At 43.8% G+C, this 72089-nt stretch overlaps 1 protein-coding gene and 1 non-coding gene across 2 annotated transcripts; both read left to right on the forward strand.

The window, feature by feature from the left end:
- Positions 1 to 661: 661 nt before the first annotated feature.
- CLEC19A (C-type lectin domain containing 19A) lies at positions 662 to 30584 on the forward strand. Its single transcript, XM_073645727.1, has 5 exons — positions 662 to 918; positions 9061 to 9232; positions 11863 to 11956; positions 16817 to 16949; positions 29077 to 30584. Exons 1-5 carry the CDS (start codon positions 810 to 812, stop codon positions 29154 to 29156), a joined length of 588 nt encoding a protein of 195 aa, XP_073501828.1. The 5' UTR covers positions 662 to 809; the 3' UTR covers positions 29157 to 30584.
- Positions 3689 to 3822, forward strand: LOC141162746 (small nucleolar RNA SNORA76). The gene has a single exon (XR_012250813.1). It is a non-coding gene; the product is annotated as a small nucleolar RNA SNORA76 (small nucleolar RNA).
- Positions 30585 to 72089: the final 41505 nt, after the last annotated feature.

The raw sequence follows: 72089 nt of genomic DNA on the forward strand, positions 1-72089 counted from the left end.
CACAAATTCATAAATGAAGCAGTCTAGTGAAACTTGGTGATCCCGAAAACATCAAAACGCTTTTGTGATTGGGTTGGGTGTCTTGCCATGATAATCGCTTATGGATATGGTACCATTATAAAACCTTATCAGTATGGAGAATTGTATACTGTGTAGAATGGTGGCTCGGTGGTTAGCACTGGGGTCCTCGGTTGAAATACCTCCAGGGACAACATTTGCAAGGAGTTTGTTCTTCTCATGTTTGGTGAGTTTCCTCCCATACTCCAGAGACATACTGATAGGGAATTTTAATTTTGAGTCCCAATGGGGACAGTGATGATGATGTCTGTAAAGTGCTATGGAAATGAATGGCGCTATGTAAGCACGTAAAATAAATAATACTGCCAATATTATAATTTACACTCCACAAAGCCCAGTAAAAAAGCTACCAACATAGGTATGGCTAAATAAATACCATGCATCCTTTTAATTCTAACCTTTTAGGCTAGCAAATTTTTCATGCAAGTCACTGTGGGGTTTGCACCAATTTAAAACTGTGATTGTGTTACATTGAAATTCCTCTTCACAAATGGCTTAGGTCAAAGGGTCATTTCTTCTAAACTAAACCATGGACCCAGTGGAGATGGGATATTTTACTGTTCAGGAGCTGGAGACCCCTCTGCCGCCTATCCCACAAGTGGTGGACAGTTCCTAGGGGTGTGTTCTGCACGAGGACTACATCTGCTGTAGGAAACTCCACACAGCAAAGACTTCCAAGTCTGACTGCGGGACTTTTCGACATCTCACTGAAACCGTCTTAAAATCTGAATATGAGACACAGTCTGGTTTCTTCCTTCCAATGGGACATCTTCTCGGTTCTTGCATTAATTATATTAACGGCACACGCTTTCCCCCAGACAGAGATTAAACTTAGCCAAGGTGAGTTCACTTCATTTTTCTTTTCTGGGCTTTAAATATTAAGGTTATATTGTATGATTGCGTCACATATTATTAACATGGATTTGGTACATTTGATTTAAGAACCCTCCGAGGTTGCCCTATGATGTCCTTTCAGTTTATTTTATTTCTATTAAATGGAAATTACTTTTCTATATAGGAAGATTTTATTAAGCTATTTCCACAAGGATACCACAATTAGTTTTATCAGTGGAAAGGATGATTCCTAAAATAGCAAGTTATCCCCTATCTATAGAATAGATAATCACTTACTGACCTCTGGGACTACTGATTGTCTATGGTACTGCCGGAAAAAGGCGAGAGCGGAGCCCCCTTCTCAATATGGCTGGGGGTCACAGCAGTCAGCAAGTTATCCCCTAATTTGGTATTTTGGGAATAACCCTTTAACCGTAATACATATAGGTATTGCTGTGATATATAGCATGATCATTATGAGACATGCTAATAGGTAATGTAGATTGTGAGCCCCAATGGGGACAGTGATGATAATGTCTGTAAAGCGCTGCGGAATATCATAGCACTATATAGCCAAAACATAATAAATAATAATAATAATTATATTAAGCAACTGTTTTGTTATTCTGTAATTGTAACTATTTAAGAAAGGGGAACCCCATACAAATAGGAAAAGGGTGAAATACTATAAACTCATATACATGCAATTCTTACTGAAAGAAACTGATATGTCTTGGTATAACTAATAAACACAAAATATATGTTATAGGCATATACAAAGTATGAAAAAAGTAAAGAAAATTAAAAATGACTAACAGATTATTATAGTCATAACAATGAAGTGGTAGCCAAAAGAAATGATATATATGAACAGAGAGACCCAACTGATGGGATTAGTTCCCCTCTCAAAAAAATAAATACAAAAGTGAGGAGGACCATATTGGTCTGTGTTTTATACTACTGTCACTTAAGGGGTATCTGTCAGCAGGTTTTTGTTGTGTAATCTGAGGTTGGGGCTGAGACACTGATTTCAGTGATGTGTCACTTATTAGGCTTTGTGCTGTTATTTCAATACAATGAATGTTTTATCACCAGGAGATTATCAGTGCCTGGACCTCACTACACATGAGCCCTGGTCTGACCACGCCCCCTCCTCTGATGAGCAGCTCACTGTCAACAGACAATGTACATATTGTAATGAATACCATGGGTGTTATTGTTAAACAGAAGACATTCCTGTTACTTTTATTGCTTATACTATACTTTTTTATTTTTACCACCATTTAGCCATATAGTTATTTTTCCCCTGGGCATATGTTTGGTGGCACTCTTCAGATTTGTGAGCTCTGGGTCAGTGTGGCTATAGTCTAAGCTTTGCACCGTGAGGTCTCCCGCGAACCTGTCAGACAATACAGGAAATTGTAGGACCCTCAATCTGTTTTTGGGCCAGAGGATCAGCCATGGGAAATGTGACATTTGTAAGGATGCACATATTTTCTTACCTTTATAATAAAGACATTGGATCAGTATTTACAGGAATGCCTGAGACATGATGGGACATAATAAAGCAATAACATCACTTTCTGCCAATACAATGAACCTTACCGGGGTACTTCTCCAAAGACATAATGAGAGGGAATATAGATTGTGAGCCCCAATGGGGACAGCGATGATGGTGTCTGTAAAATGCTACAGAATATGATGGCGCTAAGTAAGCAAAGCATAATAAATAATAATAAGAAATATGGAAATGAGTGCTCATTAACCAGTAGAGTTTAGAAGTGTTTAGAAGTTTTGCTTGGATATTTCTTGGCAAAGATTTGGGAATTTGGGCCCTTCCCAATTTTGTCACCATTTCAATAAGGAATATTGGCGGTTGTGCAGATGACATGATGTCATGTTTCCTCAATCTCGCTGTCACCTATTTATAATGCCTGTGAAATAAACTTAGGGAGTAAAACAAGTCTTCTTGACCTACTTTTTTCAGCCCTTCCAAAACAAGTATCTCCTACTAGATCAAAAACCCCTAATCTTTATATATTCACTGTATTGCATGAGGACGATGCGAGTGCCCCCAACAGATAGGGCATGGATTTGCAGGTGTAAAAATTATTGATATCATCTGGAACTTTACAGAGGTATATTTATTTTACTCACTTATATGGCAAAACTAATTTCCACAGACATTATCAGCACTGTCCCCTTTGGGGATCACAATCTACATTCCCTATCAGTATGTCTTTGGAGTGTGGGAGGAAATCAGAGAACCTGGAGGAAACTCATGCAAACATGGGGAGAACATACAAACTCCTTGCAGATGTTTTCCTTGGTGGGAATTGAACCCAGGACCCGAGCGCTGCAAGGCTGCAGTGCTAACCACCGCGCCACCATGCTGCCCGATCCATGTCAGTAAATTCTAGCATATTCCTACGATATGTTATGATTGAATGGTTACTGGAATTGTGACTCCCATGATACTGACAATGTCTTGCCTTCACAATTCTTCCTTTGCACAGGGCCATTCCCAGCCATCTTCTGCTCCGTTCAAGTGAATGAGGCTGGTAGGTCCGAGACCATTGCTGTGCAATGAAGCAGCACTGCGGACCCTAGAGATCACTTACTAAAATCTAGAATACCCCTTGAATTTTCTAATTGGCTCTACAGAGCAGATCTTCCCTGCTGTAAATGCAAAGTATTCTTCTTCTTGGATTGACTTGCTTGTACTTCCAATCCTCTATAGAATATAGAACATTAGTTAAAATTAAGAAAATGATCAGCACTGACTTTGAACCACCGGTGGCGTCCTGTGTGTGGAGTCAGCTGCCAAGCTGCAGTGCTGCAGCGATGGCTCGTTATAACTGGTGCTGCCTGCACTGACCTGCACTGCACCTTTAAGATGAAACTACACGTGTTAAAAAAAGAATTAATAAATGAATTGAAAAAAAAAGTAACAAAGCGATATAAACATCTAAAAAAAAAGGTTTCACTAGCAGTTGTACTAGTAAGCATTTATAGCTTTTTATTTCGATAGGAACATAAATTTACCTAAAAAAAAGAAGCACTTTATATTCTCCAATGTGAATATGAGTCACATGGGTACAGTATATATTTAAGAATGCCTATATAGAAATGTGCAAGGCTCAACATCAATAAAAATATATTCTTTATTGGATAACAAAATAAATAAAAGTATAAAAATAGACATAAAAAAGTCAGACATATAAAATACCAAAAGGTAGGAAAGTGATAATAGCGAAACTCCCTTGTGTGAATACTACAAATCAATACAGGAGTTATATTATGTGCAATCACAGTATTGAGGACGGATACTCAAAAGGTACAAGCCTAAATAGCCAGTGCGGTATAAGTTAAGGCCCTTTAAGGTACAAACAGATAAACAGGGAGAGAGTGCTATCGCATGAAAGTTTTCGTAATGACAATATTGCACAGTGGCATGGAGTACAATTTACCTATCAAAGAAAAATCACCCAACACGCGTTTCGCATCAAGCTTCATCAGGGGGTGTTTGAAGAATGTATCATAATATAAATGTCTAGCACCAATCATGGCATAGATTACACTTATGTTAGTCATTAGACTCACTTTGCATACTGATAAACAGAGAATGCATCTAATCAAATGGCTGAATGCAGTATAAAATGTCCAATGCTCATGCACCATCATCTATGTCCGGGTCATGAACAGTGCACATCCAGGTGCTGGTCAAGTGACTGTGATGCGGCAAGGTAGTGCACAGAAAATGATCCTAGGGTCGGTTAAACCCCATGATTAGGGCATGGGTGTATATTTAGTAGCAATAACTAATCTCATTAGAAAGTCAACGTAAAATTATGTAATTGTGTGTTTACTTGATTGGAAAAGCAACTTAAAATGCCAATAGAGACCACCAGATATGCTCAGCAGCATATAGTATCTAGGCAATTTGATATCACCTTTCACTGTCTATTATTTCTTCTCCAGCAATATGCACTGCTGTTAATCCAACATTAGTCCAAGTCAACTTCAATGTCTCGTGGTTACCACTGACAATGTCTGGTAGTAGAAGGCATTTTACAAAGTATCAACACCACTTGTAGAATAAAAAAGATGAACATCATGTCAAAGTTTGCAAAACCCTTCCAAAAGTTCTCCCAACTTTTCATACATATCCCATCTAATAGTAGAAAGACATTGGCAATGTGAATGCACCACGCAGTGTAGAAATTATTTACCTCCTATATCACAACAGTAACCAATGTAATTTTTAAATTATATGGTTTATAAATCCATTTACTTTGTCTTTTACTTTGGCAATATGTATGGATAGAGGCAGCGGCAATGCGGGTGATACACCAATGCAATCATATGGACTATTTTATACACTAATGACAGATCATGGCATCTCCAAACATCAGGCCCAATAACAAACTCTTCATTTGCTCCGTCTGTTCATCAGTTGGCTGGACAGATCTCAAGTTGAATTTCTGTCTTTTTCAGGTTTTAATAAAAACAGAGGCCCCAATTCATCAAAGCAATTTTGCCAGACTTCTGGCGTAAATTATTTGAAAAGTCCCCAAATTTTGTGCAACTTGGAGTTACCCAAAAATGTTGTGACTTTTGGTGTTTTTACGCCACATTCTCCCAGCTCCGCCATAATGGAGTAGGTGCACAGCTTTTTCTTATGTCAGGAATGTTACTCCAGTCAGAGACTGGAGTAAGATTTCTTGTGTGGCGCATGGAGGACGCTCCTGAGTCATTAAGAGGCGTGTACTTCTTATAGGAAACCTGTCATCAGGTTTTCCAAAACATAAAGTATGGTAATCATCTTTAAGGTTTCTTTTGCAGCATGTGTCCAATCCAGATTGCAGATGACAAAATAGATATTTTATTATAGTCACATACTGTCCGTTCCGATGGGCGTCTCTGGTCTTGGTCCGGTGCCTTCTCTCTTCCTATAATCGCCATCCTCCTTCCCTGTCGATGCATTCCATGTCATCCACACAATGTCCCTCATCACGCTCCTGTGCAAGTGTACTTCTCTCTGCTTTGCCAAGGGTAGAGCGGAGTACTGTAATGCGCTGGCTTTTCCTACGGGTCACCAGTGCTCTTTGGTCTTTCCCGACGCATGCGTGCTACCGTACTTTGCTCTGCCCCCAGAAGGGGAGAGAGAAGTGTGCCTGCGCCGGAGCACGATTGTGAGATGCTACTGTCACAGTTTCATAACTGACTGTGGCCTAGGGACACTGTGAGTGACAGCTCAGCCACCGCATGGAATCTGATTGTGCTGGACTGTTGGTTGTGTGAGTGACAGTCCAGTTATCTAATCAGATCCTCGGGCGTGCTGGGATGTCAGCATTTTGATTGACAGCCCTTTGCTATATCTGGCTTAGTCTGTGGGCATTTCCTCAGGTGCCTCCCATCCATAATCATTTGCAAGGTATCTAGCTGACTAGCTGATAGTAGTCAGTGTCAGTTGTAGCTCTGCTTAAGCTGGATGTGTTTGCTTAGTCATGTGTCTCTTTCATCTGACCCTGTTGCCGGACCTAGGAATTGTTGTGACTATTATTGTGGATTCTCCCTTCTGATTTTGACTCTCTCTGAATTTAGGTATCTGACCCTGAACTTGGCCTCTGACTATCTGTTTGTTGTACTCCCTGATTTTGACGTACCCTCCTGGCATTTGACCCCGGACTGTTTCCTGACCACGCCTTTTGACTTACCCTTCTGTACTACAAGCCCTCCTGGTATCTGACCTCGGACCTCCTGACTACCCTCATGGCTTGCCCATGAGTAGTGACTCAGCGTCACAGCTATGTGGCTGACGTAGAACTATTAGGATTATAGGAAGAGTGGAGGCACTGGATCAAGACCAGAGACATCCATTGGACTGGACTGCAGCATATGTGGGTATAATAAAAGGTCTCTTTTTGGGATCTCCAGAGGAGATTGGGGACATACACTGAAGGAAATAATTATTTGATCCCTTGCTGTTTTTGTAAGTTTGCCCACTGACAAAGACATGAACAGTCTATAATTTTAAGGGTAGGTTAATTTTAACATTGAGAGATAGAATATCCCAAAAAAAATCAAGAAAATCACATTGTATAAATTAGATAATTTTTTTTGCATTTTGCAGTGAGAAATATGTATTTGATCCCTCTGGCAAACAACACTTAATACTTTGTGGCAAAACCCTTTGTTGGTTTTTGTAGTTGATGATGAGGGTTGCGCACATGTCGGGAGGAATTTTGGTCCACTCCTCTTTGCAGATCATCTGTAAATCATTAAGATTTTGAGGCTGTCGCTTGGCAACTCGGAGATTCAACTCCCTCCATAAGTTTTCTATGGGATTAAGGTTTGGAGACTGGCTAGGCCACTCCATGACCTTACTGTGCTTCTTTTTGAGACACTCCTTTGTTGCCTTGGCTGAATGTTTTGGGTCATTGTCTTGCTGGAAGACCCAGCGATGACCCATTTTTAATGTCCTGGCGGAGGGAAGAAGATTGTCACTCAGGATTTTACGGTACATGGCTCCATCCATTCTCCCATTGATGCAGTGAAGTAGTCCTGTGCCCTTAGCAGGGAAACACCCCCAAAACATAATGTTTCCACCTCCATGCTTGACAGTAGGGACGGTGTTCTTTTGGTCATAGGCAGCATTTCTCTTCCTCCAAACACGGCAAGTTGACTTAATGCCAAAGAGCTAAATTTTTGTCTCATCTGACCACAGCACCTTTTTCCCAATAACTCACAGAATCATCCAGGTGTTCATTGGTAAACTTCAGGTCGGCCTGCGCATGTGCCTTCTTGAGCAGGGGGACCTTGCCGGCACTGCAGGATTTTAAACCTTTAACCCTAGAACGCATACCTGGGGCCTCGCAGGCCCGCCCCGTTAATTGTTTTCTATTTTCTGCAAGATTTCTTTAGTTAGAATTTTGAAACTCTAGGTATTCCTCAGGTATGTAGTTGTTTGTCATTTCCAGTTGGTCATTTATTTATTATTTGCACACGGGACTAAAAGGCCCCAGGTATGTGAAAGTGTAGATTTTTATGGTCATGCGTTCTAGAGTTAAGGCGTAATGTGTTACTAATGGTTTTCTTGGTGACTGTGGTCCCAGTTGCCTTGAGATCATTAACAAGTTCCCCCCGTGTAGTTTTAGGCTGATCTCTCACCTTCCTCATGATCAAGGATACCCCACGAGGTGAGATTTTGCATGGTGCCCCAGATCGATGTCGATTGACAGTCATTTTGTATTTATTCCATTTTCTTACTATTGCACTAACAGTTGTCTCCTTCTCACCCAGCATCTTACTTATGGTTTTGTAGCCCATTCCAGCTTTGTGCAGGTCTATGATCTTGTCCCTGACATCCTTAGAAAGCTCTTTGGTCTTGCCCATGTTGTAGAGGTTAGAGTCTGACTGATTAATTCAGTCTGTGGACAGGAGTCTTTTATACAGGTGACTATGTAAGACAGCTGTCTTTAATGCAGGTAACAAGTTGATTAGGAGCGTCTAACTGGTCTGTAGGAGCCAGAACTCATAATGGTTTGTAGGGGTTCAAAAACTTATTTCTCACTGCAAAATGCAAATAAATGTATATAATTTATACAATGTGATTTTCTTGATTTTTTTGGATATTCTATTTCTCAATGTTAAAATTAACCTACCCTTAAAATTATAGACTGTTCGTGTCTTTGTCAGTGGGCAAACTTACAAAAACAGCAAGGGATCAGATAATTATTTCCTTCACTGTATATACAGCATACTAGAATGCTGTAAATGAAGCCTTAAAGGTGATGGCCGTACTTTATCTTGGGAAAAACCTGGTGACAAGTTCCCTTCAGTGAATCAGGAGCGCCTGACTCCAAAATGTCTCTTCATTAAACCCATCAAGAAAAACACCAGACTTGAAGAATCGAAGCCTGAAACTTTTGGACATATTGGATCACTAAACTCCAAAGACTGTTCCAACAATTTCAGAATCTTTACAGTAAAATGGACTAAAACCTTTTTCTGATCCCTTTGCAAATATTTCATCGACAGAACTGTATTAAAGAAAGCACAGTAATTGTCATATACTATGTATCCTCAATGCACAACGGTCCTGTAACAAATAAGTTGTTGATATATTCGCTTTCTCTTTTTTAGTCTCAGCGTTCCCAGATGTCACGCAGCCATACGCCTGTCCTTTGTTTTGGACCGAGTTTAGCGGGAGCTGCTACAGATTCTTCCCAATGAATAAAACGTGGGCAGAAGCGGACTTTTACTGTGCTGAGTTCTCTCTCGGCAGGACTACTGCCAAATTAGTTTCTATCCACAGGTATTGTATATATCTACTTCTCCGCAGGAGACAAAATATGAGGGACGTTTATTACCGTCTGCTTCCAACAAGTAAACAATGTGCATTATAAAAAGACATCCTACCTCCCAAAGAAGGAGCACGGCGGGACTGCAGACTTCGATATAATGTTCTAGGATTATATGAGCGGAATTTAAAGGGACATTCCAGACAAACTGATACATTATGTTATGCCTTGTTCACGGCCTGAGCGATGGTTCATCACATAGGACTATCTTCGCTTGACTTTAACAAGCCCTGCATTAGGTATAAAATACGGTATCGGTTTTGCTCGGGGCATTCCCTCATAGGATAGTTCTGCCTTTGATCACAGTCTATACAACTATATTCTCTATGCAATGAGAAACTTTGCAAATATATTGCATTACTTATTTTGTACTGGTACCGAGTTATAGCCTAGAGTTAGAATATGCTCCAGAGCTGCATTCACAATTTTTCAGGGCTTCAGAGATAAAATCTCTTCATATACTTTACTGGCTGTTACGTCCCACCTGGTGCTCATGGAGCTTCAAATCCCTTGATCCGTATGAGCAGGACGGACAGGTGGCGCTGATGAAGTCAAGTTATAACATCAGTGTCAGACATTCTAGAACTGAAGTTATGACAACTAATGTAGCAGAGTAGTAATTTACGATGCAGCAGAGCAGTCACCATGATGCAGCAGAGTTGATCCAGCGATGTAGCAGAGTTGGCACAACAAAATAGCAGCGTTGACTCGACGGAGTAGCAAGGCTTGGCTCAGCAATGTAGCAGAGTTTGGCACCATAGAGTAGCAGAGTTGATAAAGTGATGTAGCAGAATAGGCTTAATGGAGTAACAGTCTAAAAATGTAGCAAAGTTGACTCAATAATTGGAGCTGTGCTGGGATTGTATGTAGGAGAGTGAACACAGCGCTAATCCAACTCTAAGTAGTGGCAGGACGTTTACTACTTGAATACTCAGGTATCCTGCTGCCTGAGCCAGAATGGATAAGTGAGTAACACTGGCCAACCTCAGACCCATGCAATTGTTATACTCAATGTTGTATAGCAATCCACTGAAAGAAAAATGAAGGATACATTCACTGTGTGCTTTGCCAGGAAAAATTCAAGGTTGATCATTGGACTCCTGACACAGTTCTGCAGTTCAAACCAGGATAAGGATTAGTCTTTTTGTCATTCAATGGGACTATTAATGGGCCTAATACTTGGATTTCCCAAAATGTACCCAAAACAAGTAGCCAACTACTTATGTTGTAAGCAATTTTTTTTCTGCAGGGATGTCAAAAATTCTGTATTACAATTTCCAGTTGCATGTGAAATGAGAATGGGTCTGCCGAAAACCCTATTCACATACACAGAATGCAGATTGTTGTTTCACTTGACGCACATTCTGACACCGAATCTTTATCATAACCCATATGAAATCCATTCCCTATCCCTGTGAACATAGCCTAACGGTCCTGTTATATTATGCTTTCAACACCATGCTTGCTGACTGTTTCCAGTGATAGCCAGAACTGTACAGTAGATGCATCCCTGTTCTATATTACAGGATGTGTTCGAAAAATTAGTACAAGATAAAGTAATACAATTTGTCAAATTTCCTAATCTTGTCTAATTTGTACACATTATAAACTTGAGGCCATTAAACTAATGTCGGCGGAACCTACCAATATAGACAGTTTTGACTGACAGTCTAAATGTGTTCTGGAGCCCCAGGATTGACAGGGAGATGTCGATTGAGCATGTCCGATTTTGGACTGCCGACCGCTTAGCTTTACCAGAGACAAACCACCGCTAGACTTGTTTTAACAATGGCTCTCCCATAGAACACAGGAGGACTCTGCCGAATGAGAATTCCTGTGTGAAAGTGGAGACCGAATGATCGAAACCATTGTTCGAAAATATTGATTGGCTGACAGCTATCTAATGTGTATAACAGGCTTTAGACTAGACAGTTTTATGGCTCATGCGCAGACCACAGATCACAGACCGCAATGTCCGTGGTGCTCCCGACCTTACTGTGACAGCGTCATATAATTCTATGAGACTCTCAAGCTTAGATCAGGAGACCCTCGGCCAATCCTTGCGTTGCCGTCCATGCTTGGATACCTTGTATTTCCTCATTTTGCCTTCTATATTCCAAAAAAACCCAAGCATACTGATAGGGTAATTTGGGATTTAGATTGGGAGCCTTAATGGGGAAAGGGACTAATGTAAATTGTGATCAACTCTGTACAGGGCTACGGAATATGTTGGCACTATTTAAATTTATAAAAGGAATATACTTTATAAAATGCTAAATGGTGTCCAGGGTGGGCTTTGATGTTTTAGTTCCATACATAATGTACATAATTAATATACGTCAAACTGTACATGTCTGATCTATTACACAAATGATAAGATATCGATGATCAGAATTAGCGGTATAATATATGAGCAGCGGTTCTTTTTAGTTAGAGATATTACACAGAAAACTTCTTTACTTTGTGGTGAGGCATCAAGTATAATATTAGTGAAAACCATATGTGGGAACTGAAAAAGTCAGCAATGGAGGCTTATACCATGATACATCCCTACCTGACCGGCATGTATTTTTTTTCTCTACAGCTGGGAGGAAAACATTTTTGTGTTTGATCTTGTGAACAGCCAAGTCCCAGGAATACCCACTGATATATGGATAGGATTAAGTGACAGAAGGCAGGTATGGATCATATTAGACTGGTATCATTCATTTGGTTTGGAATATCCACAATTTATCAAACGGAATTGGTAATATAACACTGTAACTTTCAGACATAAAAGTCAGGCTGGGTAGCTCATAAATTCAGTGTGGGTAACCCTACTATTGAAATGAATGGGAGATATCAAAAACTACTTTAGTAACACAACTTAATATAACCTCTATTCATGTTGGACTCCACCTATCGGACTTTTGTGACCAGTGGCGTAACTAAAGTCTGATGCAAAATTTGGACCTGGGTCCTAAGCTGCTTGCTGGTCAGATGGATGTGCCCTTTTAGCGTTTTAGATCCTATAAAAACATACTTGATTGCTCCTCACGCCTATGTAATAATGTCCCCCATCCTGTGATACTGTTCACTTCCTGTAAAACTGTGCCCCATTATGGGCCCCTTCCTGGTAAAATTTCCCCCATCCTTTGCCCCTTCCTGGTATAATGTCCCCCACCCTGGGTGCTTTCTTGGTATAATGCTCCCAAACCTGGACCTCTTCCTGGTATAATGTCACCCATCCTGAACCTTCTCCAGTAATACTGTCCCCCATCCTGTCCCCTTCCTGTAATAATGTCCCCCATCCTAGGCCTCATGCAATAATAATGTCCCCATTCCTGGGCCCCTTCCTGGTATAATGTCCCCATCTTGTGCTCCTTCCTGATAAAATGTCCCCCATCCTGGTACCTTTCCAGTAATAATGTCCCCTATCCTGGTATTATGCCCCCCATCCAATGCCCATTCCTGGTATAATGTTCCCCATTCTGTCACTCTTAAAAAAAAATTATTCTCCCTTCCTCTGCTCCCATAACATGTGGCATCCTCTTCCATAGTCAGCAGCTGACTTCGACGTGCTTCGACGTCACAGTTAATATGTCATTATTAGTGATGAGCGAGTATGTTCTGTTAACCCTTTCAGTGAGCATGCTCGGGTGCTCGCCGAATATCTTCAGCGTGCTCGGCCGTTATGTTTTAGTCACTTTGTGCGCATGATTTGCGACGGTTTGGCAGCTTTATTACATGTGAGGAATGCCTCAGAGACCGGCATTCCTCACATGTATTAAAGCTGTCAAACAGTCGCAAATCATGAGCACAAAGTGACTAAAGCATAACACCCGAGCACGCTGAAGATACTCCACGAGCACCCAAGCATGCTCGTAAATCTCGAGTAACGAGCATGCTCGCTCATCACTAGTCATTATGCCTCTGGTTATGACAAATTAACAAGCCAAATCCTTCTTTAACTTGAACTCACACTGTTTCTATGAATGCTGAATAGGATAACCTCTTTAAAATGGTTATATTCAAAAATAAAAAAAATATGCAAAGCTGATAAATAATCCATGTAGCAAATGGCTGTGGGTATAAAAGTTCCACCGTTAATACTTATCACCCGTCCACAGATCACTTGATGTCCCACTGCTGGAATCCCTACCAATCATGAGAAGGGGTCCTGTGCACTGTCTATTAGTGATGAGCGAGCGTGCTCGTTACTTGAGATTTACGAGCATGCTTGGGTGTTTTCCAAGTATCTTCAGCGTGCTCGGGTGTTATGTTTTAGTCACTTTGTGCGCATGATTTGCGACTGTTTGACAGCTTTAATACATGTGAGGAATGCCTGTTTAGTCATGAAGTGACCAAAACATAACGGCCGAGCATGCTGAAGATACTCGTCGAGCACCCAAACATGCTCGCCGAAAGGGTTAACATACTCACTCATCACTACTGCTTTTATATTGAACAGGAATAATGGAATTAGACCTCCATCCATAGATTTTAGCTCAAACTCCATTCACATGTTGGACACCAGACCCCCTTCTTGGGATCAGTGATGGACCCCAGTGATGGAACACTAGAGGATAGCTGATAGCAGTTTTATTTGTGAGCTACACTTATAAGCAATGTTTTTGTATCGTCACATTACATGACCTATAACTTTTATACATTTTTTTGAACATAACCTTATGAAGACATTTTTTTTGAGTGGAGGCATGAGTGGGGTAGCAAAGATAGTCCCATCCAACCATTTAAAAACTGCATTAACTGTTGACTGTGGCATCAAAGGGCTGGGATTGGCATTACTGGGAGATGTCCCATATGATTTTCAATATTTGTGGTAACTATATTTTATAAAAATACAGAAATCTTATTTTTTACATTAGCCTCTAGGTCTTAGAGAGAACCTTTCACAACCAAATCTCGGGCAGCATGAATCAGAACCTGGCTGTCCAATAGTTTGAAGAGCCAGCCGGGGACTATAGGGAGAAACAAGAAAAGTCCAGCACCGCCCTGAATGGCTTCTCCTCGAATAACTCTAGTAGATTGACAGGTCTCTCCTGATGTACACACATGAGTGGTGCAGGGAGAAGACGGTGCCAGACGAGTCTAATCTATTCCGAGACAGGCTCGAATTCATGCTGCCCTTGACTTGGGTCCTGACTCCCCCATACACAGGAACACCCAGCTTAGATAAGCGTTCTTGTGTTCTCTACAAGAGAGCCGCTGTCAGACTTCTCTGAGCAAAATTAACAGCCCTTGAAACTCAACAAGCCAGATTCTTCTCTCCACCCAACATCATCTGTCAGAGGAGAGTCAATAAGCCCCCATACACACTGTTGGCTGATAGTGCCGATATCACTGAGTTCAGCTGAATTTATCATTATTAGTATGAGGGCCTTTATACTAGTGACTCAAACTATTTGATCTTTACAGAAGACTTTTCAGCAGTCTCATTATCATCACATACAGGACAGACCAAAAGTTTGGACACACCTTCTCATTTAAAGATTTTTCTGTATTTTCTTGACTATGAAAATTGTACATTCACATTGAAGGCATCAAAACTATGAATTAACACATGTGGAATTATATACGTAACAAAAAAGTGTGAAACAACTGAAAATATGTCTTATATTCTAGGTTCTTCAAAGTAGCCACCTTTTGCTTTGATGACTGCTTTGCACACTCTTGGCATTCTCTTGATGAGCTTCAAGAGGTAGTCACCGGAAATGGTCTTCCAACAATCTGGAAAGAGTTCCCAGAGATGCTTAGCACTTGTTGGCCCTTTTGCCTTCACTCTGCTGTCCAGCTCACCCCAAACCATCTTGATTGGGTTCAGGTCTGGTGACTGTGGAGGCCAGGTCATCTGGCGTAGCACCCCATCACTCTCCCTCTTGGTCAAATAGCCCTTACACAGTCTGGAGATGTGCTTGGGGTCATTGTCCTGTTGAAAAATAAATGATGGTCTAACTAAACGCAAACTGGATGGAATAGCATGCCGCTGCAAGATGCTGTGGTAGCCATGCTGGTTCAGTATGCCTTCAATTTTGAATAAATCCACAACAGTGTCACCAGCAAAGCACCCCCACACCATCACACCTCCTCCTCCATGCTTCACGGTGGGAACAAGGCATGTAGAGTCCATCCGTTCACCTTTTCTGCGTCGCACAAAGACACGTTGGTTGGAACCAAAGATCTCAAATTTGGACTCATCAGACCAAAGCACAGATTTCCACTGGTCTAATGTCCATTCCTTGTGTTCTTTAGCCCAAACTTGTCTCTTCTGCTTGTTGCCTGTCCTTATCAGTGGTTTCCTAGCAGCTATTTTACCATGAAGGCCTGATGCACAAAGTCTCCTCTTAACAGTTGTTGTAGAGATGTGTCAGCTGCTAGAACTCTGTGTGGCATTGACCTGGTCTCTAACCTGAGCTGCGGTTAACCTGCGATTTCTGAGGCTGGTGACTCGGATAAACTTATCCTCAGAAGCAGAGGTGACTCTTGGTCTTCTTTTCCTGGGACAGTCCTCATGTGAGCCAGTTTCTTTGTAGCGCTTGATGGTTTTTGCAACTGCACTTGGGGACGCTTTCAAAGTTTTCCCAATTTTTCGGACTGACTGACCTTCATTTCTTAAAGTAATGATGGCCACTTGTTTTTCTTTACTTATCTGCTTTTTTCTTGCCATAATACAAATTCTAACAGTCTATTCAGTAGGACTATCAGCTGTGTATCCACATGACTTCTGCACAACACAACTAATGGTCCCAACCCCATTTATAAGGCAAGAAATTCCACTTATTAAACCTGACAGGGCACACCTGTGAAGTGAAAACCATTTCCGGTGACTACCTCTTGAAGCTCATCAAGAGAATGCCAAGAGTGTGCAAAGTAGTCATCAAAGCAAAAGGTGGCTACTTTGAAGAACCTAGAATATAAGACATATTTTCAGTTGTTTCACACTTTTTTGTTAACTATATAATTCCACATGTGTTAATTCATAGTTTTGATGCCTTCAGTGTGAATGTACAATTTTCATAGTCATGAAAATACAGAAAAATCTTTAAAAGAGAAGGTGTGTCCAAACTTTTGGTCTGTACTGTACATGATTACTATGAGTGGTAACACCTTCTATAGATAGAGGATCCACCATTCACAACAGAGGTTGGTCATAGCTCATCTGTTCTCCCTTCCTTCACAATGACTTTTGTCTTTATGGGAGCAAGCTCAGATTAGAACCTCGGAAGGTTTGTATACAAAAGATAAAAGTTCATAATAATACATTTAACATGAAAATCTGATTTAAACATGCAGTAGGTCATTTTCTGATGACACCTTCCCTTTAATTCCATCTATGTTGGCACTGCAAGCAAATTGAACGTTTGCTGCCAGGTTTCCCTGCAGATGGTTGAGACTCCCAGCAAATCAAAAATGATCTGATTATTTTTGGAGGACCCATGTAAGAAAAACGATTGTAAAAAAAAACAGAAAAAATCCCATGAATAGTCAATGTACTCATGGCATGCTTTGCTTTTATATCATTGTATTTTTATATAAAGGAAGGTGAGTTTGAGTGGACGGATGGCACGACGCATGACTACAGTTACTGGGATGGAAATCAACCAGATGATGCCACCAACAGTTCCACAGAAGATGAGGACTGTGTACAGATATGGTACAGATACTACAGTGGTAAGTGCGATGTGCTGGTAGAAGTTTCATTTACTGTATTTTTGCTTTTGAACATAAATAACAGAAATACTTGTACATCACTTGTACAGTGGTATTCAATCTCTGTGTTGCAATCGACCAATGTGAATGTCCTACATGTTATTTATCAGTATTGGGTTAGTTTCATTAGCTCCAGAGTGTTGCTTATTCTTGAAGACTGTCCTGGAATTTCCAAGAAAAATGGTGATGTACTAGAAGAGTTGCCAAATCTTTGTTCACAGTTTCTGCTGCTCCAGTGCCCAATGTCCTCTAGTTCTATTATAATTGGGGTTGGAGAGGTATATTAGGTTGTATAAAGGGAACCTGTCATTAGATTAGTGCTGCCTCAACCATGCTTGACTGCAGCCAGGTATAACTTACTCTGAAACGCCATGGCATTTGAAAAACCAGAGGGGGACAACAGGGAAAGACAAGACTAATCCAGTCTCGCCCCCGGCTGGGTTTTTCCTGCACCGCCAAAGTTGATTGACCGGTCTCTCCCATGTGTGAACATAGAGATAGACTTGATAATCAACTCGTGAGACAGGGAGAAGCCGGGTGTGGACTATAGGGAGAGACCTGGCTAGTCCCGTGGGGCCACTTGCCAGCTTCTCTCCACTCTTTTGCTGCTGATTGACAGGACTTTCCCATATGTGCAGGCTTGGACTGACCCACAGGAAAACAGGAGAATCCCCTGGTGGGCTCCTATGTTAGAGTGTGTCCTTCACCAACTAATATGAGCAGTAGTTGGCACAATACCCTTGTATCGCAATGTACAGACAAGGGAAGCATCTTATCATTCATTTAATAAACTACCCTGATTACAATTATGTAGAAGCAGAGGGAAATGTGTGAAAGAGGGTGATGTAATATTTGCATGTAACTAAGCAGTGGACTCCCAGAGTGGGTCCTTGACACTCCATATGTGTACATAGAGAGAGACCTGACAATAAACTGGAGCAAGGCGGGGAGAAACCGGCTGGGGACTATAGGGAGAGACCTGACTAGTCAGGTGTGACCCCTGGCCGGCTTCTCCCTGCACCACTGCAGTTGATTGACAGGTCTCTCCTATGTGTGTACATAGAGATAGACCTGATAATCAACTGGAGAGAGACATGGAGAAGCCGGCGGTGGACTATAGGGAGAGACCTGTCTAGTCAAGTGCGGCCCCTGGCCGGCTTCTCCCTGCACCACTCCAGTTGATTGACAGGTCTCTCCCTTGTGTGTACATAGAAATAGACCTGATAATCAACTGGAGAGAGACAGGGAGAAGCCGTTGGTGGACTATAGGGAGAGACCTGACTAGTCCGGTGCGGCCCCTGGCCGACTTCTCTCTGCACCACTCCAGTTGATTGACAGGTCTCTCCCTTGTGTGTACATAGAAATAGACCTGATAATCAACTGGAGAGAGACAAGGAGAAGCTGGCGGTGGACTATAGGGAGACACCTGAGTAGTCTGATGTGACCCCTGGCCAACTTCTCCCTGTACCACCCCAGTTGATTGACAGGTCTCTCCCTTATGTGTATGACTCGCCCCCTGGGCCGTGGGGCACGCGGAACCGGGCAATAGGGAGACGCTGGGAGTAGTAGTGGGGCCCGGTCCCGCGGCTCAGGGTGGTCAGACCAATGGTAGTCTGCTACCGTACTTTAGATAATGTCCGACTATGCCACCCGTGGATTGCGGTTATTAGGAACCGCCGCTGCATGCAGACCGCTGGGGCTGATGAGGTGTGCAGCTGGGGTAGTGTGACTCCCCACGGGAAGAGTGCGGCCCCAGGGCAGTGTAGTGGATGGTGGGAGTGATGGTGGTGAGAGTCCCAGTACCGGTAGTGCCAGAGGAGCGAAAAAGCACACAGACAACGTACTGCAGTCCAGGGTCTTTACTCACGGTTAATATCCAAGTCACTTCAGCTGGCAATGACTGCACGAGCCGTGCTGCGTCCACCAGGTGAGGGGCTCGGTCAACTCCCAGGCAGTTCAGGAATATGGCACAGGACCCCCTTCTTTCCTTTCTCTGGCCTGCCTCACCAGTGACCCACATTTGTCCAGCTGCCGCGGACCTGTGCAGGTAAACGTGGGCCTCGTTCCCCGCTGTCCTATATGGTGCCTTCCTAGCAGGTTTGATGAGGTGTCGCACCAATAAATGATCACGACGTCCGGTCTTTGGTTGAGGGTTGTTTCTCCTCCACCAACTTGGGATCCGGTACCCTTAATCTGCCTGACCCTTCACCCTGTATTCTCGTGGGTTCTTAGGGTCCCTTCCACCTTCTTGTTCCTGAGCCCCTCTGTTCCTCTCTCTCTTCCTTTCTTGTTCCTTCTCCTCCTGTTCCCACTTCTCCTCCTTCCTCGGCCTCTTCTCCAGGCCCACTTCTCCTTCTCCTCTCAGGCTCCAGCCTCTTTTCTAGGCCTGCCTCTGGAGCAGCACTCAGCCTGAGCTGCTGCTCCCTGTCAGCTCTCCTCTCAACTTCTCCTCACAGACTGAACCCAGATCTAAGAAGGCTCCTCCCTTTTATACTTCCCTCTAGCCATGAGCCCAGGTGACCAGCAACCAATGGGCTCCTACCTACGCTCAGGAACCAACCCCTATCTGCCCCTACAGCACTGGGTGTTCCACCCCCCTCCCCACTCCAGCCAGGGACTGATGCTGTCGTGCCTGCACTTCTTTCTAGTGGGAGCACCGTTGAGCTGTCCCTCGGAAATGGCGTGTGTGTGCTGTATGCAGCTAACTGAGCCCTGATCCATACTCCATCCTTACCTGGGAGTGGAATATCACACCTCTGGCAGAGGTGCAATACCCCTGTAGCGGCCGAACCCTCGGGGCGCTACATGTTCATAGAAAGAAACCTGGCAACCATTTGGAGAAAGAAGAGGCCTCACTGGACTAGTCAGGTCTCTACTCTCCCTATAGTCTCCAGACAGCTTTTCAAATTGTGTTTTCTTTGAAATGCCGCAAGGTTTAAGAGTAAAACATACCTGGCTACAATCCAGAATCTGATTCATGTTGGCTATGACTGGAGAAGCATTAGTCTAGTGACAGGTACCCTGGTAAGACTGGGTTCACACAGTGCTGACTAGGGATGATCCAGAAATAATGCCCGTTACAAATTTCCCCAGATTTGCAGCAGGTACAGGTGAAGTGCAGTTCATCGCATTTTGCCATGTGAACCCAGAGAGATATAAGAGAGTGCTCTGTGGTGAATTAGAGAATAATTGAGCCTTTATGATTAATGATGTACACTTAGGCGGGATATCAGTAGTTCTTCATATGTATAGGTCTACATGTAAATATCAGAACAGGAAAACTCTACTGGGCTGAAGCAATCAATGATTGATCCCTTTTATTGGAACCGATGTGCTGTATTAGAAGACTATATCACTGAATTCAACAGTCTCATGTTCGTTATTTGGAGAACAAGGAGCCACTAATGAAATGCCTCCAAAGCCATAATGTGGCATCCACTAACAATATACCCTGATGGGATTATCAGAACTTTTTAGTTTGAGGTACTTCAACAGAGCCTAAAACATTCATGGCTACAGCTGTCGTCCAGATGTGTTACCGTCTTCTGAATAGACTTGGTTCATGTTACTCTCTTATCTGCACAGAAGTTCATTCATATCATCAATAATTGGACTTTACAGGGGTCTGCTACGGTTCATGCATATTTTCAAGCATGATTGAAAAATAATGAAATATGACTAACAGGCACTGAATGGACTGGTCACAGTGTTATATTGAGTGACATATTGAGCACAGAGACCACAGTATATACTATATCATGCTATAGTGGTTGTCTAGTTTAGAAAATACTTTTTTTAAACACTCTATTATAACATTCCAAGTTAATTGTCTGCCCGTTACATAGACAGCCCATTGATATAAAGAGAAAAAGTGTAATGCTTTATTTCTCCAGTAGGGGTGCTGCAGGGGGAGTAATACACTTATTCCTCGATTTTTCCACATATTTTCAGCCAATTGCTGAGGGTTCTAACAATTAGATGTTTTGTCATCAGCTTATTACTGAGGGAACCCTTTACCAAAAAGTGCAAAAATGGACAACCTCCCCTAACCATCCTTACTAACCTATCATATACAGGTGCATCTCACTAAATTAGAATATCATGAAAAAGTTAATTTATTTCAGTTCTTCAATACAAAAAGTGAAACTCATATATTATATAGAGTCATTACAAACAGAGTGATCTATTTCAAGTGTTTATTTCTGTTAATGTTGATGATTATGACTTACAGCCAATGAAAACACAAAAGTCATTATCTCCTGAATTAATATCCTAATTCCAAGGGTGCAAGCCAAAGGTTCCCCAAACCTTCAAGGAAGCAAGGATTTTGGAATGGATTCTTGTGCATGATGCATACTTGCCAATTCACCCAGATCATTTTGGCTATCAGAAAGGAGCCTCCAATAATCCTGATGAAGTCAGCAAATCTTTCAGAAGAGAAGTTTTCCTTCACTCGTTGAGGTAGTAAACCAGGAACTGGGTAGGAAACTAGTTATGAAAATGGATGTGACTACAGCCAAAATTTGTGTATTCGATTATTTTCCTGGATGCTACCAGTGAAAAGTTGATAACTATGATGTAACACAGGGGCCCAAGAGGTTTGGAAATCCACTATCCCTTTGAAAGCAGCTGAAATTCTGTATTTTCATGAGCTATTGGACTAAAACAGGCCCATATTTGTTCTTGCACAGAGGCCCTCTGTTACGGCACTTTTGCAGTACATCCTGGGGCAATGGGGCTCTTTCCCTAACCCTCAAGCTAGGGGGCGCCCTAGTCTATCTCTTCTGATGATTAAGATGCCTGGGTCATGTGCCTTGCTATGCTCCTATAACAACCCTTATCTGTCCCCTCCCCAACCCAGGGAGGTGGGAAGCTAAAGTGTATAGGAATACACTAACCAGACAAACAAGGGAAGACAGACAGGGATAAATGAAAATACCAATCATACAAAATGCACTCACAAAACAACAGAGTGGAACACCGGGGAGTTAAAGGAAGGAGAAACCAAATAGGAGAGGATGATAATGTGCACACAAAAACTCTAAGCAATAGTCTTCTGAACAAATCTCCAAACGCCACCTCCAACCACAAACTACACCTCCAACTCCAGAACCAGGTAGTATGTACTAACACTGGCAATCCTTAATTGATAGAGGCGAGTACATCATTCTCATATCATTGCGGTTTGGTCCTGATTAACAGGCTTGAAAACCTTGAAACGCGTTGAAAAAATAAACCGCATTCATTCACCTTCGTGTGTGATTATATATTTGAACCATTGGGCAGTGCGGACTTTGAACCACCATATTTCACATTTACTGCAAAGTATCTCCTTGGTGGTCCTGCAGCAGCCTTTATATGCTTCTATAGGAGTTGTGACTGTCACAACCCTATCAGGTGAGCGTACGTATAACATTTTACACCACTTGGTTATCAGATAAGACCCTATTTGTGCTTTTTGTCTTTCCAGTTTGTTTTAGAGGCAAGGATATATAGCAGAGGGGAGTGGCCAACACTGAACAGCTGAGACCATCAAAGCAGTAAAGCTCCAGGAGCTTTCAACAGAACAGATTAACCCTTGCACTGCTAGCGAGGAAAAAACATTCACTGTTTAATACGATGGTGAAGCGCTTCTAATCAGTGCAGGAGTATGTCAAACCAGACACTGAGGTCTTCTGGCCCCTCTCTGTCACAGTACACCCATGACACCCTCTTCTATCTGTGTCCGCCACTGGCGTTACGCCAGGGTCAGACAGAGCCCAAGCATCTAAAGTCACATTCAGAGGCTCGGAAACAGGGCACCGAGAAGCTGTGGGAAGGATGTAGCTTGTTAAAGAGGTCAGTAGAAAAATTTAACTTGGGGAATTCTCCGAAGAAAAACTCTAAAACATAAAAGGAGATTTTTATTAAAACCTATTTGCAAAGATATCTACCGGTAATTATTTTTGCATTTTAAATGCTTTGGAGCAATCAAAAAAAAAAAATTGGTCGGGAGGGTAGACGTGGCCTTTAATGAGCTAGAATTGCTAGTTAAGCTCAATTTAATTTTCATGACTTCTGAGGAAAATCAACGTCTTGTCTAGCGGCAGTCCTACTTGCGTTAAAATATACGTGATTTACATGCCGTTCACCCCCAGGAAAGGAACATCTGTCTTAGTTTACCATCGATAAATCTTAATGCAGAAAATGTCTCTTGTCAACCTAATAGCGGGTCACGCAGTCTGCACATATGTAATCAATGCACACCTAAAGCAATCCCCCTGCAGCGAGCGTTTAGTAACCCTTTCCCCTCTGGGCGGAGGAAGGATGCATTCTCATTGTGCTCGGTGACAGCAGTAGATCCTTCTCTGCCGGGCTGTCTATCCTTTCTGCATTGTGTGTCAGTGGGTGATATTCTATAACATTGCAGCCTCCTAAGCCTGTTATTGTAGAGGTTGACATTATGTGTCTGTGCCAATGCAATCTGCATCTGAGGGTGGATGTATCACACTTCCCTATTAGCATATTTCATCTAAAGGTTACTCATTTGCATACCTCCCGTCAAATTCCTGGAATGATGTCCATTTTTTTTCCCTCATTCATGCAAGCTCTATTAAGAGAGTGATATTAATTTGTCATAGCCTGGCTTATGGTATGCCGGCGTCTACGGTAATGATCAGATCACGGCATCATGGAATTTAATTGCTCATTTCGAGGTATATTATGCATACTAAAAAGAAGATTTTGCTATATAATCTAAGAGCAGCATGATGTAGGGACAGAGAACCCGATTCCAGCGATATATTGCTTAGTTTACTGAGTGCAGTAGTTGTGATAGTTTTCTCTGCTGCCGATCTAGCAGTGCTCAGAATGCTGAGCTCTGTATAACCCCGCCCACATCACTGATTGGCAGATTTCTGTGTACTCTGAATATTGACAGAAAGCAGCCAATCAGTAGTAAGGGCGGGGTTAGACCAGGAAGCACGAGACACCTAGTCCTGTAGTGATAATCTCCTGCTGATAAAGCACTGATTTTATTGAAACAGCAAATCACAGCTCAGTAAGTGACATATCACTGGAATCAGTGTATCTGCCTCTACATCATGCTGCTCTCAGATTACAAAAAAAATCTGCTCACTTATTCTCTTTAATCATTAGAAGCAATATAGATATCGGTTTTATAACATTAAGTTATAAGGGAAGGAAAAGACCAAGAGATACCGCGGGTCGACCTATTAATCTGTGTAATATTGCAACATAAAATAAAAGGAAACAGCGCCACTTATGTCTATAGGCTGTATCTGGTATTATCTTAGTCTCCTAAAAGATTCTGAGCTGCAATACCAGACACTACTAATAAGAAGGTCCATGTTTCTGGAGAAAAAATATATTTATTTCTACATCTAAGGCAAGGATCACACAACCGTAGATTTTATCATGTGAGAGAATCTGGTTAATTATGATAATGACACTCTGATCAGAGTCTGATCAGAGTGTTGGCATAGTGTGATCCGATTCTCTCGAATGAGAAAATCGAAGCACACTGTGAGAAGATGGAGAACAAAATTTCTCCATCTTCTCCATTGTGTCAGTGCGCAGAAATTGGACTGCACTCAGATGTCATCCAAGTGCAGCCTGATGATTCGCACGCACTCATTGAGTTGCATGGCCGAGTGCAATTCGAATATCAGATCAAACTCAGCCATGCAGCTATTTTTTCCACAGACCAACCTGGTCCAAGGAAGTAATCTGGCATGTGTACGACCCCATGGACTAACATTTGTCCAAGTGGGATCCAATGTTTTGTCGGACCGCACTCGAATGGAAAATACGATAGTGTGAGTGAGCCATTATATAGGTCATTTAACTTAAAGGGGCTCCCCAATTTTGGAAAACCCATGTTCCTCTGCTGCAATTTGTTAAAAAAAAATCTAAGTTTACTAAACTCACCCTCCCCAGGTCCAGTATTGAGTCTCTGCTGCTGCTCCCGGTGTCTGTAGTTGTCTGCAGTGCTGATGTCACATTAACAGAGCTGCAGCTAAAGACTCAGCTGAGTGGCTTTGAGCGGCTCGTAACGTCAACTCTGGCAGAGCCTCTGAGCTCGGTTATTGATTACAAGTGGACCCAGGATGGGTGAGAAAAACAAAGTTTGCTTTTTTAACAAACATCAATTGTGGTACAGAGTTTTTCCAAACTAGAAAACCCCTTTAAGTTACAACATTCTAATGTATGGACAACTAATAGGCATTTAGATGACAACTATAGGTGTCTGCATATTAGTTATCCATGAATGTTACTGGCCCCAAATATGCTCAAGCCCATGTGTCATTAGAGTTTTTGTTACCATTCAGGCAATAAGGCACACAGGCACACACTCTGGCCCATGGGCCAAATCTGGCCCTCAGGGTGATTATATTTGGCCCTCGACGCTTGGGACTATATGGGGCCCATTATTCTGTATGGAGGACTATGTGAGGCCCATTTTACTGTGTGGAGGACTATGTGGGGCCATTATACTGTATGGAGGGCTATGTGGGGCCATTATACTTTATGGAGGACTATGTGAGGTCCATGATACTGTATGGAGGACTATGTGGGGCCATTATACTGTATGGAGGACTATGTGGGGCCCATTATACTGTATGGAGGACTATGTGGGGCCATTATTCTGTATGGAGGACTATGTGAGGCCCATTTTACTGTGTGGGGAGGACTATGTGGGGCCATTATACTGTATGGAGGACTATGTGGGGCCCATTATACTGTATAGAGGACTATGTGAGGCCCATTATTCTGTATGGAGGACTATGTGGGCCCATTATTCTGTATGGAGAACTATGGGGCCATTATACTGTATGGAGGACTATGTGGGGCCCATTATTCTGTATGGAGGACTATGTGGGGCCCATTATTCTGTATGGAGGATTATGTGAAGCCCATTTTACTGTGTGGAGGACTATGTGGGGCCATTATACTGTATGAGGGCTATGTGGGGCCATTATACTTTATGGAGGACTATGTGAGGTCCATAATACTGTATGGAAGACTATGTGGGGCCATTAGACTGTATGGAGGACTATGTGGGCCCATTATACTGTATGGAGGACTATGTGGGGCCATTATTCTGTATGGAGGACTATGTGAGGCCCATTTTACTGTGTGGAGGACTATGTGGGGCCATTATACTGTATGGAGGGCTATGTGGGGCCATTATACTTTATGGAGGACTATGTGAGGTCCATGATACTGTATGGAGGACTATGTGGGGCCATTATACTGTATGGAGGACTATGTGGGGCCCATTATACTGTATGGAGGACTATGTGGGGCCATTATTCTGTATGGAGGACTATGTGAGGCCCATTTTACTGTGTGGGGAGGACTATGTGGGGCCATTATACTGTATGGAGGACTATGTGGGGCCCATTATACTGTATAGAGGACTATGTGAGGCCCATTATTCTGTATGGAGGACTATGTGGGCCCATTATTCTGTATGGAGAACTATGGGGCCATTATACTGTATGGAGGACTATGTGGGGCCCATTATTCTGTATGGAGGACTATGTGGGGCCCATTATTCTGTATGGAGGATTATGTGAAGCCCATTTTACTGTGTGGAGGACTATGTGGGGCCATTATACTGTATGAGGGCTATGTGGGGCCATTATACTTTATGGAGGACTATGTGAGGTCCATAATACTGTATGGAAGACTATGTGGGGCCATTAGACTGTATGGAGGACTATGTGGGCCCATTATACTGTATGGAGGACTATGTGGGGCCATTATTCTGTATGGAGGACTATGTGAGGCCCATTTTACTGTGTGGAGGACTATGTGGGGCCATTATACTGTATGGAGGATTATGTGGGACCCATTATTCTGTATGGAGGACTATGTGGGGCCCATTATTCTGTATGGAGGACTATGTGGGGCCCATTATTCTGTATGGAGGACTATGTGGGGCCCATTATACTGTATGGAGCACTATGTGGGGCCCATTAGTCTGTATGGAGGACTATGTAGGGCCCATTATTCTGTATGGAGAACTATGTGAGGCCACTATACTGTGTGGAGGTCTGCGTGGGGATCACAGTTGGGGCGTCATACAGTAATGGGTCAACATACTTTGCTGGGGAGGTACAGTAGGGTCATCATACCATGTGTGTGCAGGGTACTGTGGAGGAATTCACTGTGGGGGTATCATACTGTGTTTGGGGGGCACTTTTGTTGGTATGATACTTTATTATCTGTATTATTTATTAATTCAATGGTTTTAATCCTTTGCTATTACTTATATAATTAGGCCATTGGGCCATATGCCTTTTACTGCTCTTCAATACCATATTATATTATTCCAGTTTGCCCCATTTGTGATTATGTGCTAATTTTATTCTAAGATCCATTGATAAAATGTACTTTGTTTATGGGACAACCCCTTTAAGTTTGTTTCCACATGAAATGTTTCAACATTATATTTGATGATGAGGAAAAACTTTCTCAATTGTAGTCATTTTTTTAATAAATATCAAGGTTGGCCTGTGACTTTGTCCAAGTTTTTAATTGTGGCCCTCTGTGTATTTGAGTTTGACATTCCTTCAATAAGGTAAAGACCATTTTAAGGTTACTTAAAGGGATTTTTTCACCTTTTGGGGACAATTTGTTTTTCTTACTTAAATGCACACAATTGACCTAGAAATCATTTTTGCAATTGGGTTTCATTATAAATTTTGCACCGATTGCCTTCTATCTCCTCTGTATTACACTGTCTATTGGTGGCTGCCGAATGAGGTATTGGGATTGGCCATATTATCTTTATTTTATCAGATGTATTGGGGACGTGATTTTGTGGCACTTACTATTATATTGGTATGACAGATTCTCCTCCTGTTCTTCTTAGTGCGGCTTTCCTCAAAGACTGCACAGCTCTCCAGTCCAAAAAAATGCTGCTGGTGGAGGAACATGTAACCAGACTTGTCCATCTTCCTGGAGACACCGCAGGCCATGGTAGCACATTTAGGCCACACAGGCTTCTTACAGTAGCACCAGCAACATGCAGCTTAGCGTTGTTGTGTTGAAAACGGCTATAATTTTTGCACAACATTGGATTATGAGCCAGACGTCCAGCTACAAGAGTTCCAATGACGTCATGCCACCGCATTGCTACAGATTGATCTGGAGACCAGACCACGTGGGTGAAGCCATGAAGAGTTCTTCATGAAGGAAGGTCAGACCGGTCCTATTCCTGAGATTATGATGTGATGTGGCATAATGTACGGTAGCCAGACTCATCTGGTCTTCATTTCATGTGCACAAACAGCTCAGCGATACATTGATCTGATCATGGAACCAATGGTTCGGACATTTGTCCAAAGTGTCAGAGGAGCAATTTTTTCAACACAACAATTCCAGGCAGAATGTTGCTTGTGCTGCTGTGAGCAGCCTGCGTGGCCTAAATGTGCTACTATGGTCTTCAGCATCTCCAGACTTGTCTCCTATTGAACATATTTGGGATGTCATTGTAAGTACTGGTCAGTCCCCACTATAAACTAAAGACAACAAGGGAGACAAACAAAGGGGGGAAAACTTAGCTTGAGCAGGCACCAGAGATATAACACCAAACGTCCTCCAAGGCACAGAGAAGAAGCTAGAGACTGCTATAGCTCCAAGCCTTCACAAGGGAAAATGAGAATATCACCGGCGACTCCCTGAAGCAGACTGAGAGTTTATAAACACCCAGACCAGGGTGTGTCAATCAGAGCAGGAGGGAGGTTGCTGCTGGGTCCAAAAGTAAGATGGATTAAGAAGGCGTCTGCAATGCCAAATGCAAAGACCTTCTGCAGCCAGATCCAGAGTGACTGTCTGTTACATCTGACACACCAGTGACAATGGCGCTCATACTTGATACTGAATAAATTGAAATATGAACATTTCATTTCCATCCCTTGATCATTAGCATATCAGTGACACGTCTAAAAATTCTGTGATTTCCATAATTCCATGACTTTTCCTTCTTGGTGTGTTTAGCAAAATATGTCTTAAACACACAAAAAAATATATACATCATTTTTTAATCATATGATCTGTTTGTTCTTTTTCTCACCAGCTTTACGTTCATGGAATGACAACAGCTGCAACCGTGAATTTCCTTTTGTCTGCAAGATCCCTTCATTGACCCATATGTGACATCATATCTCGTAGACATTTGTACAAATGTTTACTCTGGGAAATGGTACATGATACAACATTCTTTGACTGAAAGGAAAGAAAGCCATACAGAATATCTATATATTGGCTCATAAAAATTCAGATCCTTCCAAAGCGAATTCAAGAAGGATACTACTTATAGATAAATCGCTATATCAAGAGATGTGCCAGAGGTTTTGTGACGTGACATACTTATTATTGCTAACATCTTACTCCTTTTTTTTGCATTTGTAGAATTGTTGGAAAAAGAAAACAAGTTTTGGGATCATGCAAGTCATGTTAATAAAAAGACAGAAGCGCAGTTACTTCTGTATGTGAGATAGCGACCTGTGATTTTCCATTTACAGTACGTTCGGACATGCAGAGAAACATTTCATTTACTTAAAACTCTTGAGCATAAGCCATAGCACTTGTCCAGGGAAAAGTATTAGATTCAGATAATGAAGCAACTCATGCATCACACCTAAAAAAAATTGTGCCAAATTTGTGCCACATCTTTAGTGTACTCATTTCAACGCCGCCACTCCCTATTTATCCCTATTTATTAAATGTCGCATCTAAACAATAAATTTGATGCAATGTATGCTAGCACGACTTTTTTTAGCATGGTAGTTGACATCCTAATATTATTATTAAGAGCCCAATGTGTTAAATGTTGCATGTCAGTGCTGAATTTTTTTGCTGAAATTATTACTTTAAATATCTTAGGGCTCATTCAGAAGTCAGTGATTTTCTCTTTTGCGTAAATCGGTTTAGGTTTCATCAGTGTTTTAATCAGTTTCATAAGATTTCCATCAGTGTCATGAGAATTTAGTCTGTCTGAGAAAAAAGCAAAAAAATTTTTTCCACCTTTTGCTATCGATATGTGAAAAATTCATAGCACTCGGATGGCATCTGAATGTTGTACGATTTTTTCACCAGCACACTTTCATTGCAGAGTTTGATCCGACACTCGTATGAACATCGGACATGTCTCTGTGATTTTGCACAGACGACTCAGTCCACAAAAAATCATGAACATGTGAAGAGCCCCAGAGACTATCATAGGTACTGAGCTTTTAAAAGGTTTGTCCAATCCTTTTATATTGATGACATATTATTAAAATAGGTCATCAGGTCATCAGTATCAGATCCGTGGGCGTCCGACACCTGGAGCTCCCACTGATCGGCTGTTGTCACCTCCAGCGGTTGTTGGATGTAAACAGTACACTGTTATTAGCTGGTGCCAAGTGCTGCAGATCAGAAGAGAATAGGAGCTGATCTGCAGCACTTAGTGGCAGCCACTAAACAGTGTAAAGAGCTGTGTTGTCCCGCTCTGCACAATGTTTACATCTGACCACCACCGTTGCTAATAACAGGTTTCGAACCCTCACTAATATGATATCAATGACCTATCCTATGAATACACATGCCAAACAGTTCAGCAGCACACTGTGAGTGCCAAAATATATGCAAACATTGAATATATGAAATATAAACTGCATTACTGCTACAGTGCTGGCCAAAAGTATTGGCACTCCTGCAATTCTGTCAGATAATACTCAGTTTCTTCCTGAAAATGATTGCAATCACAAATTCTTTGGTCTTATTATCTTCATTTAATTTGCTTGCAAGGAAAAAACACAAAAGAGAATGAATCAAAAATCAAATCATTGATCATTTCACATAAAACTCCAAAAAAGGGCCGGACAAAAGTATTGGCACCCTCAGCCTAATACTTGGTTGCACAACCTTTAGCCAAAATAACTGCGAACAACCGCTTCCGGTAACCATCAATGAGTTTCTTACAATGCTCTGCTGGAATTGTAGACCATTCTTCTTTGGCAAACTGCTCCAGGTCCCTGATATTTGAAGGGTGCCTTCTCCAAACTGCCATTTTGAGATCTCTCCACAGGTGTTCTATGGGATTCAGGTCTGGACTCATTGCTGGCCACCTTAGAAGTCTCCAGTGCTTTCTCTCAAACCATTTTATAGTGCTTTTAGAAGTGTGTTTTGGGTCATTGTCTAGCTGGAAGACCCATGACCTGTGAGGGAGACCCAGCTTTCTCACACTGGGCCCTACATTATGCTGCAAAATTTGTTGGTAGTCTTCAGACTTCATAATGCCATGCACACGGTCAAGCAGTCCAGTGCCAGAGGCAGCAAAGCAACCCCAAAACAACAGGGAACCTCCGCCATGTTTGACTGTAGAGACCGTGTTCTTTTCTTTGAATGCCTCTTTTTTTTTCCTGTACACCCTATGTTGATGCTTTTTCCCAAAAAGCTCTACTTTTGTCTCATCTGACCAGAGAACATTCTTCAAAAAGTTTTAGGCTTCCTCAGGTAAGTTTTGGCAAACTCCAGCCTGACTTTTTTATGTCTCGGGGTAAGAAGTGGGGTCTTCCTGGTTATCCTACCATACAGTCCCTTTTCATTCAGACTCCGACGGATAGTACGGGTTGACACTGTTGTACCCTCGGACTGCAGGGCAGCTTGAACTTGTTTGGATGTTAGTCGAGGTTCTTTATCCACCATCCGCACAATCTTGCGTTGAAATCTCTCGTCAATTTTTCTTTTCCGTCCACATCTAGGGAGGTTAGCCACAGTGTCATGGGCTTTAAACTTCTTGATGACACTGCGCACGGAAGGCACAGGAACATTCAGGTCTTTGGAGATGGACTTGTAGCCTTGAGATTGCTCATGCTTCCTCACAATTTGGTTTCTCAAGTCCTCAGACAGTTCTTTGGTCTTCTTTCTTTTCTCCATGCTCAATGTGGTACACACAAGGACACAGGACAGAGGTTGAGTCAACTTTAATCCATGTTAACTAGCTGCAAGTGTGATTTAGCTATTGCCAACACCTGTTAGGTGCCACAGGTAAGTTACAGGTGCTGTTAATTACACGAATTAGAGAAGCATCACATGATTTTGCAAAGGGTGCTAATACTTTTGTCCACCCCCTTTTTTAGGTTTGGTGTGGAATTATATCCAATTTGGCTTTAGGACAATTCTTTTTGTGTTTTTTTCATTGAAGACAAATTAAATGAAGAGAATAATACCAAAGAATTTGTGATTGCAATCATTTTCAGGAAGAAACTTAGTATTATCTGACAGAATTGCAGGGGTGCCAATACTTTTGGCCAGCACTGTATATAGAATATACTGATAAAATGAGGGTACTTAGAGCACAAATTAACCTATTTGTGTGTGCCCACCAGCCACAACAAGGTGACTTTTTGTTTGATGGGACTCTAACCTATTTTATCAGACATTTTGGTTTCTTTGTAGGATACATTTAGAGGTGGTGACTGCCTCCATAGTTGGCTGAGCTCCAATCAGTCTAAGGCTAAGTGCCCACGATGCAGAAATGCTCCGGATTTTTCCTGAGCGTTTCTGCATCTCCCTGGCAGAAAAAACGCATGCGGATTGTACATGTGGATTGTACATGCGGATTGTACATGCGTTTTCCTGCCAGGGACATGCGGAAGTGAAGCATTTTAATCATGCATTTCCGCATGCGGGTTGTCAAGCGCTTTCCAAGCGATTTTAGCATCACTTGGAAAGTGCTTTACAACTTGGTCACACTATATAAATCCATGCAGCCGGCATGGATTTATACAGTGTGACCAAAAAGATTAAAAATGGTAAAAATTTTAAAAAAAAAACATTATACTTACCTTCTGATGGCCCGCGGTCTTTTCTCCGCAGCGTCCGGTCTCGCGTCCAGTGTCTTCGGCTGCTCGCGTTGGTGTGAAAGGACCTTCCATGACGTCATTTAGTCATGTGACAGGCCCCTGGTCTCCATAGCGATGCGTCCTGTCTCCCCGGCAGCTCGCCATGGTCTAAAAGGACCTGCCATGACATCATTTAGTCATGTGATGGGTCATGCGACTGCTGACGTCGGCGATTGCATGACCCATCACATGACTAAATGACGTCATGGCAGGTCCTTTTAGACCATTGTGAGCTGCCAGGGAGCCAGGACGCATCACTAAGATAGACCGGGGGCCATCAGAAGGTGAGTATAATGTATTTTTTTATTTGAATTCTTTTTTTTACAGGTACTATGGTACCTGGGTCTGGATGTGAGTCTCCTTTTCTCCAGACCCGGGTACCATCCGCACATAGAATCGCATAATATCCGCATGTGCACATGTAGTGATGCGGATATTATGCGATTCAATGCAAGTCAATGGCGGCGAAAACGCCGCGATTCCGCAAAATAATTGGTAGTGCTGCTGATTGTTCCGCAATGATAATCCGCAGCGGAAATTTCCGCAGCATGTGCACAGCACATGGGGATTATCATTGGGAAACATGGCAGACCTTCTACCAGGCGTTTTTTAAGCGTTTCTGCAGCGGAGTTACCGCTGCGGAAATACTTAAAAAATGCATAGTGGGCACACAGCCTAAGGCTGTTTTTAATTACTGCTGGATACAAATTATCCTTTAAATTTGTAAGCCTTGGACCCAGGAGAGGTATATCTGATAGTAATATAGTAACATAGTTTTTAAGGTTGAAGGAAGACTAAAGTCCCCGTCTCACATAGCGAGATCGCTGCTGAGTCACAGTTTTGGTGACGCAACAGCGACCTCACCAGCGATGTCGCTATATGAGACACTTTGCAGCTATCAGGCCCCTGCTGTGAGGTCGCTGATCGCTGCAAAGTGTCCTGGACCATTTTTTGGTCCTTGCCCTCCCACTGGTCAGCACACATCGCTGTGTGTGACCAGCGGGAGCAGCGATCAGGCTGGTAACCATGATAAACAGCGGGTTACTAGGGGCACACGCGCACTTAGTAACCCGCTGTTTATCATGGTTACCACTCTGCTACGGTGAGCGGTAACCTCCCGCTCACCGTAGCAGAGTGGTAACCATGATAAACAGCGGGTTACTAAGTACGCGTGTGCCCCTAGTAACCCGCTGTTTATTATGGTTACCAGCCTGCTGCTGCTTCAGCAGCCTGGTAACCAGGAGCAGGACATCGTGGAAAGATTCTTTCCACGATGTCGCTGCTCCCCTGATCGCTGGTGAGCCTGCCTGTTTGACAGCTCACCAGCGACCACTTAGCGACGCACCAGCGATACCGGCCAGGTCACATCGTTGTTAGGATCGCTGGTGTGTCGTTATGTGAGACAGTACCCTAAGTCCATCTAGTTCAACCCATAGCCTAACATGTTGATCCAGAGGAAGGCAAAAAAAAAAACATGTGGCAAACACTAAGCTCCACATTGGGGAAAAAAATTCCTTCCCGACTCCATACGACAATCAGACTAGTTCCCTGGATCAACACCCTATCAAGGAATCTAGTATATATAACCTGTAATATTATACTTTTCAAGAAAGGCATCCATGCCCTTCTTAAATTTTAACAGTGAATCACTCATTACAACATCATGCGGCAGAGAGTTCCATAGTTTCACTGCTCTTACAGTAAAGAATCCCTGTCTGTGATTATGATTAAACCTTCTTTCCTCCAGACGTAGAAGATGCCCCCTTGTCCCCGTCTCAGGCCTCAGAGTAAAAAGATCAGTAGAAAGGTCTTTGTACTGTCCCCTCATATACTTGTACATAGTAATAAGATCACCCCTAAGCCTTCGTTTTTCCAAAGTAAATAACCCCAAGTGTAATAACCTGTCTTGGTATTGCAGACCCCCCAGTCCTCTAATAACCTTGGTCGCTCTTCTCTGCACCCGCTCTAGTTCAGCTATGTCTTTCTTATACACCTGAGACCAGATCTGTACACTGTGGTGCGTCTCTATGTGCACCTTGCCACAAATCTTACTCCAGTCCCTACTGTAGTAATATTTGTGGCATAGAAAATGATACCGCTCATCATGAATTTGACGAGTGGGGGTCGTCACGTCCCATCCTGCCACATTCCACCAAAGCTCTGCCCACTCAGTGTTGGGTGGGAAAGGAATGAAAACGCCAGAAGTCACATTTTTGTGCACAATCTCACGTTGTGAAAAAAAATTCAACTTTTCAAAGATTTTTTGGGTGAAAAAGCTTTGATAAATTTCCTCCTATGACATAATCTTTAAGACAAACTAACAGACCTATCAACTAATACCTATCACGTGTAAAGCAATCAATGATGTTGACTTAGACCAAGTATGTTGACCAATCATTAGCTGGAGCATCCTGGTCATGTTTTGCTTATATATCAATACTCTCATCTTGGGATCGCATAAGCTAAGATTATTATTATTTATTATTATAGCGCCATTTATTCCATGGCGCTTTACATGTGAAAAGGGGTATACATAATAAAAACAAGTACAATAATCTTAAACAATACAAGTCACCGACTGGTACAGGTGGAGAGAGGACCCTTCCCTCATGAGTTCTTGAGGTTGAAGAATAAGTAGTGAAGAAAATAATAACCTTGGCCGCTCTTCTCTGCACCCGCTCTAGTTCAGCTATGTCTTTCTTATACACCGGAGACCAGAATTGTACACAGTATTCTAAGTGCGGTCGCACTAATGACTTGTATAGAGGTAAAATTATGTTCTCCTCATGAGCATCTATGCCTCTTTTAATGCATCCCATTATTCTATTTGCCTTTGCAGCAGCTGCCTGACACTGGCCACCAAACGTGAGCTTGTCGTCCACCAATACACCCAGGTCTTTTTCAGTTACAGTTTTGCCCAGTGTTTTACAATTAAGCATATAATTATACATTTTATTTCCTCTGCCCAAGTGCATTACCTTACATTTATCCCCATTAAAGCTCATTTACCATTTATCAATCCAAGCTTCTAGTTTACATAGATCCTCCTGTAATGTAAAATTGTCCTCCTCTGTATTGATTACCCTGCAGAGTTTAGTGTCATCTGCAAATATTGAAATACTACTCTGTATGCCCCCTACAAGGTCATTAATAAATATGTTAAAAAGAAGGGGGCCCAATACTGACCCCTGTGGTACCCCACTGTTAACTGAGACCCAGTCTGAGTGTGTTCCATTAATAACCACCCTTTGTTTCCTATCACTGAGCCAATTCTTAACCCACATACATATATTTTCCCCTATCCTCATTGTTCTCATTTTATGTATCAACCTTTTGTGTGGAACTGTATCAAAAGCTTTTGAAAAGTCCATATACACAACATCCAATGCATTTCCTTGGTCCAGTCCGGAACTTGCCTCCTCATAAAAGCTGATCAGATTTCCAAGTTCGGTTTTTGTCCCCTTTTTGAATATTGACACCACATTTGCTATACGCCAGTCCTGTGGTACAGACCCTGTTATTATGGAATCTTTAAAGATTTAAAATAATGGTCTATCTATGACGTTACTTAATTCCTGCAGTACTCGCGGGTGTATCCCATCCGGGCCCGGGGATTTGTCAACTTTAGTGATTTTTAGAAGCCGCCGTACTTCCTGCTGGGTTAAGCAAGTGACATTTACTGGAGAATTTTTGTTATCACTGATCATGTTTTCTGTCATGCGATTTTCTTGTGTACATGCTGTTGAAAAAAAATCATTTAGCATATTGGCTTTTTCCTCATCCTCATCCATCATTTCACCCAGACTATTTTTAAGGGGACCAACACTATAATTTTTTAGTTTTTTACTATTTATGTAGTTAAAGAATATTTTGGGATTATTTTTACTTTTGGCAATGAGTCTCTCTGTCTCAATCTTTGCTGCATTGATTTGGTTTTTACAGAATTTATTTAATTTTCTGTATTTATTTAATGCCTCATCACTACCTACTTGCTTTAGTTCTCTAAATCCTTTCTTTTTGTCACTTATTGCGCCGCTTACAGCTCTATTTAGCCATAGTGGTTTCCTCCTATTTCTAGCATGTTTATTCCCATAGGGTATGTATTGTGCACAGGTCCTATTCAGTATGCTAATAAATGTCTCCCATTTGCTTTGTGTAGTTTTATGTCTCAGGATATCGTCCCAGTTTATTGCACTAAGATTATCTCTCAACCGTTGATAAAGTAGGTTAAGACTCAAAAGTGAGAAGAAAAGTCACCTTGTCGTGGCTGGTGGGCACACATGAATTAGCAAATTTGTGTGTTAAGTATCTTAATTTTATAGATATATTCCATATGGCAGCCAAGTAGTTTAAATTTCAGATATTCAATGTTTGCATATATCTTGGTGTATACGATGTGCTGCTGTAATCTTTGCTATGTATATAATGCAATCTCAGCAGCTTGCCCCAGCTCACGCTTGCTTCATTATGTTAGAAGATGGTCCTGGTTACTTTTGTTCCTTACTATGCTATGAATAGGTCACTAAAATAAAAGCAGTGGGCAACCCCTTTAATTAGTATATTTCCAAATGTTAGAAAAGTGTGGGAGACAAATGTGTCAAATATCATGTTAGTGTAGAATTTTTACACATATTGCAACTTTTCATTCAAGTTAAAAATGGTTGCAATGAATGTATTTATGTTCCACTACATTTTTAAGACAGCTATGACCGGACTAGATTATGTGACTGTTATCAACTTTTATATAGAAATGCAATTATAAATATGTCATACTTTATGCCAAGTAATCTTCTTTTTCTCACCATTTTTAAGTGTTTCCATTATATTTGACATTTGATCCTCTGAAATCTGACATTAGATCACTTAATTTTGGACACTGGATTCTCTGATGCTGGATATTAGTTCCCATTATTTGACATTGGTTCCTCTGATATTTGCTCTTAGAACCCTTAATATTTCCCACCAAGGACAACATCAGCAAGGAGTTTGTATGCTCTCCCCATGTTTGTGTGGGTTTCCTCCGGGTTCTCTGGTTTCCTCCCCCATCCCAAAGACATATGGATAGGGGAGTTTAGATTGTGAGCCCCAGTGGGGACAGTGCCGATATTGTCTGAGAAGCGCTGTGGAAATTAATGGTGCTATATAAGCAAATAAAATATATAAATATTTCACATTAGATCCCCTGATATTTGATAATGAAAATGAAGGTAGAAAAAAAAATGCTTCTGTGAATAAGTACCATTACTGTTTATTTTTTACTGTATAAATTGCATATCTGTATAATGGGAAACATTTATCCATTCAGACACATTGTAAGAATCGGAACATAGTTTGAAAATATCCGTTTCACTTTCAGAGCTTTTAATATACTCACTTGGGGGCAGTCCGGTTGAATGGGTGTTGCTCATCTTGGTCCGGAGCCTCCCATCTTCTTACGATCGCCGTCCTTGCTTTGTGTGGATGACGCATCCCCACGTCATCCACACAGGCATTGTGATCCTGCGCAGGAGTACTTCTCTGCCCTGTTGAGGGCATAGCAAAGTAATGCAGTGTGCAGGCGCCGGTAAAGGTCAAAGATGCCCGGCGTCTGCGCACTGCTGTACTTTGCACTGCTCTCAACAGGGCAGAGAAGTACGCCTGCGCAGGATCACAATGCCTGTGTGGATGACGTGGGGACGCGACATCCACACGAAGCTAGGACGGCGATCGTAAGAAGATGGGAGGCTCCGGAGCAAGACTAGCAACACCCATCCAACCGGACCACCCCTAGATGTGTATAATAAAAGCTCTTTTTGTTCTCTTTTTAGGTCGGGTTGGGGGCTTATATACAACATTATAGAATGCTGTATATCAGGCCTGCAAGGTGGTGGCCGTATCTCATATCGGCCAAACCTGGTGTCAGGTTCCCCTTTAGCAACTTTTCTAATTCTCAGAATTACAACTTCCCATTGACTTGTGTCTACAGCTGCTAAGTCGACCTATGTGTGTTCATGGTAACAAGCTATACAAAAACCCTGCGTAGTCAGAGCCTGCAGTCATATTACATTTTTTTTGCCACTAAAACCAGACTGTTGGCAGGAAAAACGCTGCATATTTGCAATGTTTTTCCTGCATTTTTTATGCATTTTTATGTGTGTTTTTTTACACATTCATTAGAATGGTTGAATAATGCTGCAAGAATTGATATGCTGCAGATTAAAAACAAAACTTGTAACGTGGTGCATGGCGGTAGCCGTGGGCGAGATACTCGTCTTTCACACCCCAACATGCTACATGAAAATGGGGGTGCTGGCTGGGTGTCTGGATTTTGTCTACAGGGGCACTACACCCTTGCAGACCGCATGATCCCATTGACTTCAGCTGGCCAGGACCAGGCCTTACAAAGTTCAATGAGGGAGACCACCATTTAAAAAAGAACTGTCTTTTACTGACCAATAACTTGATGGGAATTATATACAACAGATAGCGGGTTCATAACTTCACAAACATTTTCTTTAGAACATGGAACATCTTCATTCACAGTTTTTCTATCCTTCCTTATTTAGTCCTCTGTCTTCACCACCACCCAACACTGTACTTCAGGAACTTCCCTCTTCCCCAACAACGGTACTACAGTCAATAAGTGAGAGTCCTGTACGTCAACTCCTTTTCCCCTTAGGAGAACTACTTGGCCACTATAGCCACTACTCAGCTTCTCTGCTGACCAACGCCTTGGAACTACCACTCTCTTTGTCTCAGGTTCGCTGCTCTGATCCGTCCTGTTACCTTCTGGACTTGCAAGTTCAGTATTACATAGCTATGTTTCCTGCCCCAGATCCCATCTCCAGAGAGTCACTCGCACCTCCCGTCACTTTCTCTTGCCTCTTTCCTAGATCTCGCAATCCTTTCCCTCTGTCTCCACTCACTTCAGGGACACCTACATCATGTGACTCGGCTTACTTATCAGACCATAGGTCTGCTTCTATTACAGGCTGGGCCCTATCTGTCTTAATGAGAGGAAACTATCTCAGACCCTTCACTTTAGCCCCTCCCACTCTGGGCTAGTCCCAATAATTAACCCTAACTCTCCCTACTGTCGGTCAATCTACAACGATGTCACTAATAACACATGTCATAATACACATTACAACACCGCATGGGTCTTCAAGGGGGAACATGGACAACATTTCCATCTTCTTACACACTCAGCAGCTCAAAAATGCAAGAAAACCGAAACGTGTGTGCATGAGATTTTTGTAATCTCATTCAGTTTGCTGGTACTGTAAAACGCACCGATTTACTGCAGAAAAAAATCTGCAAAAAAATGATGCAAAAACTCCACACGTGAACATACCCAAAAATGGAGCTTTGTTTTGTGTCTACTATTATGTCTGTGGAGACCATCAAGTCGGAACAATGTTGTGTGTGATCGATAGATCAGAATGAGACAGATTTAAAGGACCAAAAAGAGGTCACATTGTTCAAAAACTGTTCAAACTGGGCCACTGGGCCGCTGCCCAAGTAGATGGATTATGGTCTTGGTATTGGCATAGTCTTATCACTACACTGAACAGCTCTGTGCTATCTCTCTGTATTGTGATGTACTTTCATTCTGTGTATAGCTCAGGTATGGGCAACTCAATGCCAAAATGCCTCAATACAGTATACGCTATCAGGATACAACTGATGAATGGCTTTCTAAATGCTGCACATAATAACCTGATAATGACTCACTGATATATTTAAAAGAGTTGTTCATCCTGCAATAACTTATCTTAAATAAACAAGTATTTCCTACCACTGTGTAAGTTTTATCTTTAAGTTCTTCTGATGTTTCGGTTCATGCTCTAAAGGGAATCTATCATAATGTTTGGACCTAATCCAAGAGCATCTTCATATAGAAGAAAGACTGAGCATGGTCTGGGTGCTGCCATGGTTGTAGGAGACCAGAGTGTAAGGAAGAACAATTTTTAATGAACTACGCGTTTTGGAGATGGTCCATCTCCTTCATCAGCAGTTTTCCCCATTTATGATGATGAGAAAACCCTTTAAGCTACCCGAGGACGGATTCATGAAGACATGTTAGCACACAACACTATGGTCCTGATTCATCACGACTGGTGGCAGACTCTCCTGATTCATTAAGAGGCACATAGTGGTGCGTCTCTATGTGCACCTTGCCACAAATCTTACTCCAGTCCCTACTCTAGTAATATTTGTGGCATAGAAAATGATACCGCTCATCATGAATTTGACGAGTGGGGGTCGTCACGTCCCATCCTGCCACATTCCACCAAAGCTCTGCCCACTCAGTGTTGGGTGGGAAAGGAATGAGAACCCCAGAAGTCATATTTTTGTGCACAATCTCACGTTGTGAAAAAAAATTCAACTTTTCAAAGATTTTTTGGGTGAAAAAGCTTTGATAAATTTCCTCCTATGACATAATCTTTAAGGCAAACTAACTGTAAAGACCTATCAACTAATACCTATCACGTGTAAAGCAATCAATGATGTTGACTTAGACCAACCATGTTGACCAATCATTAGCTGGAGCATCCTGGTCATGTTTTGCTTATATATCAATACTCTCTTCTTGGGATCGCATAAGCTAAGATTATTATTATTTATTATTATAGCGCCATTTATTCCATGGCGCTTTACATGTGAAAAGGGGTATACATAATAAAAAACAAGTACAATAATCTTAAACAATGCAAGTCAGTGACTGGTACAGGTGGAGAGAGGACCCTGCCCGCGAGGGCTCAGTCTACAAGGGATGGGTGAGGATACAGTAGGTGAGGGTAGAGCTGGTCGTGCAGCGGTATGGTGGAGCAGTGGTTACTGCAGGTTGTAGGCTTGTCGGAAGAGGTGGGTCATCAGAAATCTTGGAGCGAGTCATGAGTTCTTGAGGTGGAAGAATAAGTAGTGAAGAAAATACTTTAGAGTTGGGTTGATAGCTTTTGGCCTTGGATGACTGTTCATCTTATTAGTTTCATCTTATATTGAATATGGTTTGACATTAACTTACATAGTAGCAGTCAAAGTACGAAGCTCTCAGCCCTATGCAAAGCTTTGGCTTGGTCATGAAGAAGATGAAAAATCTCAACCAACGCCTGTAATTGCCTTGGTATATGAAAACATTTGATGAAGGACAATAAATAGGAATATTCTTGATGGATTGAGTTGAATTGCAAAATAATTGTGACTAGAACGCCTTCACATTAGGTTTTCTTTGATCTATAAGCATGAGGAGAGGTTGAGGAAATGTATGCAAACCAAATCATCATAATACAGGAGTCTTCATTTCTTGGAAAGCTATCTTCTCTAGAGAGCTGTGATTCATTGGAGGAAGGAGAATTAGCGCCAGTGGGAATTTATATAGTTATCTGAACTATGAACCCTGGAAAATGTCTCCTTTATTACTGTATGTTGCAATTTATTATTGGGTTAAGTACATTGTGCCGGGATAGGAGGTCTATTAGATGGGGGCAGTAAAGCAAGTCATATATGTATTATTGGAGGTTAATTGCTGAATTCAAAGTTATTTACTGGGCTGCAAGGCTTTTGGAGAATAAATGTCCTTTTATGAGGTCATGTACCAGGAATGCAGAATTTATATAGGAACATAAAGAGCTCAGTTGCAAAATCAGTACATTTTAAGTAATGCAAACTGGTCTTAATTCTAGGTAGCAGAACACCTTTTCTACAAACAAAAAAAAAAAATTTGCAACTATGTAAACACTATCATTTTCATGTGGTTGTTTGGGCTCCTCTGGTGAGGTGGATCCTCCATACCCAAGATCTGGGTAGGCACATGGGCCACAGGCGTCGGTAGAGGAGGCAGATAAGGCACGCATGAAACAGGTAGTGAAAGAACTGGAGACCACAGGTAGACAGGAGACCCGGAAGCAGGTAGCAGAGGTAATGAAGGCTGCAGGCAGACAAGACCCAGGAACATTAAAAGTCTTAATACCAAGACACAGGTGTATGTCTTGGTGGGCCTTATATACTGTAGGCCCAGGCAGACGATCACATGGGAGCATGCTGGGCCACCAGCAAAGCCAAACATGGAGCATAACAGAGTTTAGCGAATCGGGGTGAGGGGAGAAAAGCCTTGATCTGGGACAGGTGTGCATCAGTGGTCTAGAGGAAGTCAATTGCAATTCCTGTGAACTACTGTTGACAATGCAGATTATAGGATTATGGTATAAAATCAATAAAGTAATGACTACTTTAGTCTTATATCATTAGGTATGAAACTATGGGCACGAGTGTCCAATTACTGATCAATATATCTAGTGCTCATGGTTTGTGTAGACAAATGGTCTCCAACCAATGACCCAGGACATGTGTGTTTTACAAGACATAATTTGAATCATCTAAGCCCCAATGGAAAATATCTACCAGCCCACATTACTAACCATATGCAGGTAATAATAATACTGGTGTCTTCTTACGTAGCACAGTGTCATGGCTCGGTTTGGGGATTCAATCCGATGACCTGTTGCTCCGTGATCGGTTCCCCTGTCTGCTCAGCTACTGCCTTTTCTTCCCTGTCCAAATGTTCATGGTTCCAATTGTCCTTTATTCCCCATTCTTGCTTTGCTCCTCTCCAGGTGTTTTCCATTTTCCCATTTTGGTTTTCCCTATCACATTCTGGGTTGGGTTTTATACGTTTTTGGCACTGTGTTGCAGCCTCCCCTCTGGTTCCACAGGAGGTATGAGAAACCCCTCAATCGCCTTTTAGGGAGCCAGGTTTGAGGGGGTGTTTTTGAATTGTGTGGCTAGGGTCTTTCTAGTCTGTACAGGGACCAGTTGGGTGTGGGTGCGGCATCTCCCTGTTGTAGGTCTTCCCTTTTTCTGTTACCCATGAGTGGTTGCGTGTTACATTCATAACAGAGAGAAACCTTTGGGTTCTTTCATGCTCAATGTGTGAATGCTACCTTAGCAGTCTCTCTGTCTCTACCCTTGTGGCTCATGACCCCCATCTCAGACTCACCATAGGATCCCTAAGATTACCAAATTCGCTTGCATTACAACACAACATCCACAACAGCAAAACTGTAGACATATGCTAAACCATGAGCAGTTCACACTGAAATATTTAATTACCAATGTTTGGAAATTCATGAATTCCTGTTTCAAAGTTTACTGGACCTTTTATAAATTTGGCGTAATTCAATATGATTTCCCCACCATCGTTTACTCTCAAGCTACATAAGATTTGGGATGTGTGATATAGACCCCAATATCCTACTATGGTCGTTAAAAGGCACATCTGGAACCAGTACTGCCTAGAGTATGAGCAACTACGACCAGATACAATGTTGGAGTTGTAAATCAACACTATTGTTCAAATTGGGTGCTCAAATTTAGTGGATACAGAGGTAATCCCATAAAAGGGGATGAAGCAGTGGCACTCACCACTGATGAGTTATGAGCATTCCCATGCTTCTGTGTGAGGTATGTAGAAGCGCAAAATGACCGTCCCCGCTCAACACCACTCCCTCTCGCCTGCTGCTTTTTATTTGTTTGCTGTAAGAGGAAAAAATAAGTCTTGAGACTTGGATGAGTGAGTGCCACTGCCTCTATCCTTTTTATTGAATACCATAATATTGTGTCTCCTTATCCCTTAGAAAAGATCCTAATCAATGTGTAGCATCACCACTCCCTTGTTACAAGGTCATTGTTGCTTTAGAAAATTGGAATTTTGAATTCATTGGAAACCTCCAGTAACCAGCTAACCCAACACATTGCCTTTGTGCAACTTTACAATTTTGTTTCCATAGATACCTTTGCAAATGACATAGAAATCATATTGATTTCTTCTCAGTTTTCTTTTCTTTACTAATAAGGATAGTCTTGGCTCTTTGGGTACCAGCTGTCTTAAATGAGCCTAAAACAACAAAGAGCTTAAAATCTCTGAAAAACAAGATTGCACAAGGAGATATTAGCATTTGAAAGAACATTCTGCTTCTCGGCAGCTCCCAGTAAACTTAACACTTCTCAAACCTCTCAGCTCATTAGGTATTTAGAGTGAAAGATTATCGTGAATGAGCATTCTGAAGAATGCTCGTTTCATGATAATATTTTGGTATAAACACACTTTCGATCACCCAATGAACAAGCAAAATGCTCATTCATCGGGTGGAATTATATTTTGTGAAGCACAAAAGATCATCATTCTCGGCAGCACTTTATCCTGTGTAAACAGGACTTGAGCTGCCAAGAACAATGCAAGCCTAAGCAATGAACAATTACATCGTTTACCATGATCTGCCTGTGTAAATATTTGCCGATCGTCGATCATTTAGTGCCGCCGGTTAGTGTGTGTAAATGGACCTTTAAGGCCCCGTCACACATAATGAGATCGCTAGCGAGATCGTTATTACGTCACGGTTTTGGGATCGCTGCAGAGTCGTTTCGTGATCGCTGGGGAGCTGTCAAACATGCAGAACTTCCCAACGATTTCGGCCGCCCCAGCGATCTAACTAACGATCTCGGCGGTCGTTAGGACGCTTTCACACAGCAGCTATTTCAACGATCCACACCTTGACAGGGACTGTACTGTGTCACAAAGGCGTGCATAAAATTACTTTTCCGTGCCTCCTCATCTCCGATTGGTGGAGTCCCAGCCGGAGAACGCTGGTGGGATCCGAAAAAACAAGGACGCAGTCAGGAACAAGACCAGAGGTACGGCCAGTCACAGCCAGAGAACGCTACAACGATCCGCAAAATCAGGACTCAGTCGAATGAACGGATATCAACAGCCCGGAGAATTCTGCTAGGATCTGCAATCCAGCACGAGGTCAGAAACAAAGGATGGAATCGCTATTCTGTTGCCTTCTTTATGCACGGCGGAAAATGAGAACGCTGTAGCGACCACCAATCGGGGACGAGGGGCGCGGAAAAGTCCAATTTATGCATGCCTACGAGTCTCAGTTCTGAATCGCTAACGAGGCTGTTGATAAGGTGTCAAATACAGCGATGCACACTGCTCAGCGGGAGCGCAATGATCCAGGAAGCTTTGTAACGTTCAGCGATCTCACAGCAGGGGCCTGATCGTTGCTACCTGTCAGACATAACGAGATCGCTAGCAAGATCGCTATTGCGTCACAAAAACTGTGATGTATCAACGATCTCGCTAGCGATCTCATTATGTGTGACGGGGCCTTTAGAGCAGGGATGTGGAGTCAGTAAGCCAAACCACCGGCTCCGATTCCTCAATTTCCCTGACTTCCGAATCCGACTCCATGACTCTGACCCCACGACTCCAACTCCACAGCACTGCCTTACTACTGAGCGTGTACATAAAGTGCAGCACAGATTCATCTCAACTAAAAGCCGAGATCCTTCAATCGGGAGTAGGACAGACATTTATAGGCCATATCATAACTTTGCCAAATTTTTATGAAAACATTTACAGCACATTCTGCATTGAACTACTGTACCAATTTATTATATATTTTAGGAGTCGGAGTTGGTCCATTTTATACTGACTTCGACTTCACCAAAATGGGCACCGTCTCCGACTCCACAGCCCTGCTTTAGAGGGGACTTTTTCAGATATGATAGGGAACTACAACATATATAAAAGACAGCTGAACCAGTTAGTATAGTATAGTTAGTATAGAGTAGTTCATGTGCATGGATAGTGCTAATGCATTTCTATACATACATCACCATATTATTGAACATTTTTTGGGGCAAAGTCTACATATTATGTAGCAAAGTCCACCTGATGCCATATATTGAGCCTAGAAGCAATGTTTTAGTATTGCGGAATATAGTCATACTTGTCAACTTTAGAAAATGGCCTTCAGATTTAGCAAAGAGAGGTTGTCTTTATAAAGAGAATGATCCACATACCTTTTTACAAACCCTTCTGTCCTCAAAATTACACACCCACTTACACACTCCTAATTTACCTGTAAAATCAAAATTGCGCCACAGATAAGACACATTCATAATTCTAAGGGGGCCCAAATAATCAAAGTTTTTATGTCAGAAATCTGTTGTAAAAGCTTTGAAACGTCAAAAAAACTTTGTTCTCAAAAATACTGCGATTTTTTGAGTTTTTACGCCAATTTGAATCAGTTCGGCAGAAATGCTTGGAGCTAGAGAGGAGCCAGGGTGGGATGGGGACATGACAATGTCTGCCCGTCAAAGTCATCAAAAGTGTCTGCATTTTGTACTCCAGAAAAGCAGTTTCAGAGAAAATATAGTTTGAAGATTTGGCTTTTCACACTGCTGCCCAAGGTGATTGACAGGTTTATGGCCATGGAAGAAACCTGTCAATCACCTCTAGTGGCAGTTGGAGACACAAACCTGGAACAGCGCTATACAAGTCTTGTCTCTGGCTACGGTCCCCAGCCGATCTTCTAACTTTATTTTTTCTGAAACACTAGAGTGCTTCAGAGAAAATATACCTGGCTGCAGTCATGCAGCCAGGCTCAGATTTATGCTGCCGCAGTTTGGGCACAATGAATCAGCTGACAGGTTCCCTTTAACAATGCTTCTTGCTAATACATGCGAGGGCTGGTTGTGGTCACACACTATGTCTCAGAAGGCTAAAGTGGTTGTCATAGATGGGGTGCCTATTGAGACTTGAAACAACCATGAATCTTAGTGTTATTTATTTAGCATTATTGCTTAGATATATTAAAGGGAATCTGTCACTATATTTTTGTTAGTTCATCTGAGAGCATCATATTGTAGGGAAAGAGACCCTGATTCCAGCGATGTATCACTTACTTTACTGGGTGCAGCAACTGTGACACAGAGTTTTTAGATATAGCATGTAGCAGAGCTCAGAAAGATAAACCCGCCCACACCACAGCTTTCTGTGTTTATTGTACAGTGGGTACGGAAAGTATTCAGACTCTTTTAAATTTTTCACTCTTTGTTTCATTGCAGCCATTTGGTAGATTCTAAAAAGTTCATTTTTTTCTCATTAAAGTACACTCTGCACCCCATCTTGACTAAAAAAAAACAGAAATGTAGAAACGTTTGCAAATTTATTAAAAAAGACAAACTGAAATATCACATGGTCATAAGTATTCAGACCCTTTGCTCAGACACTCATATTTAAGTCACATGCTGTCCATTTCCTTGTGATCCTCCTTGAGATGGTTCTACTCCTTCATTGGAGTCCAGCTATGTTTAATTAAACTGATAGGACTTGATTTGGAAAGGCACACACCTGTCTATATAAGACCTCACAGCTCACAGTGCATGTTAGACCAAATGAGAATCATGAGCTCAAAGGAACTGCCCAAGGAGCTCAGAGACAGAATTGTGGCAGGGCACAGATCTGACTAAGGTTACAAAAGAATTTCTGCATTACTCAAGGTTCCTAAGAGCAAAGTGGCCTCCATAATCCTTAAATGGAACAAGTTTGGGACCACCAGAAGTCTTCCTAGACCTGGCCGTCCAGCCAAACTGAGTAATCATGGGAGACGAGCCTTGGTGAGAGAGGAAAAGAACCCCAAGATCACTGTGTCTGAGGTCCAGAGATGCAGTAGGGAGGTGGGAGAAAGTTTCACAAAGTCAACTGCAGCCCTCCACTCAGGGCCGGCTCCAGGTTTTTGTGGTCCCTGGGCGAAAGAGTCTCAGTGGGCCCCTTTAACACATACCACGATTCATGATGCACAGATACCGCAGAGAAATATATATATAGTACAAGGCAAAAGATTTCACTTCTTACATTACATGAGTGATATCTATTGTAAATTCTACAGTAGCTCAGAAACCGGCGAATCTTTCCACACAGTATACTGGCCCCCATATAACGCTCCATACAGGATACTGGCCCCCATATAACGCTCCATACAGAATACTGACCCCCATATAATGCTCCATGCAGGCTGTGCCCCCACATAATGCTCCATGCAGTCTGTTCCCCCCACATAATGCCCCACGCAGGCTGTTCCCCCCACATAATGCCCCACGCAGGCTGTTCCCCCCACATAATGCCCCACACAGGCTGTTCCCCCCATATAATACCCCATGTAGGATGTCACCCCCCTTATAATGCCCCATGGAGGATGTCACCCCCCTTATATTGTCCCATGCAGGATGTCACACACTTCTCCCTCATAATGCCCCATGCAGGATGTCAAACACCCCGCTCCCTTATAATGTCCCATGCAGGATGTCACACCCCCCTTCCTTATAATGCCCCATGCAGGATGTCACACCCCCCCCCTTATAATGCCCCACGCAGGATGTCATCCCCCCCCTTATAATACCCCATGCAGGATGTCACCCCCCCACCTTATAATGCCCCATGCAGGATGTCACACCCCCCTCCCTTACAATGCCCCATGCAAGATGTCACACCCCCCCTCGCATATAATGCCCCATGCAGGATGTCACCCCCCCATCCCACCATATAGTGCCACATGCCCCATGCCTCCATACAATAAAAAAAATCAAATACTCACCTCACTTCTCACCTGCTGCCGCTGTTCCGGACTCCTCACGCACGCCGGCGTCTTCCCGCTCTGCGCTGTGACTGCTAAGGAGAGAGCGCAGTGGAAAGACGTCACCGCGCCCTCTGACCTGAGACGTCACTGTGCAGCAGCCACGGAAGAGACAGGACCTGCTGCGGAGGCATGGGGAGAGGTAAGTATTGCGCCGGGGCCCTGAGCAAGCGGGGGGGGGAGCGGGCACTGGCACTGCTCTCCTCCGCTCACAGGTACCATAGCGTGGCGGGGAGCCCAACGGCGAGTGGGCCCCCCTGCCTGCTCAGGGCCCCGGCACTTGCCCGGGTGCATCGTGTGCTGACGCCGGCCCTGCCTCCACCAGTCAGACCTTTATGGCAGAGTGTCCAGATGGAAGCGTCTCCTCAGTGCAAGACATATGAAAGCCCACATACAGTTTGCTCAAAAATACATGAAGGACTCCCAGACTATGAGAAATAAGATTGTCTGGTCTGATTAGACGAAGATAGAACTTTTTGGTGATAATTCTAAGCGGTGTGTGTGGAGAAAACCAGGAACTGCTCATCGACTGCCCAATACAATCCCAACAGTGAAACATGGTGGTGGCAGCATCATGCTATGAGGGGTGTTTTTCAGCTGCAGGGACAGGACAACTAGTTGCAATTGAAGGAAACATGAATGCGGCCAAGAACAGATATATCCTGGATAAAAACCTCTTCCAGAGTGCTCTGGACCTCAGACTTGGCCGAAAGTTCACCTTCCAACAAGAAAATGACCCTAAGCACACAGCTAAAATAACAAAGGAGTGGCTTCTGAACAACTCTGTGACCATTCTTGACTGGCCCAGCCAGAGCCCTGACCTAAACCCAATTGAGCATCTCTGGAGAGACCTGAAAATGGCTGTCCACCAACGTTCACCATCCAACCTGACGTAACTGGTGAGGATCTGCAAGGAAGAATGGCAGAGGATCCCCAAATCTAGGTGTGAAAAACTTGTGGCATCATTCCCAAGAAGACTCATGGCTGTACTAGCTCAAAAGGGTGCTTCTACTCAATACTGATCAAAGGGTGTGAATACTTATTTTTTAATAAATTTGCAAAAAATTCTACATTTCTGTTTTTTTTTTCAGTCAAGATGGGGTGCAAAGTGTACTTTAATGAGAAAAAAATTAACTTTTTAGAATTTACCAAATGGCTGCAATGAAACAAAGGGTGAAAAATTTAAAGGGGTTTGAATACTTTCCGTACCCACTGTATATTAACAGTAAGCTGCTAATCAGTGCTGGGGGCATAGCTGGACCAGGAGGCTCAGGGCAGCTAGTCCAGTAGTGATAATCTTCTGCTGATAAAACACTCATTGTATTGAAACAACAGCACACAGCCTAATAAGTGGCACAACCCTGGACTCAGGTTCTCAGCCCCTACCTCACGCTACCCTTAGACAACATACTGTAGCAAAAACCTGCTTACATATTCCATTTAAAGCACTGTTATAAGGTTACATTATGTATGGACCACTTTTTTGAGGACTGTATGGTGGTATTTTTTCAGGAGGTATGTGGCACTACTACCCAATAGCTGTACAGCATATCATAATTGTTATGTTTTGAAGGTAGTAGCAAATAGTATTGCTATTTAGGCAAGTGTACACTATATTACAGTACACTTCATCCTAATAAGGTCTATTGGATGGAGCATGCCATGTTTTATTTTTGCAGAATCATCCAAACTTCATGGCCATCTACATGCCTTGTTCCATATGTACTACCCTTGTGGCACGAGGACAATTGGTCACCCTTAGGCTCAAGGATACACCTAATTCTGCACTCTATGTTACGTCTTTGTTATGTCCCCAGTATGATACACTCCACTTATTCTTTCAGCAATCTGATAAGAGTTTGCTTCCAAAGTTGAAGGGAAATGCCAAGATATTTTGGCCAATTGGTGTCTAATTGTAATTGCTGTTGATGGGCAGCAGCTAGGGTGAATATGTCCATATTCATATTGGTATGCCTATGGAAAAACACAGTTCATAGACAGAAAACTGGGTGTGACGGAAGTTAAACATTACGCTGGTTTGTTACCATGGAATTATCTGGAGACATCTGGAGGTTGCCTCATCTTGCAGCAGTAGGAATTTCCAGGTCAACGAGAAAGGTTCGGAAGAGACCTCACCCATCCCTTAGCGAAAACAAGAAATGGCCATTATGACTGCTCATGGGAATTGAACCCTTCTCTTACAGTCGACCTCCAGATGTTCTTTTGACTTTCCTTGGACATTTCGCAGGAAGGAATGTCATTCCGTAATTCTAGAATGTATCAGGTTAATATCTGTCTTTTCTTTATGGGGTTACTAATGTACACCAAAATGGCATTTAATCATGTCAATCCCCCCAGAAAAAGAATATTTTAACAATTTGCTTTCTAAGGGATAACAGTACTATCTAAGTAAAGGTTCAGTGACCCAAAGATGAAGTCTATAATAGGTGAGACCACCAGAGGCAGAGCTATAGGACTCCAGTCACACCTGGACAATGGTGCCTTAAGAGATCCAAAGGTTCCTCTGTTGAGTAAGACTCCAGTTATATCGATAGGACATGGCAGCTGTGTTACAGATTTTGCATTGGGTCAAGGAGATTCAAGAGTAACTATTGTTGATTTTTTTTCATTTTTTTCATCAATCAGTAGTGCACATTAAAATAAAACACTGTGTAATATATCTTATGAGAGAATTCTGCTTATTTCTCCTCCTGGACTGATCTCATTCTTAGGTTATGGCTCGTGCAGACAACCGTATAAATTGGATGAGTGTTGTCCATGGTTTTGACGGAGAGCACTCGCCCACATTATTATTTGATGGGGCTGTGCCTATGGCTGATTCTTTCCTTGGACCAAGAAGTCCAAGGAAAAAAAAAATCTCAGCATTCATGATTTGCCTCAGAGAATCGGATGGTAGTCGCCCATTCATGACGTTGGGTCCATGAAAAAAAAATCAGACCACTCTTATATGACATCCAATTGTGGTCCGATTTTCATGGACTCACATAATAGAGAAGGAGAACCTTTTTTTCTCTCCACCTCCGAGAGCGTGGGCGAGGTACTCGTTTTTCACGCCCCGACACGCTACATGAAGATGGGGGTCCTGGCTGGTATGTGGGCTTCATCCATGGGAGCACTATGCCCTTGTAGGCCGCATGATGCCGGTGACTTCAGCTGGCCAGGACCAGGTGTTGAGGAGCTCAATGAGGGAGACCACCAGCCAATAATAAAAAGTTTTTTACTGAACTTTAGCTTGGCAAAAACTTTGTACAATATATAGTGGGTGTATAACTTCACAATCATTTCTTTTAGAACATAGAGCATCTTTTAACACACATTTTCTGCTTTCCTTCTCAAGGCTCATTTGCCTCTGCCTCAGCTAGCATCTCTAGCTCTACATTCACCACCACCCAGTGCAGTACATCAGGAGTCTCTCCTATCCCTGATAACGGTACCACTGTCCAGTTAGTGAAAGTTCTATACTTCTACCCACGGTTCCGCGTTCTACTTTCCCATAGTGGAACTAGTTTGCCACTATGACCGTTCCTTAACTTCTTTGCTTGCTGACACCTTGGAACAACCGCTAGGAACACTCTCTTTGTCTCACGTTCCCTGTTCCTTCCTGGTCCATTACCTCTCTATCTGGCAAACTCTGAGCTGTACTGCTAGGCTTCCTGACCAAGGACCCGTCTCTGGTAAATCACTCTGTTTTTCTATTGCTTTTCCTTTCTCTAATCAGGATCACGCTATCCACTGCCTCGGTCTCCACTCACTTTGGTGACACCCAACTTATGTGGCTCTGCTGAGTATTCAGACCAAAGGTCTACTCTAGATGCAAGCTAGGCCCTGTCTGACTCACTAACAGGAAGTCTTCTCTGATCTAGCTACATAGTCCCTCCCTCTCTGGACTGGTCCCAGCTTTTAACTCTATCCATATCTACTCACTACCTGTTTGGTGGGTAGAACACAACTCTACCACATAACAGTGTAACACATTATAATGATCACATCACAGCACATATCAACAAGGGGAACGTGGGCACAACTTCCATCTTCTTACAGCTGAATACAAGTTTTAAAGATTTTACCCATTGATTGAGAGTAAAAGATCAGTCCAGGAAGAGAATGAAGCAGATTTTTAATTTTAGATATATTACATAGTTACTTATTTTTATATGCACTATTGATTTACGAATTGAAAATTAAAATGACGGTTACTCTTTCAGGATAGAAACGTGCTTAAAGAATTTGTCCACTACTCGGACGACCCCTTCTCAATCACTAAATTTCCCCATGTAAAATAAATAAACAGTCTGCCCACCACTCCGGTGTGAGGACTTTTTCAGTGATGTCAACACCGAGTCTCCCAGGGCCCGTGTGACATTTTTATGTCATGTGAGCGCTTCAGCCAATCAACAGTCGCTAATTGTCTGCTTCACTCTTGCTTTCTTCAGGCAGAACTGATATCTGGAAAAAGTGAGAACTGCTGCTGCTCTTTGACCCTCCTCAGGATGTCAGTTACGTCAGAAGAAAGTGAGAGTGAAGCGGAGCATTAGCAGCTTCTGATTGGCTGTAGGGCTCATGTGACATAGCCTGTCACCAACAACGTTGGAACGGTAACGGCACTGGAAATAAGTTCCTGCTGTTTTTATTTTATATGGGAGAATCTAGTAATTCAAAAGGGGTTATCCGAGTAGTGGACAACCCCTTTAAGTATAGCTGTAACTACAGTAGATTAATAAGCAGAGCATGCCTAGTACTGGTATCAAGGCTAAGGTTCTGTGGTAACAATTAGCAGCCTGTCAATCAAGTTTAAATGGTATTATGTCTTTTTTTTCGGTATAGGAAATCATTAAAGCTGCTCAGAGATTTTCTGTAACCCTGTGATGTAATCATGATCCATGAGCAATGGTAGATTGTATAAAACATAAAAGACCATCAAAGATCAAGCAAAGTCCAGTATCCTTAGGAAAAATAAAAAAAATCATACCGTTATGATTTAACATTCCTTAGAAATCTGAGAGCAAGTGTTGAATTTAATTGCAGTGCCACCACAGGAGAATTGAAGCGTTCTACATTAAACATAAAAGGGAATTTTCATGTTATGGAACTGTTTTAGTTAAACAGCATGACAATTATGGCAATTGACTTGCTTTTTCTATCTGCTGTCATTCTCCTGCAGTGAGAGCTTTTATCTTACATAGTGTGCAGCTTGTTTGGAGCTCGGCCACCAGAGCCTGGATGAGTGTGCAAAGTAGTCACATTCCAGGCTAACAAGTTAACTCTTGAGATACCGGCCACCTCTCTACAGCTCATTCATTTCTATACAGCGTTTTGTTGCTCACCTCCTCATTCTTCTCATCTCCTGACTGAGCTGCTGTTATAGATTCTATAAAATTACCAGCCTCTAGCTTTTTCCAGAGCATTTCTCCTAATCACTGCTCTCACTTTCACAGTTATTTGCTTGTTCAAAAGCTCTTTTATCTCTACATTTAACCTTCAGAACAAGCTATGTCAGATCATTAAAGGGAATCTGTCGCCCCCTGGGACATATATGACCTACTAATATGGGCATACAGGTGATAGAAATGTTAAACAGGTTGGACCAGTTTAACATTTCTATCACCTGTATACCCATATTAGTGGGTCATATATGTCCCAGGGGGTGACAGATTCCCTTTAATGTGTTGCAGAAGCATAAGCTCAACAGAAGGACGAAGCAACTGAACCAGAACTGTCATTTAAGATAGTGTGACCCGACCTTCAGTGAAAGAAACAGAAGAGCTGTGTACTGCTCAAGACACAACATGAGAATATCCTTTTAATAAGCGGTCCATGTAATGCGTAGACGATGGGTTCTCCAGAGGATCTATTTATAGCCGCACTTAAAAGGGAATTTGTCAGTAGGGTTTTGCTATGTAATCTGAGAACATTATGAGGTAGGGGCTGAGACACTAATTTAAATGATGTCTCACTTACTAGGCTGTGTACTGTTGTTTTGATACCATCAGTGTTTTATCAACAGCAGATTATCACTGCAGGACTGCCAGTCCGGGTGCCTCCTGGTGCCACACCTACAGCAGAGAAAACTGTGATTGTATCACAACTGCTGCACCAAGTAAAGTAAGTGACACATCACTGGAATCAGGAATCTTTCCCTACATTATGCTGCTCTCGGATGAGGCAGGAAAAACCTGGTGACAGATTCCCTTTAACTCCATTTAATTAATGGAGGTCCCAAATTTTAAAGTTTCCTCATTGGCTTTCTAAACTTTTTACATTTTCTTTTACTGTTTACATATTTCCAAATTTACTATATAACATAGTGCTATTCCACTGTAGTTATAGATCATATATGTACTTTTCGTTATGCAGTAACTCTTATCTTAGAATTGTGGAAATGTATTAATTAACTTTGTATTTAAATATCCAATGTCTTATTTTGCATATCGTTAAACAGCCGTGGTGACTAGGAATAGATTTGCTTTGGAACCTGTTTATTATAGATTGTGATTAATGGATTTCTCTTGGGTTTATTCTGTGCTACTCTTTTAGTACACTTAGTCACATTTTGAGATCTATTCAACATATTCCATCATTGTGAGCAGATTCTTCCGGGTTACAAATTGTTGTGAGTTTCATGTAAACATCGTTTTTTGGCACAGATCTTTATAGCTTCATTTTTGGCATTTGATTATATTTTTCAGTGGAAAAGAACCTCCAAGAAGTATTTTATGGATTACAAAACCGGAGGATTGCTGCATATATTATATCAAATTAATGATATAAAAATAACACAGTGATTTTGATCTGAGAGTTTTTATATGTAAAGTTAAATATGCAAATTGCCTCTTCAGAGAGGAAGAGGACGAGAACTCTAGAGCGCCAACTAGTTCTCTCTGAAGAGGCAATTTGCATATTTAATTTCCCAGAGGAGCATTGCATGGCTTATAAGTCTCCTCACTCTGACATGCCAGGCTTGGCTTGTCACTCTCCACAAGGAGAAACGGTACGTCTTAGATCACATATATGTAAAGTTGACATTTGAAAGTTTCAAATTGAACATGATAAAAAATATTTGAAGCGTTATAAAGAGAATATAAAATATAACTACAATTTTTTTTTTATATTTTCATTTTATTTTCCAGTCCAGTAGGCTTCTATCTACTCCTTTTCAGTACTGTACATGCAAGTTAATTTCAATTCTACTGATTTTCTATGGTGGTCTTAGGCACTCGCCTTCAGGGGATCTTGCCCTTTTTGTTTAAAAGTTGGGTTCATGGGTATAGTCATGTATACGTGATATGCATATACATACAAAGAGATAGGCAGGCGCTTAACAGTGTTCTTATGAAGTGAATATATATTACCACTTTGTAGTGCACATGAGTTATACTGTCATAACGTGCACAGAACATAACAAAATCACTCCCCCTACTGTAGTTTCTTATTGATTAGTTTTTTTTTTATAATTGCCTTGAAAAGGCATATAACCACCATATAGATAGTGAGATTTGAAGACAGCACGATTTCTTATCGGATAGCACTCGGACCAATATTTTTCAATGGGGCAGTGCTGATAATCGATTTCAAGTCTATGAGCTTGTTGGAAACATCAGGCTGCACTCGGATGACATCTGAGTGCAGTTTGATTTCCGCGGATGAAGATGGAGAAATTTTGTCCTCCATCTGCTCCTCCCAGTGTGCTACGGTACTCTCATTCGGTTCGTATTATGTTGACACTCGGATCAGAGCTTGATCCGAGTGTCACTAGTATAATTGGCCGATTATGGATGAGAGAATCTACAGTAGTGTGACCCCGGCCTTATGTGCAGGGTTCATGCAGGGAGCGAGAAGAGCAGGAGGTCTGTGAGGTACAGCTTCAGCCAATAGCTGAATGATAATAAAGAATGTGTTATTTTGGCAACTTCTGTGCTTCCGAGTAATATGCAGCAGTTTTGTTTTCCTTAAAGGGATATTTTGGTTTTAAAGACAAATTACCAATTTTATCAAAATCTACTAGTAGCTCAAAGGGAGTATGACTGCTGGCATCCCTAGACATCTTCATAACTGAGGTCCCGAATACCTTACGTGAAGGGTGGTCAAGCGTGTGCACTCTCTCAATTCACTGTCAATGGGACTGCCAAAGATAGACGAGTACAGAACCTATAATGCACAGAGCTGTATGAAAATATGGATCGGAAGGACAAGAGTGAAAGAAATGGCAGCTCTGATATGTGAAATTACCATGCAATGTTCATTTGACTCTTTGTAAACACTTTCCTGGAGCGTCCATGTAATTTCTGCCCAGATTATTAAGTCCTCATTCAGACGTCAGTATTTTTGACGTACGAGAAAAACAGACCAAGTTTTATCAGTGATTTTCATCAGAGTTTCATTAGAATTTAATCAGAGTTTGGTCGGCATGTCATCAGTTTTTTTCACTGATGAGAAAAAAAAACTTTCTCCACCTTCTAACAGACAGTGAAAAACTCCTAGAACATAGATGGTATTCGATTGCTGTCAGATTTTTTCGCTGACCCGTAGACTTGCATTGCCAGTATCAGACGTCTCAGTGATTTTTCACTCAGTCCGAGAAAAAAATCTGACAAGTGCGCAGTCCCATAGACTGTCATGTGAAAAAAAAAACAGATAACACTCGTACATGAAAATCTGATGTGTGAGTGAAACCTAATCCTTACTAATATAACTGTATATATTAATGTGCTTACTGTTGCCTCTCTTGTAATTGAAATCATCTAATTCCATGAATAGACAAAGAGCTGCAGGCAGTAAGTGAGTCAGTGTGTGGCTGAAGCCACATGGTAAGCAGAGGCTCCCTGAAATAGAAGAACAAGGTCAGAAGCATAGAGCAGTTCTAAAAGAAAAGACCTGATAGAGGGAGAGATTCAGACTGCTCACGTTAACACATGTCCAGGCCCATTTGAAGTTCGCCAATGACCATCTCGATGATCCAGAGGAAGCATGGGAGGTCATTTGGTCAGATGAGACCAAAGTAGAACTTTTTGGTATCAACCACACTCGCCGTGTTTGGAGGAAGAAGGATGAGTACAACCACAAGAACACCATCCTAACCGTGAAGCATGATAGAGAAAACATCATACTTTTGGATGCTTTTCTGCAAAGGGGACAGAATGACTGCACCATATTGAAGGGAGGATGGATGGGGTCATGTATAGCAAGATTTTGACCAACAACCTCCTTGCCTCAGTAAGAGCATTGAAGATGGGTCGTGGCTGGATCTTCGAGCAAGACAATGACCCAAAACACACAGCCAAGGCAGCAAAAGAGTGGCTCTGTAAGAAGCATTTCAAGGTTCTGGAGTGGCCTAGCCAGTCTCCAGACCTGAACCCAATAAAAAATCTTTGTAGGAAGCTGAAACTTAATGTTGCCCATCGACAGCCCCGAAACCTGAAAGATCTGGAGAAGATCTGTATGGAGGAGTGGGCCAAAATCCCTGCTGCAGTGTGTGCAAACTTGGTCAAGAACTACAGGAAACGTCTGACCTCTGTAATTGCAAAACAAAGGTTTCTGTACCAAATATTAAGTTCTGTTTTTCTATTGTATCAAATACGTATTTCATGCAATAAAATGCAAATTAATTTTGTAAAAATCATACAATGTTATTCTCTGGATTTTTTTTAAGATTCTATCTCTTACAGGTGAAGTGACCTACAATAAAAATTACAGACCTCTCCATTCTTTGTAGGTGGGAAAACTTGCAAAATAGGCAGTGTATCAAATACCTATTATCCCCACTGTGTATGAATTTGTGGCTCTACACAACCCCAAGATCTAGATCTTGGAGTCTGGACTAAGATATTTAACAAGCACCAGAAGGGGTAATATATTCAATCTATATCAATCTACGAGTCTCTATTTCTCTGTTTCACCCCAAACCACCTACAATCCATATTTGTCACTTGTTTTCCTATGTCACTTTTTGTCTCATAGTTTATAATTTGTACACAGAAGAGTAGATAGAGCATGTGATGACTTATTGGTGTTTGGTAGGGATGTAACAATAAGAGCTTAGAATTTGCAATCGCTTTCAGATCCTCATGCCTAAGGGGGCCAATAGCTTCTATGCCTCACGGGAATACATCAATATGGTGTGGGGGGGCTTGTGATAAATTTTACATTTGGATATAGGAGTTTCAAGTGATGCCTCTGCTTATTGGAAGCATAAAGATCCCAATTGTATAAAGAAAAATCTAACATATCGCGTATAAAACATAGGCATTATTATCACTATTATCATATATTATCTCTGTAAACCTATTTTGTACATTTAGTCATTATAAGATGTATTATCGAGCTTTTGTTCTCTTGATAAATGACCTAAGATGCATTCCAAGAGCTGTGCCTTACCATCAGGACAACATATGATCCTGGTTACTATGCTATAGATCATGATAGATCATGGGGCTGCGGAGAAGGGAAAGACGGTTATTTCGAGGGGATCTTCACACAGATCATCATTTCTAGCCCTAATTTTTGATTCATTAACCATTAGAATATGTTTGTAGAATTTGTGAGTTGATTTCCATGAGTCAAACAAAATAATTGGCATACTGATTCACCCACTACATTCTTTACCCAAAGAACATATTACTATTTGGACATGGGAAATACAACATTAAAGAAGCATGTTTTCTAACTGGGGAATTTATAGCATGAGGCAAATGAATTGCTAAAAACATGTTTAATTGCAATCCAGGATTAAAACTTTAGTAGACACCTTTTTAAAACCCTGTAAAGGCATCCTGGAATCTAAATCAATTAACTACAAAGAGCACCTCTTGGCCTGGAGGATCGGGCTCGTCCATGAATTACACTTCTTTCAGTGTAATGCTTCATTTGCCCTTTGGAGGCAGTGCAGGGAAATGAAATACCTTTCGCCATGTTCTGCTGCAGCTTACATCTGATCGCAAGAGATCCCATCAAATAGATACCAGTGATGACCATTTTTTTAAGGGCGTCCTTCAAACAAATAAAATAAAGACCTTCAAAATTGTCTTTATTATATGGTTTTGAGAGTTTCAGAGATATAAAGAATTTCATATGCAGACACTATTAGGATGTTAACATACTTGTCTGGGCTAAGATTTATAACAGAAGCCATGACACATTGCAAGCTACCCCACACAAGGAATACTAAGGCCACGGCTCCACTATCAGTATTTGGTCAGTATTCGGTCAATATTTTGTCTCAGGAGTGGGAGCCAAAACCAGGAGTGGGTGATAAATGCAGAATTGGTGACTTGTTTCTATTATACCTTTTCTCTGATTGTTCCTCACCTGGTTTTAGATCTCACTCCTGAGAAAAAATACTGACCGAATACTGACCAAATACTGATAGTAGGGCCGTGGCCTTACAGCGCCCTCAATGACTTATTATGGGGTTTATTGGGGCTCTGTCTTGGTCATGTTGATAGAAAGAGTAGCAAATGCATTGCTATAAAAAAAATCATCTACAGTATTTCCTACAGGTTGTCCTTATACTGGTGGAAGCTAAATTGTGGCTGATCCTTTTCTGTATTCCACATGAAACAATCTAAGACTGTTCTATAGATCATTGTTTTATGGCAGCAGCTACCAAATTTTCTGCACCTCCCTATGCCTTCAAGTTTATGCAGAGGCATATGTTGATATGGTAAATTACTAAGAGATGGTAATGTGACGCCTATACTCAGAAAGCCCGTGTTTTACCCTGGGTGTTGGGGGACTCGGTGTCGGGCCCTGTGTTGAAGAGATGGGATGCAGCCGTGGCCCGGGCCCGACCCGTGCTCAGGGCCGTCACATTAGAAAGAGATGGTGTGGGCTTGTCCGGGTTGAGTGGCTGATTAACGACTACGCCACCTGTGGTGTCTGGTGAAGGGCCACCAGCGCCGCTAGCAGTCCGCTGAGGCCCGGTGTCGTGGCGGCCAAAGTTCTCACTGCTCCCCACAGGCGGAGCAAGGCCTCAGGGCAGGCAAACGGGAAAGAGAGGGGATAGTAGTGCGGGGAGTACGGGCACTGCGTCGCATGGTATGGCGCGTAATGAACAGTCCGGAGGCCATAGGGGTGAACTTCCAAGGCTTTACTCACTCAGAGATATTAGCGGGAAGGCGACTCCCTGCTCCTCGCGGAGTCCTGCGGCCACCAGGGACGGGCATCCGACTACCTCCAAGAAAGTCCAGTGTTCGGTAGCGTCCCTACACCAGAGTGTTCCTGCACTACAGACTTCAACCTTTCCAGTCTGTGCGTGTGTAGATAGGCCAGGTCCCCCTCTGAGCTCCTCTCAGGACTAGGGCACGGGTGGCAATTCCTCTCCATCCGATGCCCGATGGGATCCTCAGGGCCTAACCGGGCTTTCCCGTCCTGGACGTAGAGTACGAGGTCGGGTGTCGGGGGCCGGTACCCCTCTTGCAGCCGGAATCCCTCTGAATAGATCAGGTAGGCGAGGACAGGTGGCGTGCTCCGCTCCGTCTGCATCCTCCCCGGGACCCATTTGCTAGGGAGCCACACTCTAAAGCTCCCGGGCCTTCTTGATCCTCGTCCTCGGCCGGGTTGAGACATTCCTTGTCTGCAACCTACCTCTCGTCCCAAGGCCAAGGTACGAGGGCTGTGTCCCTTGCCGGTGCAGGCCCACACAGGATCTGTGCTCCGGGAGGGAAGTCACATTACACACAGTATTTTGACAGCACAGTGACAGCCGAAAGACTAGCAAGGGCTAGACTGATGGACCACAGAAGAACCAACTAACAAGGACCGAAAGACCCCAGATCAGCACTAGCCAAAAGGACCAGCGAAGGACCAAGATCAAAGATGGCATTCTATTAAGTACTAGATTTGAAGTGTAACCAATTGTAGCGTCGGCGTCCCTGCCTCCTGCTAGGCAGGGACGCTGTTCCCCTCACCTCTCCTCTCCGTGCCCGGCGTCTTCCTCCCGCTCTGCTGGCAGCGCACGCTCCTTCCCGGCCACTGTGCTTAGGGCGCGCGCTCCCCCTCTCTTAAAGGGGCCGCGCGCGCCGTCCTAAGGAGTCCCCGGCCAATGGCCGGAGGATCTCTCCATATTTAAGGCACCTCCTCCAAAATGGAGGTGCCCGAGCAATGTTGTTGCAAACCCTTCACTCTGCTTCAGCCCTTAGGTCCCGTTACCAGTTACCTGCCAGTCACCTGCCAGATTCCTGCTTGTTACCTGCCAGACACCTGCCAGATTCCTGCATGTTACCTGCCAGTCACCTGCCAGATTCCTGCTTGATACCTGCCAGATATCCGCTTACCTGCTTGCAAGCCTGCGGTCCGACGGTCTGCCTTCCGACACCCGTCAGTCTGTCTATGGACCAGCCTGCCCGCTCACCTGGGAGCGCTCACCTGCTACATGCCTGTTAGCCTACCTGGAGGCTCTGCCGTCACTTGCCGTGACCACCTGCCAGTCCAGAGACTCTTGCCTGCTCACCTGGGAGCGCTCACCTGCTACCTGCCTGCTAGCCTACCTGGAGGCTCTGCCGTCACTTGCTGTGACCACCCGCCTGTCCAGAGACTCTTGCCCGCTCAACTGGGAGCGCTCACCTGCTACCTGCCTGCTAGCCTACCTGGAGGCTCTGCCGTCACTTGCCGTGACCACCTGCCTGTCCAGAGACTCTTGCCTGCTCACCTGGGAGCGCTCACCTGCTACCTGCCTGCTAGCCAACCTGGAGGCTCTGCCGTCACTTGCCGTGACCACCTGCCCGTCCAGAGACTCTTGCCCGCTCACCTTGGAGCGTCCACCTGCTACCTGTCTGCTTGTCTACCCAGAGACTGTCCCTGTCACTTGCCGTGACTACCTGCCCTTCTACCTAGAGACTGTCCCTGTCACTTGCCGTGACTACCTGCCTGTCTTCGCTGGGAGCCACCCGCTTCCTTACAAGGACCGCCCCCTTGTATAGTTGCTCAGAGGTTCCGCCTCCCAGACCCGTTACAGTTTGCTCGGGCCATGGAACCCGGTGGCACCCAAGCTCCCTCGCTCTCGGACCTATGTCATGAACTTTCCCGTCAGAGGTCCCAACAGGAGTCCATCCTGAGTCACCTGCATGGAGTTAACTCTCGCCTGGACACTCTGACTGCTCCACCAGCAACCACCGCTAGTGTCATGACTCGCAACCCGGCAGCGCCGCTGCTCACCAATACCATGGTATCCTGCCCCGGACCCCGGCTTTCTGCACCTCCTCGCTTCGGAGGCGATCCCGCTCAAGCCCGGGGCTTCATAAACCAGTGCACCCTGCACTTTGAACTCCTGTCCCACCGGTTTATCTCTGACCGGGCCAAAGTAGCCTTCATTATGTCCCATCTCACGGGGGAGGCACTGGCTTGGCTAAATCCTCTATGGGAGAGAGGAGACCCCTTGGTGTCCGACCTGCCAGCCTTTCTCACGGCTTTCCGGAAAGTCTTCGACGAACCCGGACGGAAGACCTCATCCGCATCATCTCTGCTACGCCTCCATCAAGGAAATCTCACCGTGGGCCAATATGCCATACGGTTCCGTACCCTTGCTTCGGAGCTGGCCTGGGATAACGACGCCCTGGTGTCTGTCTTTTGGGAGGGTCTGTCCGGCCGTATTAAAGATGAACTCGCCGGTCGGGACATTCCTACCACTCTCGACGACTTAATAACTCTTGCCACCTGGATTGACATCTGGTTCCAGGAGCGCGCCAAAGAGGTCACCCGTGAGAGGAGGTTTCCATGTCTAGCTCCTACCTTTCAGAAACCCGTCTCTTCTCCCGCTACTCCCCAGGCGCACTCACCCGAACCTATGCAGGTCGACCAGACCAAGATGGTCAAAACCCGTCTAGAGTTACGCCGAGCTGAGGGGAGCTGCTTCTACTGTGGCAGTAAGGAGCACCGGATCCATACCTGCCCGGAGAGGTCGGGAAACGCCTGTGTCTAGGATCGCTCAGAGAAGTCGTCCTAGACAAGAATAAACCCTCTCCATCTCTGCTGCTGTCGGTCTCTATCATCTGCGGGGAGAACCGTTATTTTGAACTAGCCCAACTTGACTCTGGAGCTGCCGGGAATCTCATTTCTCAGTCCCTGGTAGAAAAATACCGCATTCCCACCAAACCTCTGGCTGTACCCTGATCTGTCGCTGCCGTGGATGGGGGCCTCTTACCACATCCCATCCAACTCATCACCGAATCCATTACTCTGCAGGTGGGAATGCTGCACTCTGAGAGCATCTTCTTTCATGTTCTGCCTGGACTCTCTCACGCCCTCTTGCTAGGCCTACCTTGGCTTCAGAGACATGCACCCGTGCTTGATTGGCAGACCGGAGAAGTCCTTCGCTGGGGACAGGACTGCCATAAGACTTGTTTAGTTCCCGTCCATCCTGTCCGTCCTTCTCCTACCCCAGCTAATCTACCTGGACTTCCGATTCCTTATTGGTCTTATGCGGACGTCTTTAATAAAAAGGAGGCAGAGACATTACCCCCTCATAGACCATACGACTGCCCAATCGACCTGTTACCCGGCACTACTCCTCCCCGTGGGCGTATTTACCCGTTGTCCGCTGCTGAGACCCGGTCTATGTCTGAATATATTGAGGAGAATCTGGCCCGGGGATTTATCCGGAAATCTACCTCCCCGGCGGGAGCAGGCTTCTTCTTTGTTAAAAAGAAGGACGGCTCTCTCCGTCCCTGTATAGACTATAGAGGCCTTAACCAGATCACGGTGAAGAATAAATACCCCCTTCCGCTCATTCCGGAATTATTTGACCGTCTGAGGGGGGCTAGAATCTTCACCAAGCTGGACCTCCGTGGGGCCTATAACCTGGTCCGTATCCGTCAGGGGGATGAATGGAAGACGGCATTCAACACCCGGGACGGCCACTATGAATATCTGGTAATGCCCTTTGGTCTCTGTAACGCTCCTGCCGTCTTTCAAGAGTTGGTCAATGACATCTTCCGGGACCTTCTCTACTCCTGCGTAGTGGTGTACCTGGACGACATCTTGGTCTTCTCTCCGGATCTCCAGACTCACCGGAGGGATGTTCGTCAGGTTCTGCTCAGGCTCAGGCAGAACCACCTCTACGCTAAATATGAGAAGTGCCTCTTTGAGCAGACCTCGCTTCCGTTTTTGGGCTACATAATTTCTCAGACCGGCCTACGAATGGATCCTGAGAAACTGTCTGCCATCGAGAAGTGGCCTCGACCAGAGGGGTTGAAGGCTATTCAGCGGTTCCTGGGCTTCACCAACTACTACCGCCTCTTCATACCGCACTTCTCTTCCCGGACTGCCCCAATCTCTGCACTCACCCGTAAGGGCACTAATCCCAGAGAATGGCCGCCCGAAGCAGAGGAAGACTTTCTTTCCTTAAAACAGGCTTTCTCTTCCACCCCGGTGCTGCATCGCCCGGACGGTAACAAGCAATTCTTCCTGGAAGTTGACGCCTCCTCCTCTGGAGCCGGAGCGGTACTTACCCAAAAATCGTCTTCCGGGAGAATGGTAACTTGCGGCTTCTTCTCCAAACTCTTCTCCTCTTCTGAGCGCAACTATTCTATAGGAGACCGAGAGTTATTGGCCATTAAGCTGGCATTGGAGGAGTGGCGTTACCTGCTCGAGGGGGCTCTTCACCCGGTAATAATTTACACGGACCACAAGAACTTGGCTTACCTCCAGAGTGCCCAGAGACTTAACCCGCGCCAAGCCCGGTGGTCCTTGTTTTTTGCTTGCTTTGATTTTGTTCTTCATTTTCGCCCGGCTGACAAAAACATCAAAGCTGACGCCTTGTCCCGATCCTTCCTGGTGTCTGATCTTGAGGAGGAACCTAAACACATCATCGATCCCACCAGAGTAATGCAGGTGGCCCCCGTGAGTCTAAATCGTCTCCCTCCCGGTAAGTCGTTCGTAACGGTACCTGATCGGGAGAAGATCCTACACTGGGGTCACTCGTCTAAGGTAGCTGGCCACGCCGGTCAGAAAAAGACCCTCCAGCTTATCACCCGGCACTACTGGTGGCCTACCCTGCACAAGGACGTAATAGACTTTGTTTCTGCCTGTGTGTCCTGCGCCCGCAACAAGGTTCCGAGACACCTGCCAGCCGGTCGCCTCCTTCCTCTTCCAGTACCTGCTGCTCCCTGGCAGCATATAGCTATGGACTTCATAACAGATCTCCCTGTCTCTGCCAGTTGTACGGTCATTTGGGTGGTCGCTGACCGCTTTTCCAAAATGGCTCATTTCATTCCCCTGCCAGGCCTCCCGTCTGCACCCGAGCTGGCTAAAGACTTTATCCGCCACATCTTCCGTCTTCATGGCCTGCCCCTCCACATCGTGTCGGATCGTGGGGTTCAGTTCACCTCACGCTTCTGGAGAGCCACATGTAAGCTGCTAGACATCACCCTGGACTTCTCCTCCGCATACCACCCACAGTCCAATGGTCAAGTGGAGCGGATCAATCAGATCCTGACCAGTTACCTCCGGCACTTCGTTAATGCCCACCATTCAGACTGGATGGATCTCCTGCCATGGGCCGAATTCTCTTACAATAATCACGAGAGCGAATCTTCCTCCAAATCCCCGTTTTTTGTAGTCTTTGGTCAGCATCTTCGGATCCCATTTCCCGTCTCCACCTCGGTGGACAATCCGGCTGCGGAATCTTTCGTTAGCAAATTTTCCTCCATTTGGGAGAGTACCCGATCCGCACTCCTTCAGTCGTCCGAGCGGATGAAAAAACACGCTGACAAAAAACGCCTGGATCCTCCACAATTCCGTCCTGGAGATAAAGTCTGGCTCTCGTCCAAGTATGTCCGGCTCAAGGTTCCTTCCTACAAGTTAGGGCCTCGGTTCATTGGCCCACTGGAGGTTATCAAACAGATCAACCCGGTGGCCTATAAATTGAAACTCCCGGCCAACTTGCGGATCCCTAATTCCTTCCATTTATCTCTCCTCAAACCCGTGGTACTTAACTCTTTTTCCAAGTCTACAGGTACGCCTCCTGCTCCGGTTTCCGCTGAAAACGAGTTTGAGGTAGAGAACATTCTGGCCACCAAAAGGGTAAGAGGAAAGACCTTTTTTCTAGTAGATTGGAAGGAGTTTGGTCCTGAGGAGAGAACGTGGGAGCCCCGGGAGAACATCCATGCCCCTCTCATCCTTGGTAAATTTCTGTCTGGCCTAAAAAAGGGGGGGCCTAAAGGGGGGGGTACTGTAGCGTCGGCGTCCCTGCCTCCTGCTAGGCAGGAACGCTGTTCCCCTCACCTCTCCGCTCCGTGCCCGGCGTCTTCCTCCCGCTCTGCTGGCAGCGCACGCTCCTTCCCGGTCACTGTGCTTAGGGCGCCCGCGCGCGCTCCCCCTCTCTTAAAGGGGCCGCGCGCGCCGTCCTAAGGAGTCCCCGGCCAATGGCCGGAGGATCTCTCCATATTTAAGGCACCTCCTCCAAAATGGAGGTGCCCGAGCAATGTTGTTGCAAACCCTTCACCCTGCTTCAGCCCTCAGGTCCCGTTACCAGTTACCTGCCAGTCACCTGCCAGATTCCTGCTTGTTACCTGCCAGACACCTGCCAGATTCCTGCCTGTTACCTGCCAGTCACCTGCCAGATTCCTGCTTGATACCTGCCAGATATCCGCTTACCTGCTTGCAAGCCTGCGGTCCGACGGTCTGCCTTCCGACACCTGTCAGTCTGTCTATGGACCAGCCTGCCCGCTCACCTGGGAGCGCTCACCTGCTACCTGCCTGCTAGCCTACCTGGAGGCTCTGCCGTCACTTGCCGTGACCACCTGCCAGTCCAGAGACTCTTGCCCGCTCACCTGGGAGCGCTCACCTGCTACCTGCCTGCTAGCCTACCTGGAGGCTCTGCCGTCACTTGCTGTGACCACCCGCCTGTCCAGAGACTCTTGCCCGCTCACCTGGGAGCGCTCACCTGCTACCTGCCTGCTAACCTACCTGGAGGCTCTGCCGTCACTTGCCGTGACCACCTGCCTGTCCAGAGACTCTTGCCCGCTCACCTGGGAGCGCTCACCTGCTACCTGCCTGCTAGCCTACCTGGAGGCTCTGCCATCACTTGCCGTGACCACCTGCCCATCCAGAGACTCTTGCCCGCTCACCTGGGAGCGTCCACCTGCTACCTGTCTGCTAGTCTACCCAGAGACTGTCCCTGTCACTTGCCGTGACTACCTGCCCTTCTACCCAGAGACTGTCCCTGTCACTTGCTGTGACTACCTGCCCTTCTACCCAGAGACTGTCCCTGTCACTTGCCGTGACTACCTGCCCTTCTACCCAGAGACTGTCCCTGTCACTTGCCGTGACTACCTGCCCGTCTTCCCTGGGAGCCACCCGCTTCCTTACAAGGACCGCCCCCTTGTATAGTTGCTCAGAGGTTCCGCCTCCCAGACCCGTTACACCAACTAGCTGTTCCTCCACCCACACCCACTAACTGGTTCCTACCACTTTGTGTTCCGCAGTCTCCCTGTAACCAGGGGAGCAGCACCTAGTGCATAATAGCTCCCTCTGGTGGAATGTGGTGTTGGATGCAAAAGGTTAGGTCACTACCATCACACTGGCCTTACCTCGGAGGAGGAACACCACACTCCATTGGAGAAGTGCAGCATTCCTGTGGCGGTCGAACCCTCAGGGGCGCCACAGTAACTGCTGCCAAAACACATCATTCTCGGGACCAGCCTTCTTTTTGGCACAAGCTTGATGACATTTTACATGACATATAAACACAAGGTATCTTAGAATCTTACATAATTTTTAATTAAACTTTTATCAGGTTTATTTAGCCCTAATTAGATCTAACAATGTCAAATTATTTCATTTTTTTTATTGGCCTCTATATTACTTTCTCTCTTATTTCACATTCCCATAATATATAAATCACATTGCATTTTATCCCCGTGTCACCCTTTCTAATGACAGTAAACACTGTATGAGCTGGCACGGAACAAAATATACTGCAGGGAGTGTCACTGAACTGTGGCCATGTCTAGGACCAGGCTCTGCCTTAACACCACTTCAAATAGTCTGGAGTCTGGACTATTTTTGGCAAATTTCTGGAAATTCAGAAACTTAGAAAATAAGTTTTTCTGCTAACTAAAAACATGTATACAGTATAAGTACCGTATACACTGAATATACTGTATATGCACAGTATACAGATTTTCTGCGGATGTTGCTTGTGCAAAACCTTCTGTCTGTTCATGTAAACCAGAGAAGCTTGATGATTTTGAGATCAGAGCTCTTTTGGGGCCATATCATCACCTCCAGGACTCCTTGTTCTTCCTTACGCTAATTATAGTATTTCATGACATTGGCTGTGTGTTTGGGGTCATTGTCATTATGCAGAGTAAATTTGGAGCCAATCAGGTGCCTCCCTAATGGTATTGCATGATGGATAAGTATCTGCCTGTATTTTCCAGCATTGAGGACACCATTAATCCTGACCAAATTCCCTACTCCATTTGCTGAAATGCAGCCCCAAACTTTCGAGAGCCCTCCGCCATGCTTCACTGCTCCTGCAGATACTCATGCTCTCCAGCCCTTCGGCAAACAAACTGCCTGCTGTTGCAACCAAATATTTCACATTTTGACTAATGAGTAGTGTTGAGCATTCCGATACTGAAATATCGGGTATCGGCCGATATTCACTGTATCGGAATTCCGATACTTAATTCCGATACTTTTATAATATCGAATACCGGAATCGGAAGTTCCCATAATGCCTGCGCTCTGCAGTGTCTCTGAAGGATGACAAGCTGGATGGCAGCGCTCAGCTGCGATCCAGCTTGTCATCAGAATGCCATCCCAGCGTGGGAGAATTCTCCTGATTGTTTAAAAGCCGGCGCGCGGTAAAAAGCCGCCGGCTTTTAAACAATCACGCAGCCCCATACTGCTTCCCCGCAGCCTCCCACCCCGATCCTCCGCTCCCCTCGCCACCTCCCATCCCGATCGTAAATTAGGACCGGGCGGGGAGCGCAGCACCAAGGAGCGAAGGACCCGGGCGGGGAAGCCGGCAGTGAAAAGACTTCACCGCCGGCTTTCCCGTTCTGTGCTGCGCTTTCCCGCCGGTTATTTCAAATGAACAGCTGAGGTATCAGGTGATGCCGATCAGCTGTTCATTTGAAGTAGCCGCGGTGCCCTCAGAGGGTTCATGTGAGTTCATGCTTGACTGCATGAACTCACATCAACTTTCCCACGGCCGCACAGGTCAGCCTCACCTCCCGGACCCGTCATGATTAGTGTGTGCGGGGTGTGTGTGTGTGCGGGGTGTGTGTGCGGGTGTGTGTGCGGGGTGTGTGTGTGCGGGTGTGTGTGCGGGTGTGTGTGCGGGTGTGTGTGCGGGCAGACATAGGCCGATGTGACACTACTACTCCCATCGGCCTATGTCTGTCCCCCGTCCACTCCTGCCAGCAGGATCAGCTCGATGGGAGCAGTAGTTCCCATCAGCCTGATCCTGCTATTTAAATTGCCCTACTGTGTCCCCAATAAATGTTAGATACATGTCATTGGTGGCCAGTGGTTACCTAAAAGAAATTAGTTCATACATTACCTGTCCCCGCCGATCGCCACCTAAAATAAAGTAAAAAATAAAAAACTACACCTATACTCACCAAGACACCTAATTCCCCGAAGCCATCGATCTCCTGTAATAAAATATAAAATAATAAACCACAACCTTATCCTTACCCCTCCGTAGTAGTCCACGAGTGTCCCACGAAGATCTCCAGTTCAGAGCAGCCACATAGAATGTGACCGCTCTGAACCGCTGCCGCCGCTAGAATGACGGGGCCGTAAGGGTTCACCGGAGTTCAGGCAGCGCTGCTCCGGTTAGCTCCTTTACGGCACTGCTGTATCGTGAGAAATTCCCACGGTACAGCACTGCCGTAAAGGAGGTCTCCGGAGCTGCGCTGCCTGAATGCACTCCGGTGACCTCAGTCAGTGGCTCCCGCTGCCGGGAGCGGACGTGTTCCCGGCAGCGTGAGCTTACAGCAGCCATGCACAGCTGTCACCATCTCCAGATGTGACAGCTGTGCATGGGAGATCAGCGCAGGAACGTGGACAGGTAACTATTTTTTTTTTAGTAAACTAAGAATTAAATAAAATGGTGTTTTATTTCAAATAAATTATTTTTTTCTGGGTGTAGTGTGTTTTTTCTTTTTAACACTTTGTAGGTTAGTAATGGGGGTGTCATATAGACGGCCATCATTACTAACCTGGGCTTCATGGCAGCTGGCGCTGACATGAACCCCACCACTATTACCCCCTGCCACCGCACCAGGGCAGCGTGGAAGAGCGAGGCTAAGTGCCAGAATTGGCGCATCCTATGGATGCGCCATTTCTGGGGCGGCTGACGGCTGGTGTTTCTAGCCTGGGAGGGGGCCAATATTCATGGCACCCTTCCTGAGCTATTAATATCAGCCCCCAGCTGTCTGCCTAGCCTTTGCTAGCTATTAAAATAGAGGGGACCCCACGTCATTTTTTTTTGGGGGGTCCCCCATTTTAATAGCTAGTAAAGGCTAGGTATTCAGCTGGGGGCTGATATTAGTAGCCTGGGAAGCTCCGTGGGTTTTACCCCCTTCCCAGGCTTCAAACATCTGCCCCAGCCGTCTGCTTAACCTCCGCTAGAGACTAAAATTATGGGGGATCCCACGCCATTTTTTTTTTAAATAAATCCTTTATTTTAACACTAAATGACATTTGAGGACTTAATAAAGATGCAGTCCCTAAATTATTATTTATTTTTTAATAAATTTTTCCCAAAA

This window comes from Phyllobates terribilis, unplaced genomic scaffold, assembly GCF_046119375.1.
Source record: "Phyllobates terribilis strain yellow unplaced genomic scaffold, ASM4611937v1 Scaffold_9__5_contigs__length_417890890, whole genome shotgun sequence".
NCBI classification, from domain to species: Eukaryota; Metazoa; Chordata; class Amphibia; order Anura; family Dendrobatidae; genus Phyllobates; species Phyllobates terribilis.

Coding starts and splice junctions, on each gene's coding strand:
- CLEC19A (XM_073645727.1), top strand. CDS start 810: ATGAGACACAGTCTGGTTTCTTCCTTCCAATGGGACATCTTCTCGGTT. Junction 919..9,060: donor AGAGATTAAACTTAGCCAAG/GTGAGTTCACTT, acceptor TCTCTTTTTTAG/TCTCAGCGTTCCCAGATGTC. Junction 9,233..11,862: donor AAATTAGTTTCTATCCACAG/GTATTGTATATA, acceptor TTTTCTCTACAG/CTGGGAGGAAAACATTTTTG.